Below are 72,089 nucleotides of genomic sequence, written 5' to 3' on the forward strand. Positions count from 1 at the left end.
TCTCACAGTCCACTTTTTAGTTTGGAGATATTTGGACAGTCAACAGGTTCTGGTCACCACACGGCAGCGCGCCTGGCAAAAGTCAGCTGGGCAAGGTGTGGTCACCGGGTAGCGAACAGCTGGGCAATTCAGGTCACTGGATGGCACAGGTACCGCTGGATGCAGTTAGTGGGCAAGCAGTTAGTGGGCAGCAAGACGGTCTGATTTCAGGATGCAAAAGTTACCACAACTACATACTATCGTGGGGCCTATTTCTGTTAATTTTTAACATTCCATCATGTGTCCTTTCCTCATGATTCACATTCTTCTGGCGTTCGTGTCCCATACATGCTATTGACAGCCAAGACCTCTTATTTGAAAGCCACAAAAATCACATTTAAACTACTACATTGTTACATTTATGCCAAGTCCTGTTGCAAAGATAACCATCTTCAAAGTTTCTTAATAAAATAGTCTTTTGAAACAAATGGGCATCCTTTGTCCTTCACTGGCCAAGTCCTGTTGCAAAGATAACCGTCTTCAAAGTTTCTTAATAAAATATTCTTGTGAAACAAATGGGCATCCTTTGTCCCAATTTTTTTTCTTTTCAGCTACCACCAACTGTCACTTCCCACAGAGGGAGGATGGGGTTTTCCCAGCTTGATTGAAGGATTATTGCCCCTTCTCCACTTCGCACATCTGTGTCCTGGAACTTCCATTGCAGAGGGCTCAGCCCAGACCATATTCTGTCCAACCTAGTCATTATCACCGGGGTGTTATCTACTGAGAGGGCCCCTTTTGTTTCTGTTCCTCTCAGCAGAAACCTGTCTTGGGCTGATTCCTCCACCCCTGCAGCCACTGAAGTTTGATTTAATTGTATTTACTTTTGTTCTGAATTGGAAGAAACCTGCTGAATGGAACTATTTTATGCATTGTATTTTCACAGTACAATCCCCTTTCACATTGCTAGGCAAGAAGAAGTTTTTGTTCAATAGAGTACTCTCCAACGGGCATTTTCCTTCTTTAGTTTGCAAAGCCCATTTTTACACATATGGAAGAACTCACTGTCAGGCTTCCTCAGTGTGCCCCCTTGTTTCATCCTGCCAATATGTGCTTGGCAAGATGGTGTAGCCATCTTTTGGCCGCTGCGAAATGCAATTTTGAGGCCATGGTGCTCACAGGAGTCAGCGCAACCATTATGCTGGTGACTGCAGATGCGCAACTTGGTGATGTGGGGAAGTACTGCTGAGTGGGTAAATATATCCCACAAGATGCACCTGTGACCTCATTTTCCTCACCAGAATGCATTTACCGCCTGCTTTCAGGTTGAGGTACCTCTGCCTAGCTTTTGCTGGCAAATATCTCCCGGTATTACCGGCAAATCCAGGCTCATGACATACCAGTGATACCATTGTGCCGGTATAACCGGCACAGGTTTCAGGTCCATCCAGTATTTTCAGTGCTTGTAATTCGGGATGTGTTTGTACTGGTGCCGGTAATTCCGGCAACTGTGTTCTGGCACACCTGTGCTTAGCTGGCTGCTAAAAGTGATGGTAAACATTACCGGCAGTTTTACAGTATTCTGGCCAACTCGGAATGAGTACCAATGTTTTGTCTCCTTTTAAAAACAACTGAAATTACATCAATTAGCTTTGACTTGTTCTTTTGAATGTTAGACTGTGCTTTGAAGTCATGGGGGTTCATTTTGAATGAGCATGTAACGTAAACGAATGGCGTAAAAGCCATTAGTATGAATTGTACACCATTCATTCACGTCACAACTCATTTTCATGTATTTGTAAAATGGAGCGAAGGGGCGGATTGTAACTTATATTTCCGATGCTCCCTTCCTCTCTGCATACAAACAATCACTGCGGAATTTGCACAGGTAAAGGCTGTGAAATACTGAGCAAAAAGCAGACAGACTCCATAGGAATCCATTGTAAACGCTGCCTGCAATGTTCGCAATTTGCACCGTGTAGTGCAAAAGGCTGGCGTACAAGCCTGTAGGAGTTTTTTTTAACATGTCCTTTTGCACTCTGACGTGCAAATGAGGAAAATTTGGTGGCGGGGACCGAGGGACGCACAAGCACCAGAGTAACAATGGACTCAAATATGCGTCCCACGTTATTTTATGCACTGTAAGACATATTACAATAATCAACTATAACCATGATGTATACAACTCTCTTCACAGCACAGCAGCATATTATCTTTTCGATAGTTGACACTAGAGTGCAAGCCCGTGACATTTGGATGAAGCTGGTATCATTGAAGGGAGACACTCGGTATGCGTCCTAAAAATGCAACCAGTTGAAGGTCCTGTGTATAACATCAATGGAGAATTAATCCCAGTGGAATTGCCACCTGAAGTTGACTTAGTAGGTGTTGTAACTTAAACCCGTGCCACAGGGCTGGTGCAGCGTATAACCGTGTGACACACTGAATAAAAGCAATGAGCCGATTCCCACTAGTCAGTTGCCTCCCAACTCTATGAGTGTGCCTATGTCTATCCATGACTGTGCCTATGCTTGCAGCCGTGCTGGCTGAAGCATGCGTCAGGAGCCGGTCATGCCGCTTGGCCTTTCTCAAGCATCCTCAGATCATGAGGCCAGACATGCCAGCCCCATAACAACTGACGACGAGGATGGGATCGGCGGGAGCCGAACCCACAAGTGGACCGGCCTGTTCCTACCATGCTGCCGGCTGGCAAAGCTTGCTTCCCCATGGGTGGGAGTTCACGCATGGCCACATGGGAATGCAGCCTTGCCCCCCAACCTGCAGATGGCATCCCAGTGCAGGCAGCTATGAGCTCAAGAAAACTGTTGGCCTTGCCGACGAACATCAGTGTTCCGACAAGGTCTTGTATGTGCATGGGCTAGTGCTGCCAGAAAGCCTGGAGTGTTTGTGCACATCGTTCATCCCTATTGTGGGAGCCTGATGTTGCACAGCCCATGACCGCTGCCTACAGCGTTTCCCCCTACCTTCCCCACAATGAATGCATGCTGGGCCAGGATATGGTGATCATGAGCACTGGGGAAGCAGACAAGATGTCCCCCTCAGGTGCCTGGAGGAGCCCCTAAAGGACTTTGCCTGAGGACCAAGGCCATACTGTCACTTACTATCAGCACTCCACGCAACCGATGGGGCCCCCGGGATACCTGGGTGCGGCTTTACCGGCAGGCGGGAAAGAGCATTATCCACCCTCTCCCCCCACCACTGCAGTAACTTTCCCCCAGCTCCTCCAGCAGTCTGTAGACCACCCTACCAGCATCCGGCAACCATTGAGTGTTAACCTGGCTGCGACTCTTGCTGTAAGAGTACTTGTGCAGCCAGGCTTGGCGAAAAGTCAAAAGTGCGCATCGAAGTGATACCGAAGAAGGAGCCTTAAATGAACTGTGGTAAATACACCCACGTGATCCCTGGTATACCTGGGTGCGGCTTTGCTGGCTAGTGGCTCATTCTCCACTTATGGACTAATAAAGTAGGCCCCCAAATGTGCAGTTGCCCAATGTTCACAAAGGACTGTGATGTGCATGTGTTCCCGTCTGTCTAGTAGGCTTAAAATGGACTCAGTGAAGGTGCATGTCATGGTTGCTCACCTCAGATCAACTGCCAGAATGTAAACCGTCTTTAATGGTGTGTGCTTGTAAACTGTGACCCTGCATATGCTGTAATGGTCAAAGTGGACTCAGTAGGAATCTATATTTGTTTGTTTGTTGTTTGTTTGTTTGTTTGTTTGTTTGTTTTATTATTTATAATGCGCAGATATACCCAGGGGTATCAGGGCGCAACATTTACAAGCATATGCGAAGCTTAGTTACAAAGTATAAAATGTACATATTGGCAAAGGGAGTATACCCAAGGCATAATAAGGTAAACAGGCAATATATACAGTATATGCAAGAGTACAAAGTGGGCACACGTGGTTACACAGTATGCGGATAGCATGAAGGGATAGCCTTGGCACTTAGCTATCTTGGTGGTCAATTTCAATTTCAATTTCAATATTTGAAGCTCTGATCCTGCATACTGCCTGCATGCTTACAATGGGCCCAGTAAGCTAGCATGTTATCACGGGTGTTAGCAACTGCCTGTATTCCACCAGCAGTCCCCTAATCCCGACCAACACCCCCGAACTAAGTAAAGAGATGTCTAACAGTGGTCTGTGGATGTTTTAATGTTTGTAGTTGACCAAGTCTCAAGGTATGTGGGTATCGCTTTGCCCCACTGTTCCCAAATGGACCAAGTATTACTGTCTGTGACTGTTGATTTATGTATTGCTCATTGATGTTGTCTTTGTTTTGTTTCATAACCTTGGCATGGGACGTTGTAACTTAAGCCCCGTGCCACAGGGCTTGTGCAGTGTCACATGGTGCAGGACCATGTGACACACCGAATAAAAGCAACGAGCAGATTCCCGCTCCCCAGTTGCCTCCCAACTCCCTGATTGTGCTTATCCTTGAAGCCGTGGCGCGTGCCAGGACCAGGTCATACAGCTTGACCTTTCCCATGCACCCTCACACCATGAGGCCGGACATTCCGGCCGCATAACAGTGGGTGGTTGTCTAACAATCACCAAGTAACGTCAGTATGAAATAATAATGTATGTACGCACTGATTGCGTCAAATACCTTCGATGGACTAAACAAGTGAAGTGAATCTCAATGCATTTCAATTTAGCAAATAAAATTGGTGTCCAGAAATCTTCTTTCATTCTGTGAGGTTAGGGCTGAGAGAAGACTGATCCAGTTTCCCCCCAAAAAATAGCCTTCTTGCTATTTGGCACATGCCAAGTAATCTCAAGCAGTCCGTACTTTATACTTGAAAAGGAAACAAGTAGTATGTTATCAGTATAATTATTATTATAATATAATATCTGGCGGTTGGCATGCCAACTCAAGGCTTGTGCATTTTTTTTAAATGTCATTTTCTTGAACCCTGTTTCTTAAATGATCTTCTTTAGATCCTTGTTGGGCTTTACAGTCGGATTCACATTGAACACGAGTCCATATTTCTGAATGCAAAACTGCTCTGTGTTTCATGAACACCAACTTCTCATGAATTGCAACCCATCGCCAGTAGCACATCTTGCCAACTCAATCCTGTGTCTGTTTTTGCAAACAACTGTGATTACAAAATTAAGCTTTGAAGAGTTCTTTTGAACACGAGGCTGAGTTGTGATGCTTTACGATTTTCCCATTCACTCGAACAGAGACTTATACAGGGGTTTCTGGCACATTGCATGTCTGTGTTAGGTCCATATTTATAAAGGGAAGGAATTTACTTGCATTCGAAGTTACTGAGTACAAATATGGTCTGTTATGGTCTGTTATGGCATAGAGAAAACGGAGCAGGTGTATTACACTGAAGAAGTAGGGGGCAACTTTTTGGGATGACTATGGGCCTGATTTACAAAGCGTTTTACAATGGGGTTGCGCCATTGTAAAATGCTTTTGTAAACCAGGCCCTATGTTTTTTTTTGTTAACTGTAACTGTTCAGGGCTGTGACATAGCGACCTTTGGCACAGTGAAGGCTTTATGGACGTGCACCCATTGCAAAGCTGTAGAACTTGCTGGTAGTGCTCTCTCTCTCTCTCTCTCTCTCTCTCCCTCTCTATCTATCTCTCGCCCTCCCTCCCTCTCTCTCTCTCTCTCTCTCTCTCCCTCTCTTTCTATCTCTCACACTATCTCTGTCTCTATCTCTCACTCTCAGATCTACAATATAGAAACCCCCAAAGCGACTCAACACGAACACTTTGCAAGACATTCCTTGCTAGCAACCCTGTCCTCCAGCAGACTCCTTGGACATTGCTCTTTTTGTAGCAGTTTTATGAAATGCTTGTATTTGCGGCCACACCATTTTGGCAAATCACATATATACACCAATTATTTTAATACGTCTGATTGAATCCCAATGTTTGAAAATATTGCTTTTGCTTTCACTTTGCCATTTGTCTACAACTGTGCTGCGGCACATCGTTTAAAGTCATAATTTAATATGGGCTTGGCTTTGGCATTCAAAGATGTCATTCACCATTAATGTGCCGAGTTGCTACTTGGATTGTTTATATCTATCGATGGTGGAATTTGGAACACAATTCATGTAACCTGCGCGCTCCGGGACTCCACTCGGGGCATGTACATTTTCCCATCTTTGGTTGGAGCTCAGATGTCACATTGAAGGCAAACCTGACAGAATGGGCTAACTTGTTTGAACACTGATTGGTATTACACATTTCCCAGAACATACGCTCAGTACTCTAATTTTTAATCTATATCTGAAGAGAGGTACAATAACCTGATATCTTGATTCACCAACGCAGACCATGCAGTACAACGTGTTCAAATGTGTCTTCTTGGCTAGATCATTGACTTTGGAAATTGAAGACGTCTGATCTTGAAGTCCTTTACTTTAACCAAGATGGCGTGGCTCCGGAAAAATACAGTTTGTGCATCAGTCACATTACCTGCCCCAGAAATGAGAGCTCCAAGGATGGACTAACTTCCTGTATTGAGCTTGTCCCCAGAATTACCTTGCTGGTAAATTCCCTCATTCTTAAGTCCGAGGATGCAGGGAAAACCAGGCAAACGGCTATTCTGCTGGTTTTCTCTGCATCCGCATGTTCTGAATGTAGTTGTAATGAGTAAACCTTGTACACAGGGCATCTTCCGTTGCGTTGAGACACATAAGCAGGTAATCCGCATATGCAAATTGTGATCAATAGGAGAGATGGAGGAGCTATAGAAGGGCCCAAATAGGCAAACACACCACAAACATTGGCCATAGAGGGAGAAGCAGCATTGTTCGTTGCCGCACAACCGATCCCACTATTTTTGGCAGTAGTGCTTAGCCTTTGGCGGGGGGAAGTGTCCTCAGTACAGCCTCAGGTGCACAGGCCTAGGCTGTCACCTCATGACTAGCAAGTTTCCTTCAATGGTGACCTGGCGATATCAACGTGGCACACAATTTTGGGGGACACACGGGGTGACCTTGAGCCCGAACGGGGGATGAGTACTGCCATATTCTGGCCTGCCAAAGACCGTGCTGCAGTCCTGCACAACAGGCCCCTCTGCACCAGCCGCAGCATCTCCCTGCCCTGCTCATTAAGATATGACACGGGTGCCCAACAGCATGTTATGCCACACAGAGAAGCAGATCACATTCCTCCCGATCCTGCTGCTCTTAGTGAATTGGCGGCCAAATTCAATATTATTAATGGCTTTTAGAATGTAGTAGGGGGGCCTCAACTGCTCCCATGTTGTTCTAATACCCACCCAAAGACATGCAGTAGTTTTTTAGAACATTGGGAATGTACATAGCATAGGCATGCAGATGATTGGTGACAGAGATGCCATGTTCACCCATGTATGTGCCTGCTTACTGAGTCCAACACATGGTTCCATGATGTTGAGGAGTAGCTGATTGCCGGGTATCAATGAGGGGTCCACAGCAATGCAGGGCCTGGCTTTTAGGTAAGTGTGCATTACATCGCTGTACATGCACAATGTCCAACAGAATACCGACAGCTATGCCTGTGACCAAAGTGTTCATACAGAGGAATGAAAGAGCTCTAGCACCTGTGGTTATTCACACCTGTGGGTGATGGTACCCAAAATGCACCACAACATGTTTACACTTATAATAAACCAAAGATTGACAGACATCATAGCAAACGTGGTTGGTCATTGCGGAACACGATCGGTGCATGCCTGCACATGGGCAAACTGAAACATGCAAAGGGCCCTGTGTGCACACACAACCTCCATATCTCCGCTCCTTCTTCCTGCTCACAGTGCACTCTGGATACCCTCAACAATCCTGGATGACGTCACTACTATGCCTCCCATGCAAGGAAACATCCCTGCAATGCAGCACACGCCAGGGCCAGGAACACCAGCAAGAGTGTGTTGTGTGTGCTCACAAATCAAATATGGTGCCTACACAAGATGGGGGGAAGCCGTGAAATGGGAAAAGGGGAGTCAGACAGTAGTGATGTGCTGCATATTTGCATGGCATCATACTATGGGGCAATGTGCCCAAGCTAGACTGGAGGGGGAGGAGGATGGCCACCATGATGGGGCAGATAGAGATGGGCTATTTTGTTCTGCTAATGCCATCATATTAATGTGTTATGTTTCACGTGGAATGGCAAGGTACAGCTGGTGGAGTACAAGCAGGGTAGAAGCCAGTGGGTTCTGGTAGTGGTAGAAGGGCTGGCACAGTGTCCGGATAGTCTTTGGTAGGTTTTCCGTCAGAGTGCATGGTCCCTTCAAGATCCTTTCCAATGGCTTGGCCATGGCTGGAGATTTGTAAATGTGTCTGCACGTGGCGCCATGTGCAGAGTTTCCTCGTGGGTATTCCACATGCACGAAGAGTTTTCTTGCATTTTGTTGCCACGTGCATGCAGTGTGTGCACGCAGGGATTCCCCACCTATATAGTTTTACCACAACCCATTTTAATAAATACATTTAAAAGTGTGGAACATACATTCTACACGTTACTCTGGTAATGTATTGTCCACATTCTGTAAATGTGTATTTTCCCATTGTCTGTCTTCTATTGTTAACTCTAATTGCGACGAGATAATCCGTGCTGTTGTCCCATTAGGTTCACATCTAGTGACCTGTCAGCAAGCACAATCTGGTTCAGCAGTGGTCCACACGCACACCCCATTCATCACTCGGAGCGGGGTAGCTCACTGCTCTAATCATCGGATATGTGCTTTGAGGACACCCTGCCACTTATCCTCCCGCAAACTGTTTGACTGTGTCTGCAGCTGTACGAGCTATCGAGTTGCTCTGTGTGTGTTTGTTGCTTATACTTGTTCTCCTGCAACCTAGTAACTGGTGTTCCATTTCTGTGCCTGGCCCCGGGCAATGCATTACTCAATGCTAGCTTTTCTGCCACGACAATGGGAAAAAGGGAGACAGGTTAAGTGTCAGTCAGTGCAGTCTTCACCCACTTAAACCAATACCTGTTCAGGTAATTGATCCCGTGCAAGAATATGTTATTGGTCCAATGAAAACTGGAAATGCCAGAACACTTTAAGATGTAGTACACGCATATTAAGGTAAGGCAACACTAAATTGTATTAATTTAAAATTTGGCGACCTTACAGTGGCTCCTTTGTTTCAAGAGTAAAAGGCCAAGATTCCGCATTATAAAGGTGCTTATTTCCATTAAAGAGCATTTGTCTAGAGCTGGGTTCAACATCCATCACTCTGTTATCTGAACCTCATCCTCTTCCTAATATAATTTCAATGGAGAATAGAAGCGACAGCCTCCTTGGCTGAGCTGAATTTGCATGTCTTGGGAATAGCACAGAGATGTCCGCCATTGTTAATGAACGTCCGTGGTCCTCGCCATGCCATTTTGATTGTTTTTCTGTTGCAGAGTAAATCAGGTATTAAAGCCCAGTCAATGCCGGTTTCCCACGCCTGAATTACACACTTCACAAAAACAATCATTAAGGACGCCTGCCATATACATGCCACATACACGTATTGCAGGCAGCATTGACATGTGCTACAGATTCCATCTGGTTTTTGCAGGTACAAAATGCAGACGTAATCCATCCATTTTAGTACCCTTCAAGGGGGAGTGGCTGCCTGCCAGCTAATCAGGAGGCTCATAACGGGGGGCTTTACCAGACCGTAAAAAAATCCCCTGCTGTGTTCCTCTTCGGAGTGCGAGACCGCCACCTTCCCTCATAGGGAATCGAGTAGGTGTGCTCCCCGCACCACCATCCTCTCCTTCCCCCACACCAACTCCAATTTCCACTCGCCACCCCCTCACCAACCCACCACCATCCTGTCCCCACTTACCTTGCGCTACTCTGTCCCTCGCCAGTGCCGGGAACACTCAGTGTTCCCTGCGCAACTCCTTCCCGGAAATGGCCACCATGGAATGGGAGAAGGGACCGATCCATGGTGCCATCTTGTTTTGTTCTTTTTTGATCAAGTTGATAAACAGCAAACACACCATTTCTCAACCTGACACAAAAACAGTAATAATAACCCGGTAACTTATGTCCCGGGGCATTACCTGACCAGTAATTCCCCCTGCTCGGGTTATATAGCTTAGGTAATTCCTGCATCTCCACCTACATAAGCGTGAAAATCACAGCGCAAGCGCGAAAATCGCAGCGCATGCATGCCAATGCCGTGCACATCGATTCATGGAATTCAGTGCGCGTGTAAATCCTGGGATGTGCGCTAAAATCGTGGGTGGCGCACGCGGGCGCACACGTCATTAAACGGCGTGCGCTACGTGCACAGGGAAAGCGTACATACCGCAGCGCACACAAGAAAAGTGGGCAGAACGCGGGGCGTAACATGCAGAATGGGGAACAACGCGTGAAAATGTGGGCGTTACGGGGGAAGTACAGGAGGTGAATGCTCGCAACGCCCACACGCGCGCCAACAACACGTATCCATGGAATCGAATAGGGGAAAGGCGTGCACCAAAAAAGACGTGCTAATCCGGAAACACGTACGCCAGCAGGAAGTAGGCGTAAGCAGCCCCGTGCAGCATAAAAGTGCGCGCAAACAACAAACAAGCTCAGACGCTACGATGAATATACCATTCCTCACAGCAGTGGTCGTGGGACACCGCAGGAGGAGGAGGATAGCCAGGCCCTGCCTTTTTTTACCCAGGACCAGCCTTTTTGGGATGACCGATGACCAGGTGTATGGGAGGTACAGGTTTCCATCACACATAATCCTAGACCTGGTGAGTGAGTCGGAGGATGACCTCACATCACCCACCCTGTGCTCGCAAGCACTGAGCCCCTTGGAAAAGGTGCTCAATGTACTGCACTTCTTGGCTACTGGTTCATTTCAGCAGACAAGTGCCATAGTGGGGGGTGTGTCACAGGCCACGCAGTCATGCTGCCTATACCAGGTGTTGGCCATCATGACTGCACGCCCCTAAGTCCGCAGGCACATATACATGCCCAGAACACCTGCAGAAAGGCAGGCCACGGTCCAGGACTTTTACGGGGTGGCACACTTCCCCAAAGTGCTAGGTGCCATTGATTGCACCGATGTGGCTCTACGTCCTCCCAGGGCCACTGAGCACATATATTGAAACCGCAAGCACTGGCATTCAATCAACGTGCAGGTAGTATGTGATGCCAAGGGAATCATCACTTCAGTATATGCCAACTATCCAGGGTCAAGCCATAATAGTTTCATTTTCAGAATGTCACCCCTAAACCGGGACCTGGAAGCTGGGCGGCATGGCGACACATGGCTGATTGGTGAGTATAAATGCCTCTGCACATGCATGCTTGTCAGATACTGAGTAATGTGAAAACCCCACTAATGATAGCCATCATCACCTCCCCAGCAGACAGTGCCTACCCTCGGAGCACCTACATGATGACGTCAATTCGGAACCCCACCACACCACCCGAGGTAAGATACAACACAGCCCATATTGCAACCCGGGGCATAGTGGAGCGCACATTCAGAGTGCTCAAGTCACGCTTTCGCTCCTTTGACCGCTCTGGTGGGCAGCTGCTATATGCGCCCCCAGTAGTGTGCAGGATCATAGTGGCAGCATGTGTCCTGCACAACGGTGCAACCCGCCAGGGCGTGCCGGTGGACATGGTGGTGCCCCCACATCCCCAACCACATGCACGGCCACTGCGCATGGGAGGTGAAAGAGCACGTGGTGAGGCAGCCCGTACCCAGCTGGTGGCAAATTACTTCACCTAAAATCCCACCTCTGCGGAGTGCACACAGCCCAGGGACATACCAGCTGACAATCAATGATGATGACAAAAGGGACAGTCAACTGTCACAACCATACCAGCCTGAGATTGTTCTCCTGAAAGTGTTACATTGTGTGCATCCCTAGCTACTTAAAGACACCAAATGCTGTGTCACAAAAAGACACACATTCATGCAGCATGAATGACTACCCCCTTGCAAAATACCACATCAAAATAGTGCCATGTCACCCAACCCCTCCCCATCTCAGCTACCCAACACACCATGGCATGGCATGCAATGTGAAAGCAACCAAATGAATGCACAACACATGACACAAGTGTCACAAAGTGCACTGTCCCTAATGTAAACAGGCCACAGACAATATGCTCTCAGTAATCAATAAGAAACTGCACACATGAACACATACTTACCAGCAACACAACATATCAGTACAGGATGAAACAGTGGCAATATATGAAAGCAAAAAATGTACTGCAAGTGTCACAACCTGACTAAGGCAGCACATCGACCCCTTCCAACTGCAGAGTGTTGCTGTCAGGCAAATGTGTCAGTGTACTGCATACAACATGAACTGCATCTGCAAAGGAGATGGGCTTGTTAAGACATGAAAAAGCTACATGTATATAAGGATAAAGACATGGTTGCACAAGCAAATATCAATCCACAATGCAGAGGAGAATCGAACAACAATCCCCACTAGGGATGTACACACAGTTTTGACTACAGACTGGCCACACAACTCATGGGAGCCCAATGCCACTGTGTAAGTTACTGTCACTTGGTCACACCCTTTACAAGCCCATGGAAAGGGGAAGCAGGAGGGGTGTGTGTCTCAGGAACCCAAGCATCTAACCCAAAGACAGGACAAGCCTGCGTGTGCCAACTGGAATACACAGTGGATGCCTACGGGAGCCACACAAAGCAACACACTGTAAAAAAAAAAAAAAAAAATGACCATGCGTGGACCAGGGGGGGGGGGCACCCAGGAGGGATGAGGTACAGGGTGCACCCCAAAACCCACATGTGTGGATGTTGAGAGAAAAAAAAACCTCAGTGGGCTCATGGCCTGCACGGCTAAGCCCTGGTATGGTCCTCCATGGCAGCAAGCATGTGGGTGTGGAAGGTTTGATTCTGGAGGATAATGGTACAGAGATCCCCATGCAGCACCTCACAGGTAGCACGCATTTCTGCCTGCATGGCCTCGCGTGATGCCCGGATCTCCTGACGGGTTGCCTGGAGCTCAGCTGACAGTGTACGTGTCAGCTGCTCCAGTTGCTGTTCTGCCCTTGTACTCCGGGACAACTCAAGTTCACCCAGAGTATCTCTGAGGGAGCTGTGTTCTAACCTGAGAGCTGCCCTGTGGGCCTTTGACTCTACAGATATGGCTGTGCGCAGAGTCTCCAGTCCAGCCTGTCGGTCTCTGTTGGACGCCACATGTCCTCCCTGTGTGAGTGGCAAATGGAGTCTGTTGCCTGCTGCTGGAGCTTCATCTGCCTTTCAGGGGAGAGAATGGAAGTGGCCACCCTATCCATTGCCTGAGCCATCATTTCACACAATGCCCCCTGTTGTACTACTATACTGTACATGGAGTTCTCCCACACATTATTGCCTGGTGGCCCACGGCCACCGCGTTGGCGGGCACCACACCTGTTTGGGGCAAGGCGATGTGCACCTTGCTGTGCTGGCACTGCCTCAGGCTGCAGGACTGCATTCCTCCTTTGATCTACTGGCCCAGGAACAGGAGCAAATATTGTGGAGTGTGACCCTGCATCCGTAACCACCACAGGCGGACTTTCCCACACTGAAATCCCCATAGAGGGGTTTACCCCCGGTGCAGGTGGGTTGGACAGAACAGCATCCCTGCCAGAAACACTCACCTGTGACGGCACATATGTCTCAATGTCCGATTCAGCACCTGATTCATAGAGGTCTCCGGAGGTGTACCCATAGACACCCATGGACAGCATGGTCTGTAGGACAAATGGGTTTTCACCCACCACCACCCCACGTCCTCCAGTGGTCCCCGGTTGTGGCTGTGATTTCTCCTGGGTCTGCACCCTCTGCTCCTCCTCAACAGCATCAAGTGCCTCATCACCTGCAAAAACATGAAAGATAACAAATGGAAACAAGCATGAGCACCATAGCACACACACATAGGCCTGACGAGGCAGAGATCCAGTACATAAATTACACATGTCCCACATGACAATAACCCTGGCATGCATGCACTGTCAATGAGTTGGAAGGGGAGGCAAAAAGCAGGCACTGAGGAGTCCAAGATGGAAAAGCAACACATGTGCTGCATGCTGGATAGCACTGGCATCACACATTAGCCTGTGAGTGGCATGTCCAATACACATACATGACACATGCCAGCACACAGATGGCACGTAGCATAGCCATGGTACATTTGACAAGTACAGCCATATGGTAGGAAATAAGTCCTGTCACCCATCCATGTGAGATGGACATCATGAGATAAAACATGCAAAATAGTGTGACAAAACACGCATGTGCCACACGCTGCAACAAATCCAGTGTTCACTGATGCAGTGATGGCAGGCAGATGGATACATCAATGGTTGGTCACTTCAACATGACAGAAGACAACAGTCATGTTCAACATTCAAACAGGGTCCAAAATGATTCTGTGCAGGCAATTACTCAATCAGCCTGAATGGTTAAATCATTCCCATAACAAGGTAATAAATGTGGGCCATTGTGGGGTGTAATCTATGACAGAAGTATGTTATATTTGTGGCAGTACGGCAAAAAAATGCGTGGAAAAAATGGCAAGAATTAAAACAATCAGGCTGAATGAACAGGAAAACATTTTGAACAATGTTGTTGTAAGATGACAGTTGAAGGGCAACTGCAGTAATCTGGTGCAAATAGGCAACTGTGGTCAGAAGGGATACTGTCATACCCAAACCCAAGGCCGGGGAATGGTTTGGAGGACCACATGGGTGACCCATACCAGTCATGACTACACAGCCTCACCTGGCACTCAGTCAGAACACATCACCCACGCAACATACACATGGATTGCACACACATGCATGGGCACTCACCGGACAATGCTTCAAGATCTGGTAGGTCTCCCACGCTTCGGATCTGATCCTCTGTGATGAAGCCTCCAGCCACAGACTCATGTTCAGTGAGTTGGTCGTCCTCTGGTGCAGACCCACCGCCAGTCACCAGAGTAGAGGCATGATTGGAAGCCAACTTGTTCTTTGCTCTGCGTTTCAGGTCATTCCACCGCTTAGAGCCATCAACAGCTGTGCGCTTCACGAATCCAAGGGAATCCAATATGGAAACGGGTCCTGCCCATACCAGATTCCTATCCCATGTGTATCATGATTTTACATGCATGTGAGTTTGAAGCCAACATTTCTGTCAATAGAGGCCCTTGTACATGGATTAGTAGATTACATTATATCCACTACTGATAGATTGTGGGATCTGTTGTTCCACACCAATAGGCAGACATTGAGATATGCCATTCTGAACTTCTTGTATAACTTGAAATTGTCAGATAGGAGATCGATTCAGAGCAAATTATGATCATATGCACATCTCCTTTGTATCTAATTTGTTGTTGTTCCTTTTTTTAAAAAAAAAAAGCTATTCTTCTGATCTAAATTGGATTGTTGGACATAATGAAATTCTGTACTGATTTTGGAAATGTTTTAAACTTTCATGATTAATTTCTTAGTAAAATTTTTGTAATTGTATTTGTTGAAAAATCAAGTTTACTTGATTAAAACAACCTTCAATAAAAAAAATTAAAAAAAGAATCCAAGGGAACTAATGCGGTCCGCGATTGTCTGCCAGTGGGACCTACGTTGAGCAGCCGTAGTCTTGCACCCTGCACCCTGCCGTCACCACCATTTCGCGGCTATGTGCCAACACATAGGCCACAAGTGCATCTAGTTCAGCGTCATTGAAACTAGGCTTCCTGGACGTGCTGGAGTGTGTAGCCGTGTCTGGGGTCCCAGCCTGTACTGCAAGAGCACCCTTCGTCTTCATGGAAGGTGGTGCGGACCCTGAGTGGCTTACGCCACTCTGGTTGGTAGGGGCAGAAGCGCAGGTGGACTGGGCACTGGAATTTTCCAAAGGCACAATGACCAAAGATCTCACTGCAGGCATTGGCTGCAGGGTGATGTTGGCAGGACCAACCTCGGTGTGATGGAGTGGGACTGACACTGTCCCGGCTGGGAGACTCGGAGATGGGGTGGATTGAGCTGCAGCTGCCCCTGCAGCCTCCTCACCCTGGCTACTTGAGGCAGCAGATGACATTGCTGCCCCAGATCCACGTGGCCTGGTGACAGCAACTTTCACCACCACACGTGGCTTAGACTTGGTGACACGGAAGTCAGCCTGGGAGTCATCCTGTGCCGGTTCAGTTGACAATATGGGCCGGTTTAACAAGGGCTGAGTGGGATGGTGTCAGCTACATTTCCCCCAACCATTGGGGGGGCGCATAGGTGTCCCCGATTGGTCCTCCACACACTGGCCTCTTGGGCCACCCTGCACATCCTGGCCACGTCCCCTACCGCCGACACCTCTTTGAGCTCGGCCACCTTTGCCTCCCTTACTGCTTGGTCGCCTCCCAACCATGGCACTGATGTTCTAGTGCCAATGGGAGTTTCAGTTAACAATTGTCCTGGGTAATTCGGGTGAAAGGGGTAGGGTACTAGATGGAATTCGTATCCTAGTGCTCTAGCAAGGCTGTCTGTGACCCCTGGGGGAAGATGACGGGTCACACAACGCACAGGCACCCCGAAAACAATATTAAACGTGCACGCAACCCCTGGTAGAACACATACATGGAAAAATGAACCCGCACCACGCTGCGGCACCCAGAAACACAAAAATAAGTGTACGTGTGATACACGCAGCCTACAATGACCTCTAAAGGGGCACGCGACACACGGGGGCAACCACAGTTGGAAAATACGTGTGCGACTCACTGTCTGCCTGGAAAAAGAACGTGAAAAAGACTTGCATGTGCGCGTTGGCAACACCCCCGCCAAAAGAAGAATTGAAGGCTGTCTGAGTAAACAGGGAGTACGAACTGGAACTGTTGTGAAGTAATCGCGTGTGAACCGACAAGAAGTACAAGAATCACCTGCTTGCTCTCCACAAAAAGCACGTACGAGAAAATGGCATCATACGCGTGCCTTTTGAGCCAGCCAACACGTGAAACGTTACTTAGGCGTGTACGCGCTAAGGCCCTTTCCTCCAATTGCACACAGTGACACACGAACGTGCTGTTATTGCGCGTGTACAATGAACATGCACCTGTGGTGAGGGCAACGCCCTTGTGCGTCACATCACATATGCGCTTACGCGCTAAGGGCCTTTCCTCAAATCACACGCTGACGTGCAGTTTATTCACGTGCCAAATCACTCCGTATCAAGCTGGCTACGCGATAACACATGGAAGACCACACTCCTGCCTAAAAGGCTATTTTCGTGCCCCCCACAGCCCTGAGCACGCTCCCACCTGCCATCTGCTGCTGCCTGCCGCCCACGTGCCCTGCTATTTCGTGCCTGCACGTCAGCCATCTGCAGGGGTCCAGTAGCTGTGTCCACCCCTGCTGGAACAGAAGATTCCCGACTGGGATACCATCTCTCCACAGCCCAGCCCCAGGACCCAGTTGCCCACCCACACCTGCCTCGGGGGTCACCATGTTGGGGCAAACACCATCTGAGACCACTGACGACCCCCATCCAGTGAGGCAGAGGGCTACCAGCTTCACCGTTAAGGAAGTTGATACCCTGGTGGAGCAAGTTCTACGGCATTATGATGCCCTCTTCACACCATCGTGCGCCAACAAGGAAGGACAGGAGAGGATCTGGGAGGACGTAGTGGTTGCCATCAACGCAGAGGGGGTGGCAACCCACAACATCAAACACGTCCGGAAGTGCTGGGAGGACTTCAGGTCCAGGACCCTCAACAAGGCCCGGCGCTTCTTGAAGGCAGAGGATGCAGAGGGGTGCCGGGTCAGCCTGACCAACATCCAGATGAGGGTCCTGGAACGCATAAGCCCAGCGCTCCACGTCCAGATCCTTCAGAGGCAGACCCGTCTGGAGTTGAGCGGTAAGTGGCCATGCATTGCTGTGTAAAACAGGGCATGTTGCAGTGTGCTGGTAGTCAGCTAATAGCCTGTATGTGTGACAAAGGCCTAGTATGGATGTGTGTGTGCAGGGACATCATGGTAATGCATGTGAGACCAGTCATGCGTGAACCGCATGGATGGTGCATGCGTTCCAATGCAACATGGGGAGCAGCATGTGGAATGCACACATGAATGCATGCCTGTCTCTGTTCTTGGACATGGATGGGGTGTGAGAGATGGGTGGTGCTCTCATGTACATGTATGGTGTACATGTCTGTGTGTCTGAGCCGCGTGTGTGTGACTTTGAAACGCCATGGATGCATGACACATTTCCGTGATGATGTGTTGATTCACTTATGCTGTCTAGTCATCCTTGTATCCACTGTGTCTGTGGTGTAGAAGCCCTTATGCATGACCCTCTGGTGATGTGTGTGCATGGGATCAGTATGAGCCATGATGCATGTGAGTTTGAAGCCAACATTTCTGTCAATAGAGGCCCTTGTACATGGATGCTCATGTTGATTGCATGCACCGTGCCTGTTTCTGCATGTGTGTTGCCTGCATTGACCCATGTGTTGTGGAGGGACAGGATGGAAGTGACGTTTGACAGTGTCACTAATGTGCTATTGCTTCCTGTCTAGGGGACTATTGTACAGTACCCTGATGCTTGTGTTTTATGTCTCCCTCTATGCAGCGTCGAGTGAAGAAGAGGGTGGAGACGGCGCTGTGGGGCAGAGCGGCGGGGATGCCTCCACCGGGCGGCAAAGCAAGGCCCAGCCACCCTCCCAGGAATTGCCATCATCTGGGAGCGAGGGGACTGGTGCCGCGTCTGCCACTACGGCTGCAGCGGAAGGGCCGGGTGAGCCCCCACAGGGGCTTGCAATGGCGGAAGATGGTGCGGAGCCATCCAGGTTGGTGGACTACACAGAGGAGGAGGAGGCCGCTACTGAGCCGCACATGGGGCCTGGTGGGGGTAGTACCACTGGTGCAAGTGGTGCAGTCCAGGGCCAGGGACAGGAGGCAGCACAGGTCACTGCGGAGGGGCCCGTGCATGTCACTGTCCCTGACCCTGTGACTGCACCACCATGCACCAGCAGGGATGCCCCATCCCAGGCCCATCCGCAGGTAGGGGGTAGGCCCAAACTCATCTGGCACTCCACTACCTGCGGACGAGGAGACCGCTGACCATATGGCTTCCGTCCTGATTGGTGTCACGTTGCGCACGCATGTCATTTGTGATGATGTGCGTGCTTCCTGGGGGGACCACGCATGCCATCATGAAGAGCTGCGTGGCAACGTGGCACAGTTGGGGGGGTCCCTGGTCTGAGGGTTCCTGCATGTGTCGAGCACTCTGGCGGCCCTCTCCTCCTCTGTGGAGACTATGCACCAGTCGTTCTCCCTGCCGTCTTCCGGCCCAGATTCCACCAGGGCCCCCTGTTGACCTGGCCCGACCAACGCAGCCAGCTTGGTGGAGCTCCCATCCCTGCCACAGTCGGGAGTCGGAGGTCCAGCAGGGGTGGACACCCCACCAACTGGAGACCAGCAGATGGAGGATGTGCCGGCATCATCGGGCAGGGCACATGGACAGAAACAGCAGGCACAAGGTGGGAGCGATGATGGCTCGGGGCATCAACATCAGAGGGGCAGGCACAGGCCGGAGGGCAGGAGAACCCTGGAATGGGAGTGGCTTCCGTGTGGCAGCAGTTGGGCCAGCGGATAGATGCGGAGCGGCGGCGGGCGGAAGAGGCGCGGCTCACCATGGTCTGGGGGGAGTTCTCCATGCGCTGGGCGTTGAGGCGGGCTGAGTGCCTCGAGGCAACTCACAGGGAGTTGCAACAGACCATGACTGCATCCCTGCGAGACCGCAGGGCCAGGGTAGAGGCCGCCTCCGGGACATCGACATGGACTTCGATGATGCCCTGGCCCGGGACATCACAGAATGAGCCATAGGACTTGCCCGCCGCCATTGTATATAGTTAGTTAGTGTAAGGTTTCCTTTCTGTTATTATTTATTTTGGGACGCTTGGACAATGCCCCACGTTTTTGTATATAGTTCTTGATTAGGTCGTTTTTTTTTATAGGTTTTATTTGAAAGATTGGGCACATGGACACTGGATTTGTACTTTGTAAATAGTTCGACAATGGATTTGGCTTCATACTTTCGATTTGGGATGTGTCATGTCATGGGGATTTCATTGTGGGCTGGATGTAATACTTGGTTGTGTGTTTGGACTGGGGTGTCATTTGCGTGGCCATAAGGGCCATGATTGTGGATCGTCATGACATGGGGGGATATGAGTCGGGCCTGCTGGCAGGTGCCTGTCACTGCTGGGTGGGTGAGTGGGTGGGGGATCATGAGTCGGGGCCTGCTGGCAGGTGCCTGTCACTGCTGGGTGGGTGGGGGTGTAGGGGCACATGTGTCGATGCTCATTTGTGCATGGTGACATATGGGCTGGCTGGGGGGCATGGCCAGGGTGGATGGGCTGCTTGCGGGGCATGTCCAGGGGTGCAGGGTAGTCCCTTGTGTTGTGGGCTGCCTGCAGGGCCTGGGGAGGGGGGAGAGGGCACACCTGGGAGGACACACACTGCCAATTCACATTGGGGCACACCAGTAATACACGTAGCCCTCCCGTGGCAGCGAAAACGCTTGTTAAACTCCCTGCGCAGCCCACGAAATACACATAACCCGCTCGCACAAGGCCTATCGCGTGTGATTCTCCACGCGCACCCCCGAAATACATGTACCCCGCTCACACAAGCCCTATCGCATGTGATTCTCCATGCACACCCCCAAAATACACGTACCCCGTTCACACAAGGCCTATCGCGTGTGATACTCCCCGTACACCCCTCGGAATACACGTACCCCGCTCCCCAAGGCTTATCGCGTCTGATTCTCCACACGCACTCCCGAAATACACGTACCCCACTCGCACAAGGCCTATTGCGTGTGATTCTCCACGCACACCCCGAAATACACGTACCCCACTCACACAAGCCTTATCGCGTGTGATTCTCCATGCGCACCACCCAAATACACGTACCCCGCTATTACAAGGCCTATCGCGTGTGATACTCCCGCACACCCCTCGGAATACACGTAGCCCGCTCCCCAAGGCCTATCGCGTGTGATTCTCCATGCGCACCCCCGAAATATGTGTACCCCGCTCGCACAAGGCCTATCGCGTGTGATTCTCCATGCGCACCCCCAAAATACACGTACCCCGCTCGCACAAGCCCTATCGCGTGTGATTCTCCATGCACACCCCCGAAATACACATACCCCGCTCGCACAAGGCCGATCGCGTGTGATTCTCCATGCGCACCCCCGAAATACACGTACCCCGCTCGCACAAGGCCTATCACGTGTGATACTCCCCGCGCACCCCTCGGAATACACGTACCCCACTCCCCAAGGCTTATCGCGTGTGATTCTCCACACGCACCACCGAAATACACATACCCCGCTCGCACAAGGCCTATCGCATGTGATTCTCCACACGCACCCCCAAAATACACGTACCCCGCTCCCCAAGGCCTATCGTGTGTGATTCTCCATGCGCACCCCCGAAATACACGCACCCCACTCTCACAAGGCCGATCGCGTGTGAATCTCCCCACGCACCCCCCAAATGCACTGTCCCAGCCCTGTGAACTGGTGCAGGGTTAGCGCGGCCCTTTGCGCTGCATTGGGGATTTCAATGCCTTATCCTTACGCAAGGGGCGTTCTTGGGGGCGTAACTGGCGCTGCGGGATGTTCTCTGCTCCAGTGCTCAAAATGGCTTGGATATTCCATGAATATGCGGTGCGCCAGAATGCTGTTTAGCGCACAAGGCTTGCGCACGGTGGCGCACGCTAGCTCTCTGCGCTGCTCGCATGCGCTGCCTCTGCGCTGAAATCTAATCTATGAATTACCCTGTAAATGTCAGTGGGGGCAGAGCTGCGTGCACATTTGCAGTACAGAGCTGCTGGGTTGGAGAACGTGGATATAATCCTGAAAATCCCCCCCCCCCACACTACTCCCCCAAAGCTCTATATACAAATCCATGAAAATGACACAGATCGTAATTTACCGGCAGGGACTATATATACAATCACTCAATTTGCATCCAAATTAGCACAACAAAAAGGTAAGAGACGTGGTTACTACAATTGGTGACTCTGGATGGCTTTTGGTAATTTGCACAACTTGTATCTATAGGAAAAGGGGTAGGGCTCCGTGTGGTCTCTAGGGCTGTGTCTGTTAGGATCTTCAATGGCCTAATTCAAGGGATCCTAGCTCGCATATTACCGCGAACATGAACTAAATTATTGTTGCTACTTTCAACTCATTTTTAATACTCTTGTATGAAGATTATGAGTAGGTGTGTGGGTTTGTTTGGAAGTGACTATATTATTTTGGCCAGAGATTTAAACTAAATGTTTGATCGACCCCAATAGAGTGCTAAATGGGTTGGTACAATCACTGCACCAACGCAAATTGGATAACAGGGGTTCTCAATGGAATGCATTCTGTGAGAATTGGTCTTTGCACCGACTGAATGGCAATATCAAGGGGGATATTCTAGGGGAGACGACTTGGCATAGGGGAACTAATTCCTCATTTATGAATTACATCTGTATCTCTGAGCCCATTTTTAATAGGTGCCAAACATATGAGGTAATTCTCTTGAATGACAGCGATCATAACAAGCTATTAGTGACTCTGGATAATGATTTTGTTCATGAGTTGATGGAGACTTGGTCACCGAAAATCAAAATAATGGGGAAACCAAGTGCAATATGTTGGCTCCAGAAAAATATACCTAGTTATAAGAGGCTAATTAAAAAAGACAATGGAGGATACTTCTGTGTAGCACAAAAGCCAGGCCGTTTCCCCAGACGATTTCTCTAGATTTATCAGAATGACCATGGAGGAAAGTGTTTCTTTTCGAGGGCCCTGGTCTAACAGACCACATGTGTTTAATTATGCGATCCAGGAGAATAAAAAAACAGGCCATTAGTAAAAAAGGTCTGGTTTTCCCGGATTGCACAGGAAGTAAAAGGAGAACTCCTTCGAAAGATGGACCAGAGGTTTAAAAACAGTGTGAAGGCATTACAAGCACAAATGCCCAATCCGATGGTGAACTCATGCTTAATACAATTCTCATGAAGTCAGACATCAACGTCTGGAAATTGGCAATGATCACAAACCCGGTGAAAGCAACTACCATAGAAAATTCAATTCTAGAGTCCACCTGGAGGGCATTCTATTCGCTACCGAGTGTTGAACCAGTAGAGGAATGGGAACACTCAAGGTGGGAGTTAGATGTTGACATAGATGATATTTATACTTGTATTGCTAAATGAAATAATTTACAGGGCCCTGGGGCCAAACGGTCTATGTAACAGCATTTTTAGAGCAAACCCGATCATATGGGCTAAAGTTTTAAATCAATTGTTTGGTCAAATAATCACTACTAAACAACACATTATTCCTGGAGGACATCTATAATTGTGCCGATTTATAAAAAGTATAGACCGATTGCAGACCCTACAATATTCTCGCCTATAATTCTGAATGATCTGAATCAATGGGCCAAGAATCACAACATTCTGAATAGATTCCAAACCGTGTTCAGGAGCGGAGTGGGCACAAACCTAAATGGTTACTTAATTGTGAGGCTCTCCTGGCTGAAGGGGTTGTGCCTGGCATATACAGCTAGCATAGATGTATCGCTGGCATTCAATACTGTCAACAGGAACACTCTCGGGAAAAAACAAAAAAACTGGGAATGACCAACCCACCTCTAAATATATTAATTTATCTTCACTCTAATACAAACTTGCAGTTGAGGATGGACATGGAAGCTAACATCTCAGAGCGCATACCTATGAGTTGAGGTGTGAGACCAGGGTTTATCCTTGCGCTGTGTCTTTGCAATCTATATATGGTGGATATGGGCAAGGAGCTAGGTGAATGAGGTCAAGCTCTATTGTATCTCATTTGTGGATGATGTCCTTTTGTTAGACAACACTTGCATTAGGCTATGAAGGCTTTTGACAGCATTTCCACCAATACACTTTGAATAACGACTTTGTGATAAACAGTGGAACGTCTAATTAGGTCACTGCAAGTCCACTCGGAAAATATTGCGCTTTGAAAAGAAGGTCATTCAACTGAGACCACAAATGCAGTATCTACTGACCCATTATGGGAAATTTTCCTTGATTCCCATGATTACATTTTATGAAGAGAAAGATATCTCAGTGCTGATGTACGGCCTAGAGACTTATCACCTTTTTGACGACTATGACCTGTCATGATTTGAAGTTTTGATATGGAGAACAGTCGTAAGTCTTCCTCCTTGTGTACCAGCAGCTGTGATTCGTTATGTGTTGGGGTTGAGGTGGTAACATTTTTATCGTCTAGGGAAACAGTTGACTCTCTGTAAGAACTTGATTCTTCCACCTCAGAACACACTTCATGGGCTGTTTAGCTTCAGTTGTCATAGTCCCACTTTCTCTTATGTAGCTAAACATAAACACGTCATTAGGGGGAAGGTATATCTTTCTAGACACGTTTGGAAAATGTAGTGCAAGCACAAAAATCTGGCCTCCTGTAATGATGTGACTAGCTACAAACACTATTTGAATATTCATAATGAACACAAGAAAAAAGGAGAAAGGAGTGTTTGTCTGGGCCAATAGCCCTCACTATATTTGAGGAAGATGATGATGAGGCTTCAGTTTAATCTATTACACACCAGAGCACTGTTACCTACTAGATTTAAATCAGATCCGGAGGCAGCCTTATGTAGGTTTTTGCAGACTTGATCAAGAAATCCTGAAACATTTAGGCGGTAATTCATAGAATTCAGCGCACAAGTGGCGCACGTGGCTGGCGCACTGTGTGCGTGTGCGACAGTCTGCGCCAGCCGCGTGCGCCAAAATCCATTTCCACGCACAGCGTATTCATGGATTTTAACATCCATTACCAGCTGTGGCGCAGAGTGGCGCAGCAACCCTGCAGCAGCGCCAGTTACGCCCCCAACCCCTCCCCGTGCACCATGTACAGCGCACAAATTCCGTACATGGCGCACAGGCCCCCAACCACGAAAACGCCTATAAAACTCCCCGCCACCCCTCCGAATACACGTACCCCGCTGCGCTGGAAGTTTCACATGCGATTGGCCTGTGCGAGCAGGGTACGTGAATTTCGGGGGTGCGCAGGAAGTTTCACAGGCGATTGGCCCTGTGCAAGCTGGGTATGTGTATTACTGGGGTGTGCGGGAAGTTTCACACACGATTGGGCCTGTGTGAGCAGGGTATGTGCATTTCGGGGGTGCGTGGGAAGTTTCACACGTGATTGGCCATGTGCGAGCGGGGTACGTGTATTACTGGGGTGCATGGGAAGTTTCACACGCGATTGGCCCTGTGCGAGCAGGGTACGTGTATTTCAGGGGTGCGCGGGAAGTTTCACACGCGATTGGCCCAGTGCGAGAGGAGTACGTGTATTACTGGGGTGCGCGGGAAGTTTCACACATGATTGGTTGTAACAAGGGGGTTGTCCTCCCCTCTATAAATCTAGGAGGTGTACAGGGAGAATTCAGTGTACACTGGTTATTTAGACCCTAATGGGAACACATATCATTCTGGGCAACCATTAAGAAAAGCAACATGCTTGCTGATGCTAAACACATGACTCAAAAATATATGTAAAATTAATTTTAATTTATCATTTAACTTTCTATTATGAGCTTTTTTTAATAAACTTTATATTGCAAAAAATTCCAGTTGTTTCTTTTCATAACAATCCATGATGTCAATTCATGAAAAAACACATATAGTTGAAAATTCACTATATAAAGGAAACTGTACTCAGTGACATAAGATGTAGGTTCATCATTTTTGCATATGACCAACAACTTGAAAATCAAAATGTCCTATGTCATTGAGAATGGAGAACACACTGTGAGAATGTAAGATGGGGAGACGGTTGAATCTATGTCTCCTGTGCCCGGCTAAAGTCTGACCTTATATTCGGTCTACGTCTGGATATGATGTTAGGGATTTAAGGGGCAGCACAACAAAAAAGGCCCATAGAAAGTCTGGGTGGGTGTGCTGCTGACGTTTCGGCAGGATAGGTTGATAGCCTTCTTCTTGGGCCAAAAAAAGTCAGGAGACTCTATGTGAGAAAAGAGAAAGCAAGGAAAAAATCATGAGGGAAAGAGATCAATGTTAAAAGCAGCAGCAGAGTGCTGGAATGGGCCGATACATAGTATCTAATACTAAAACACAGGTCCTGGGACAGATTCCAAAAGAGGGGGTCCACTCACCACTGATCGTGCTTCCAGTAAGCGCAGATGGACGCAGTATCTTTCCAAAATGGGGCAGGTGAGGATGCAGGTTGGAGCTGCGTGGGTATAAGGGCTGGCCTGGTTGGTGGGAGGCGACCCTTGTGTGTGGCTGGTACGGAATCCCTGATGCGATGGACAGGGTCTGAGGAGGGTCCACGGGAAGTGGCACCTCAGTGAAACTACGAAAAAATTAAAACAATCAGTTAGTGGCACTGCTGTAAAGTTGGTAGTGTGGCTCTATCACAAGAGTGAATGAAGTGGGGGGGTACTCATACAGGAGAAGAAATTTACCTGTCTCAGGTTGGAGGAGCACGTGGTGCGTGAGCATGGGGAGCCCAAACGGGGGATAAACAAGAGAAAAATCTTCGAGGCTGGAGAGCTCATGGGTAAGATTCATCTCGTGAGCCCTGTGAGCAAACAATGAAAATAAAAATAAAAACGGCATGAGGGGGCAATCAGTCTGAATTAGAGCGCACAGGCTAGAGGTAGTGCAAGGTGGCAGGAAGCCTGTTGCCAAGATCTACCTTGCTGGGCAGGGGGAGCAAGGGACACGTACCTGGTGCGGTTGCCGGCAGGCAGCAACGAGGTGCAGGCATCTCAAAATGGTGCCTGTGCTGACTCTGGGATAGAGAGCTCAGTATATGCACTGTGAGGCGAAGCGCCACAACGCATGCGCTGGAGACTAGTGTCTCATAGCGTTGGAAATGACGTGGCGTAGGGGCACGCAGAGATAGGCTGGCTGATCGAGGGGCTCGGCCCTGCTGAAAGGGAGTGATCTCTGAGAAAGTGAATCAAAATGGGAAGACCGCTGGGGAGGCCACTGTGTTGGGGCTGGGATGCACGTGGGCATAAGTCTCTGTGACCGGAAAAGACAGAATCATGTGAGTTTGACACACGGAGAGCGTGGCGATAGTTGCAGTGTGGAGGGGGGCGCCTGGAGGACGGAATTGTGACTCTGAAATGGGTGAGTCTGCTGGTCGGGTGCTGGGGACATGGACTGCTGCACAAAGTGTATGCGTGATGCAGCCCAGTCTTGTGTGACTACCCAAGACAGTACATTGGGCACGGAACGTCATGGTGGAAAATGAAGGAAATGCACATATTTATACAGGTTACAGACTACAGCCCTGCATAGTTAGAGTGGGCATTTGTGTTAGTCTGCCAGTGGTAAAAAGTGTAAAACAACATCTGTCTAGTGCTCTGATTTAAACAAGTCCTGTACAATAATAAGTGCAGTAACACATGATGATGGATGACAAGTACATCTGATTCTAACATTTGCTACCCAAGACAGTACATTAGGCACGGATTGGGCCTTTGCGAGCAGGGTACGTGTATTTCGGGGGTGCGCGGGAATTTTCACACGCGATTGTCCCTGTGCGAGCAGGGTACGTGTATTACTGGGGTGCGCAGGAAGTTTCACACGCGATTGGCCCTGTTCGAGCAGGGTACGTGTATTTCCAGGGTACGCAGGAAGTATCACATGCGATTTCGCTGTCCCACACGTGAATTGGCAGTGTGGGACTTCCCCGGTGTGCCCTCTACCCCCTCCATGGCCCATGCAGGCAAACAACACCACAGGGGACTACCCTGCACTCCTGGTTATGTCCCGCACGCAGCCCATCCACCATGGGCATGCCCCCCTGCCAGCCCACATGTCACCTTCCACTAGTGATCACCAACCCATGTCCCCCAGCAATCCCCAACTCCCAGCAGTGATGGGCACCTGCCAGCAGGCCCCGACTCATGTCCCCCAGCACCTCCACCCACCCAGCAGTGATGGGCACCTGCCAGCAGGCCCCGACTCATGTCCCCCAGCACCCCCACCCCCCAGCAGTGAGCCTCAGGCCCCGACTCATGTCCCCCAGCACCCCCACCCACCCAGCAGTGAGGGGCACCTGCCAGCAGGCCCCGAATCATGTCCCCCAGCACCCCCACCCACCCAGCAGTGATGGGCACCTGCCAGCAGGCCCCGACTCATGTCCCCCAGCACCCCCACCCACCCAGCAGTGAGGGGCACCTGCCAGCAGGCCCCGACTCATGTCCCCCAGCACCCCCACCCACCCAGCAGTGAGGGGCACCTGCCAGCAGGCCCCGACTCATGTCCCCCAGCACCCCCATCCCCCAGCAGTGAGGGGCACCTGCCAGCAGGCCCCAACTCATGTCCCCCAGCACCCCCACCCCCCAGCAGTGATGGGCACCTGCCAGCAGGCCCCGACTCATGTCCCCCAGCACCCCCACCCCCCAGCAGTGAGCCTTAGGCCCAGACTCATGTCCCCCAGCACCCCCACCCACCCAGCAGTGAGCCTCAGGCCCAGACTCATGTCCCCCAGCACCCCCAGCCCCCAGCAGTGATGGGCACCTGCCAGCAGGCCCCGACTCATGTCCCCAGCACCCTCACCCACCCAGCAGTGATGGGCACCTGCCAGCAGGCCCCGACTCATGTCCCCCAGCACCCCCACCCACCCAGCAGGGAGGGGCACCTGCCAGCAGGCCCCGACTCATGTCCCCCCAGCACCCTCATCCCCCAGCTGTGAGCCTCAGGCCCGACTCATGTCCCAACAACCAACATGTCCTAACAAAACAGACCCATGTCCCTAAAGCCAACCCTAATTCCCGTTGCCCCCCAATCCAAGCATGCAACCATCCACAGAACCCACTCCCAAATTACCCATGCCATGATAGTTGAAATGAACCACCATGCCCATGCAGGAATGCACAACGTAGCCACACAGTGGCAACACGTGACTGAGGAAATGTTCAATGAGACATGCACAAAACCAATTACAGAACACAACACCAATTCTGAAGTAATAAAAAATGTATTAAAAACATAAAGAACTGACTTGGAGGAATAGTAAAATGAGAATCAATGTACAATGACCGATGTAGGAAAAAAATATTGTAAATCCAATGTAGTTAAAAAAAAAAATCACGTAGAATAAAAAAGTGGTCCATTTCCAATGTCCATAATAAAAACATAATCCAAAAAAACAAAAAAACATTGATCCATGGGAATACAGAAAAAGAAAGTATGTACAAGTCTGCAACTATATACAATGTAAGTCCAAATGGTCCATGATCCACAAACAAAAGGAAACCTACAAAAAAGTCCTATGAAGAAAAAACTATATACACACGAAGTGGAGCAATGTCCATTAACTCCAAATTAAAAGAAAAACAAAGGAAACCTAACACTATCTAACTATATACAATGGCGGCGGGCAAGTCCTGCGGCTCACTCTGTGATGTCCCGGGCCAGGGCATCATTGAACTCCATGTCGATGTCCCGTAGGCGGGCCTCTGCCCTGGCCCCGAGGTCTCGCAGGGATGCACTCATGGCCTGTTCCAACTCCCTGCGAGTTGCCTCGAGGCACTCTGCCTGCCTCAACGCCCGACGCATGGAGAACTCCGCCCTGACCATGGTGAGCCGCGCCGCTTCCGCCCGCCACCTCTCCGCAACTATGCGCTGGCCCAACTGCAGCCAAGCGGAAGACACTCCTATTCCAGAGTTCTCCTGCCCTCTGACCGATGCCTGCCACTCTGATGTCGATGGCCCCGAGCCATCATTGCTCCCACCTAGAGCCTGCTGCTGTTGCTGCTGTCCATGTGCCCTGTCCGATGCCTGCACATCCTCCATCTGCTGGACTCCAGTTGTTGGGGTGTCCACCCCTGCTGACCGCGACTCCCGACTGTGGCAGGGATGGGATCTCCACCAAGCTGGCTGTGTCGGTCAGGCCAGGCCCACAGGGGGCCCTGGTGGAATCTGGGCCGGAAGACGGCAGGGAGAACGACTGGTGCATAGTCTCCACAGAGGAGGAGAGGTCCACCAGAGTGCGCAAAACATGTAGAAACCCACCGACCAGGGCCCCTCCCAACAGTGCCACATCGTGATGCTTCTGTTCGTGATGGCGTGTGTGCTCCACCCAGGAAGCACGCACGTCATCACGAATGTCACACGTGTGCAACGCGACACCAACCAGGACAGAGCCCATATGGTCATGGGATCCCTCGTCTGCAGGTAGTGGAGAGGCAGATGACGTGGCACTCCCCCCTACCTGCGGACGGGCCTGGGACGGGGCATCCCTGCTGGTGCATGGTGGTGCAGTCACAGAGTCAAGGACAGCAACATGCACAGGCCCCTCCGCGGTGACCTGTGCTGCCTCCTGACCCTGGCCCTGGTCTGCACCACTTGCACCAGTGCTACTACCCCCACTAGGCCCCATGTGCGGCTCAGTAGCGGGCTCCTCCTCCTCTGTGGAGACCACCAACCTGGATGTCTCCACACCGTCTTCCGCCATTGTAAGCCCCTGTGGGGGCTCACCCGGCCCTTCCGCTGCAGCCGTAGTGGCAGACGCGGCACCAGCCCCTCGCTCCCGGATGTTTGTTATTCCTGGGAGGGAGGCTGGGCCTTGCGTCGCCACCCTATGGAGGCATCCCCACCGCTTGGCTCCACAGCGCCGTCTCCGCCCTCTTCTTCACTTGACGCTGCATAGAGGGAGACATAGAACACAAGCATCAGGGTACAGTACAATATTCCCCTAGACAGGAAGCAAATACACATGAGTGGCACTGTCAAATGTCACTTCCATCCTGTCCCTCCACAACAAATGGGTGAATGCACGCAACACACATGCAGATACAGTCCTGGCGCCTACAATCAACACCAGCATCCATGTACAAGAGCCTCTGTTAACCAAAATGTTGCCTTCAAACTCACATGTATCATGGCTCACACTGATCCCATGCACACACATCACTGGAGGGTCATGCATCATGGCTTCCACACCACAGACACAGTGGATAGAGACAGTGGATACAACTGCGACAACACTGCATGAGTGAATCTACACATCATCACAGACAAGTGTCATGCATCCATGGCGTTTCAAAGTCACACACACACACTTCTCAGACACACACACATGTGCACCATACATGTACATGACAGCAGCACCCATCCCTCACACCCCCTCCATGTTCAAGAACAGAGACTGGCCTGCTTTCATGTGTGCATTCCGCATACAGCTCCCCATGTTGCATTGGAACACATGCACCATCCATGTGGTTCACACATTACTGGTCTGACATGCATGACCATGATGTCCCTGCACACACGCATCCATACATGGCCTATGTCACACATACAGGCAAGTATCAGACTACCAGCACACTGCAACATGCCCTGTCTCACACAGCAATGCTTGGCCACTTACCGCTCAACTCCAGACGGGTCTGCCTCTGAAGAATCTGGGCGTGGAGTGCTGGGGCTACGTGTTCCAGGACCCTCATTTGGATGTTACTCATGCTGCCCCGGCCCCCGTCCGCGAGGCACCGGGCCTTGTAGAGGGTCCTGGACCTCAAGTCCTCCCAGCGCTCGTTGACGTGCTTGATGTCGCGGGTTGCCACCTCCTCTGTGTTGATGGCAACCACTGCGTCCTCCCAGATCCTCGACCGTCCTTCCTTGTTGGCGTGTGATGTTCCGAAGAGGGCATCATAATGCCCCAGGACATGCTCCACCAGGACACCAACTTCCTTCTCACTGAAGCTGGTGGCCCTCTGCCTCTCTGACTGGGAGTCACCAGTGGTCTCAGATGGTGTTTGCCCCGACATGGCGAACCCCGAGGCAGGCGTGGGTGGGCAACTGGGTCCTGGGGCTGGGCTGTGGAGCGATGGTATCCCAATCGGGAGTCTTCTGTTCCAGCAGGGGTGGACACAGCAACTGGACCTCTGCAGATGGCTGACGTGCAGGCACCAAATAGCAGGGAACGTGGGCAGCAGGCAGGCAGCAGCAGATGGCTGGTAGGACGTGCTCGGGTCTCTTGGGGGCAGGAAAATGGCCTTTTGGGCAGGAGCGTGGTCTTCCGTGTGTATTCGCGAGGCCAGCTTGATACGGAGTGATTTGGCACGTGAAAAAATTGCACGTCAGCGTGTAATTCGAGGAAAGGCCCTTAGCGCGTAAGTGCGTCGGAGAAGCGACGCGCGCGGGCATTTCCCTCATAACGTGGGCATAGTGGTTCAGCGCGCGCATGAAAAAACTGCACGTCCGCGTGTGAATGCGTGTAATCCGAGGAGAGGGCCAACTCGCGTAAGTGACGCGACTCGCGCGGGCGTTTCCCTCAGCACGGGTTAAAGGTGAGCGGGGCCAGCAGTTCGCTGTATGTGCCTTTCGTGGAGACCGATGTGTGTTGCTACTTCGTGTTGTTTCGCACCCCATCACAGCTTCACAGCGGATCAAGGACGTATCTCTTCTTTTGGCGGGGTATTGGCTACGCGTGTTTTTCATTATCACGCTAGTCAGACGGTGAGTCGTGCACGCTATTTTTCCCACTGCGGGTGCCTGTGTATCACACCCTTTTCAAGGTCATAGTAGCCTGTGTGTCCCACGCGTACGCGTTTTTTGTGTTACTGGGTGCCACCGCGTACTGCGGGAGGTTGATTCCACGCACGTAGGTTGCAGGGTTGCGTGCACGGTTTTACTGCAGTGTTGGGGTGTCTGAGCGTTGCGTGACCCGTCACTACATCACCGGGGTCACATACAGCCTTGCAGGTGCAGGGGGGCTGTTAACATCTTGCATCCCACCCCCTTCACCACAATTGCCCAGGACAATTGTGGTGTACACCTCCCATTGGCACGCCTCTATCTGTGCCGGCACTACTCCATCTGTGCCATGGTTGGGAGGCCACCAAAGGTGAGGGGTGCCTCAGCTGGGTGTCCTCCTCATGGCAGGCGTGGTCAGGGACGTGGCCGGGGTGACCAGGGAGTAGAGGGACTCCAGGGTGTCCAGGGTGGCCGCAGAGGGGGAAGAGGCAGGGGAGCGCCACTTGAGCACGATGTTGTGCCATGTGTCGGTGCAGTCATGCCACCACCCCCTGTGGTTCCGGGAGATGCAGCTTCTGCATCTGGCATTGGCGCCCGTGTGACCCGGCAGTCTGTTTCATCGACTGCCACGGGCTCAAGGGTAGTGGTAGCTGCAGGTGCAGCTGTGGACACCACCACCCAGGCTCAGGGTCTGCCAGCGCAGGCTGCGTTGGCACTTGAAGAGCCCTTGGAAGATTTCCAACAGGCCAGGAGGGAAACCGCAGGTGCACGCAGGGCTGCCCTGACCAAGACACGTGTCCCTGGGGCAGTAATGTCATCTGCTGCCCCGAACAGCCGGATGTTGGCAAGTGCAGGGGCAGATGCAGCCAACAACACCCCGGTTGTGAGTCTGCCAACCAGGACAGTCACGGTCAATGACCCTGTGTTAGGCGGAAACCTGTGCAGTTCCCTCTGGGACTACTGCAAAAGATTTAGGACTACAGGCGTTGGCGGTGAACCCACTTGGTAGCAGTCTGCACCACACAGATTCACGTGGTAGCTGTGGCTGAGCAGTCAGACTTCTCTCAAGAAAAGTTGAGCAGTATGTGGAGTATACAAAATAGGGCAATTCTTCACAGCAAGACAAGCAAACACGCAACGAGGCTTAGTGTAAAGATATTAAGGCATTTATTTATTACAGAACATCTATGAAAAACACTATGGCACTATCACGGCAAACGAATCAAACACAATTACTCTACGCATAAGAAAACGATTAATCCCCCTAGCAATATCTCGACAACTCTAGGTTCTACCGGTATCACTTATTTTCAGACAGAGGTGAATACCTCAACCTAGATGACACTCGAATATTAGTTAGGACGGGAGAGAAAAAGATAGGCAGGTTACGAAATCAACGCAGTTCAATACTTTGCGGGTAAAATGCACGGCAAGAAGGCAAGCATCACAATAGAGCATGAAGTTCAGAGGCCAGGCCCACTCGGAGAGAGGCGAGGCGCGATGTCCCAAAAAGTCTCTAGCGGAGATGCATTCAAGTCTTATAGCAAATTGTTATCGGCAGATTGAACCAGTTCAGAACGATGAATGAGAAAAGCTTGGAGGCGACCCAACGGAAAGAAGAGGATTAAGACACCTCACTCAAACCGATCGAAAGGGAAGCCAGGCGGACACGGTATCTTGTTGTGGAGGGCAGCTCCGGCGGGGGCAGTTGTTCCTGGTGGTGGATGCACGTCGGGTCTTTGCCAAGAGTAGAGAGGTTCTCGTCGTCGAAGAAAAGTGAAGTCCGGTGCACCACCAGGGAAGAGACCAGCTGCGGAGTGCTCCGTCACAAGGCACCACCTTTTGGTCGCGGTACAGGGGTAGTGGCTATTCGGTTGCCGGGGTGCTCTGCACGGGCAATTCGACCACTGCGTCCTGAGGCGAATAAAAAGCAAAGGGGACTGGTTGTTCCCACCAGTCAGGGGAAGAGACTCTCCGGCAGGGAGATCTCCTCTGTCGTCGGGAAGTGGTGAGTCGGCTCAGCAGGGCTCCACCGGAGGTGTCGTCGTCGCAGGTCGGCTCAGCGTTACCCTCGTCGGATTCTTAGGTCCTGTGGCGACTTCTGAAGATCCAGTCCCAAAAGCCCTGCTTTTATGCAGAAAACCCCCATTCATTCAGCCTAGCTGTCAATCAACACATGCTAAGTGGTGAGCGGGAACGCTCACCACTTGGGTCAATCACTCCAGAGTGCGACCTGAGTTGGCAAGGCAACTCGGTCCAGGGTGCCTAAACCCCCTCCCACACCCCTGTGGTAACCCAGACAGAATGGCACCACTTTGGAGGGTCTCTGTACAGAGGCCTGCCAAAAGTGGAACAAAGAGCTCAACCTTTGGTTTAGGAGTCAGAGAGACGAACACAGACGCCATTTTAAAAACCGAGTTCTGGCAGAAAATACCATCCGATAAACTTATTTAGGATAAGTAGACCGGTGGTACGTTAGAGATTAACGAGAAAAAGTATCAATCTCCAACAATGGGACGAATCCCATAGGGTTATGTTTGAGGTCGAACATAACAAGTAGTTTCCACTGCCACCAGCCAAAACTCGACGAGGGGGGACGGGACAGTGCCCCCTCGAGTAACAGGTCCAGGAGTAATCGAAGTACCCCTACTAGTACGTCCACAATAAGGTGGTTTGTACTAGTCCTGTTAGTAAATTTAGGTCTAGTAAAGCCAATGGTGACTTTACATGCCCGGGGAGACAGTAGTCAGTCCCCGGGTATGGAGTCTATGGTGGAGGTCCGCTAGGACGCCCCAGTGTTACGGCACGTAGGGTGCGGTGTAACACACATAGAAAAACATATGAGACCCTATAGAGTAAAAGACCCCATAGCCCATAGAACACATTGACAGTCAAAGGAATTACACACATACATGTCCAAGAGTGGGGGAAAAGAGTCTCACTCTTGGCAGGATGGAAAAAAACAAACTCCCGAAATCCAGCAAAGCTGCTGGGGGACTCACTAGGTTAGGAAATTCAGCCTAAACAGAGAATTCTCCCTAACACTCGCCCCCCCCCACACTAAGGGACAGGAGGATTTAATCCACTCCTGGATGAATCTCATACCTCTAGTCGATGACATACATCCTAGAGAGACCATCAGCATTTTGGTGGTGACATCCTGACCTGTGCTCAATGGTGAAATCAAACCCTTGCAGGCAGATCGACCATCTCAATAGTTTTGGGTTTTCCCCTTTCATTTGCATTAACCATCTCAAGGGTTGGTGGTCAGTCTGAATGACGAAAGTAGAACCATACAAGTACGGCCTAAACTTCTTCAGCGCCCACACGATAGCAAAGCACTCTCTTTCGATTGTTGCCCACCTTGTTTCAGGATCTTTCAGCTTGTGGCTGATGAAGCAAACGGGGTGCTCCCTACCTTTCCCATCCAGTTGACTGAGTACGGCACCTATTCCTACATTTGAAGCATCTGTCTGCACAATGAAGTGTTGGCGGTAATCAGGAGCTCTGAGTACTGGGGCTTGGCAAAGAGCCTTTTTCAGGTTTTCAAAAGCCTGATTGCACTCCTCGTTCCATTTAACCTTTTTAGGAAATTTGGGCGAGGAGATGACATTCAGCGGAGAAGCTATGGTCCCATAGTTCTCTATGAAATTCCTGTAATACCCAGTGAGGCCTAGGAAGGCTCTCACCTGGGTTTGAGTAGTCGGTGTTGTCCAATTTTGCACAGCTTCAATTTTACTGAGCAAAGGCCTTATTTCTCCACCGCCTACCTCATGCCCAAGATAGACTACCTTACTCTGTCCAATTTGGCATTTACTCGCCTTTATGGTCAGATTGGCTCGTCCAAGAGCCTGCAAAACATCTCTCAGGTGGGTTACATGTTCTTCCCACGAATTGCTGAACACTGCAATGTCATCCAAGTATGCCATGCAGAAGTCCTCCATCCCATTCAGAACCTGGTTTACCATCCGTTGAAACGTAGCAGGTGCATTTTTCAATCCGAAAGGCATTACCTTAAACTGGTATAAGCCAACGGGGGTAGAAAATGCAGTTTTCTCCTTGGCATGGTCTGTCAGGGCTATTTACCAATAGCCTGACGTCAAGTCAAATGTGCTGAGGAACTTGGCGGCGCCAAGTTTATTCACCAACTCATCTGTTCTTGGCAAAGGGTGGGCATCAGTCTTGGTGACTGCATTAAGAGCTCTATAATCCACGCAGAATCTAAGTTCTTTAGATCCGGCCTTTGGTACTAACACAACTGGGCTAGACCATGGACTAGTGGAGGGCTCTATTACCCCGAGATCAAGCATCTTGCTGACCTCACCTTTGATGTGGGTTCGTATGTTTTCTGACATGCGGTATCCTCTGCTTTTGACTGGCAGACAGTCACCAGTGAGTATGTCGTGCTGGCCCCAAGGGGTCAAGCCTGGTGAAAGCGAGAACAGAGAGGCAAACTGATTCAACATAGATTTGCACTCTTCTTGTTGCTCGGGTGTCAGATTGGAGGAGAGATTCACTCCTTCAATTTTTTCATCTAAAGGTAAGCCTCTGAGGAGATCCGGAAGAGCTTCACTCTCTTCTTCTTCCTCGGATGATGCTAGAAGCAACGCTCCTACATCAGGTCGTGAGACATACGCTTTAAGTCGGTTGGTGTGAAAGACTGTCGGAGCCTCCTTGGGATTGCCCAAGTCCACCAGATAGTTAACCTCTCCGAGTTTACCCACTACTCGGAAGGGTCCCATCCACTTATCTTGCAAGGCCCTCTGCCTTGTTGGGATCATAACGAGAACGAGCTGGTCTTTAGCGAACTCACCCATGTTAGCCTATTGATCGTGCCAGGGCTTGACCAATGCTTGTCCAGCTTTCAAGTTATCGCTTGCTACCGTCATCATGTGCGACATTCTCCTCCGGAGACTTATCACGTAGTCAGTCACTCTGACTGGCTTGGGGGAAGGAGCACTCTCCAACCCCTCCTTAATCAGGGCCAATGGACCTCTGACGGGATGACCATAGAGGAGTTCGAAGGGCAAGTAACCTACGCCCACCTGAGGAACTTCTCTATAAGCAAATAGAAGGCATGGCAGTAGAAGGTCCCACTTACGCTTAAGGGGTTCCTCTAAAGCACCTATCATGCTCTTCATGGTTCGGTTGAACCGTTCTACCAACCCATTGGTTTGTGGGTGGTAAGCCGTTGAGAACTTGTAAGTTACTCCGCAGGTTTTCCACATGGCTTTCATGTAGTGGGACATAAAGTTTGACCCCCTATCAGAGATTACTTCCTTCGGAAACCCGACCCTAGTAAAAATACCAAGGAGTGCCTTAGCCACAGCCGGAGCTGTAACAGTCCTCATAGGAATTGCCTCAGGATACCTAGTAGCATGGTCTACTACAACAAGTATAAACCTGTTGCCTGAGGAGGTTGGAGGATCAAGGGGACCAACGATGTCAATCCCTACTCTCTCAAATGGGACTCCCACGACTGGGAGAGGCACTAAAGGTGCCACATTCTTGGAACCAACCTTACCAGAGATCTGGCAGGTGTGGCAGCTCCTGCAGTGTTTTTCTACTTCGGCCCCCATCTTCGGCCAATAGAAGTAGAGAGAGAGCCTTTCCTTAGTCTTCTTGAAACTCAAGTGACCAGCCAAATGAATCTTGTGGGCTAACTGCAAGAACTGTGGTCTGTTCTCTTGGGGTACTACAAGTGGTTTGTAGTCTCCAGATGCAGACTCGTTCGGTTCACTGTAGAAGAGGCCATCTTCCCAGTGCAACCTGTATTTCCCAGGCTCTTGCCCTTCAGCCTGAGCTTCTGCCTGGTGGCGAAGACCTTCCAGAGTTGGACATTCTCTCTGTCCCTTACTGAAGTCTGCCCTGCTGGGTCCACCTTCTGCCAGTAAAGACTGCAGCTCAGGATGGTCAACAGGATCCAGATCTCCAATGAGTTCCTGGCCTTCCATTAGCTCTTCCTCAGAGTCTAATTCTACCACACAGGGTCGTACCTTCCTCTCAGCCTCGGCTGGAGGTGGAGTTACGGGTGTAACTGTGGACAACCGCGGGGAAGTCCGTGTTGGCTGCACTGGAATGCGGGCTGCTGGTTTCGGGGTAGAAGCCTTAGGTTTCCCTTTCGCTTCTGATTTCTTGGAGACAGCGGCCGACAATTCCAGTGGAGCAGGAGTGATATCTTTCTTCATCATCTCCTGGAGAGTACTGCGCATGGTCCTCTCTCTTGCAGGTCTGGTTAGCTCCTGTAACCGTTTACTAGGAGGTCTGGGAGTATGCAATACCACTCCGAGAGTTTTTAAATCGTTACCCAACAGTACGCGTCCTGGTACCTCACTCTGTATGCTGACAGGTATCTTCACAGTCATGTCGTTACACTGGATGAGAACTGGTAATTGGGGAAGCATCTGCACAGGCCCTCCAGCTAACATGGTGAGGCATTTGGGTGCCTTAGCAACATCCTCAGCCTGAAAAAACGATTTATCCACCACAGTTATGCTGGGCCCAGTGTCCCTAATGGCAGGAATCTCCTGACCATTCACCTGGACACTGTCCTTATAATACTCTTTAGTATTATCGGGGATAGAATTATAGACATCTAAATTCTGTTGTTCCCACAACCCCAGAGATACTAAAGAAACGCTGGCTGAGACTCCAATGGGTTCGTCAGCTAGCAGTAGAAAGTTTCCACTTGCTATTTGGACTTCCTCCTCTGGAGCGAAGGCTAAGGAGACAAGCTGGACCCCTGAAGGTTTACCCTTACATCTGGGATCTCCTTTCACGTGGTCAGTCGAGCCACAAACAAAGCATTTACCAAATGCTTTCTAGAATGGTGGCTTGTTCTGACCTCCTTCCGGTTTGGCACCAGAAGGCACACTATTCTGCTGTGGTTTTCCCGGTGGCTTACCCTTCTGGTTTTGTTTGGGGCCCTCTTTGGAATGTGAGTTATTAGAATTCTCTTTTGAGTCTTTTTTAGGCTGTTTTCCCTCTTCCTTTTTCTGAGTTGCCCCAGAATCCTTATGAGTAGCCCTGTTGGCAACCCACAAGTTAGCAGCCTTAGCTAGCTCCCTGGAATCCAATTCCTTCGAATCAGCCAAGTGCTGTCTGAGCTCAGGAGAACAGGCATCATAAATAGACTCCAACATAAAAAGATTCCTCATACCCTCATAAGTGTTCACTTTGTAACCCTTAATCCATCCCTCTCAGTTTTTCAACCCTTCACTCACCCAGGTAGCCCAAGGGGTACCATCATGCTTTTTGAGGGTTCTAAACCTCTTAAGATACTGGGAAGGGGTCTTCCCGAATCTAGCTATTAAAGCTAGTTTCACACTTTCGTAATCCGTCTTATCCGCCTCCCCCAACTCCATTACCACATCAGTCGCAACATGAGGGAGCCTAGAGAACAACCAGGGGAGCAAAGCATTCCCGGTGATGTCCTGGAGCCCATGATTGTATTCAAACAGTTTCAACCAATCCAACACATCCAATCTCGGTTCATACATACCCACTAATTCCTTCGGCATCCGGGGTCTTTTGGGATTGGAGCTCCTAGAGGAACCAGAGGAGAGAGAAGCATTTTCCATAGACAACTTTTTCATCTCTAACTCGTGATTAAGTTCTATTTCTCTGAGTCTTAACTCAGCTTGCTTCTGCTCAGCCTGGGCATTCATCCGTCTGAACTCGAGCTCTTGGTTTCGTTCAGATTGAGCCAAGAACCATTTATATTCTAGTTCGAGCTTCATTTTTTCAAGTTCAAAATAAGCAGGGTTACTTGTGGGACCTGGTATGGGCCCCGTAGGCACAGCTGGTAAGGCAGGTAGAGGAGCAAGGGAGACAGTTTCGTTAGCCTCTCCGTCCTCGTCAGCCTCTTCATCGCTATCATCAGAATTACAATTCAGATCAACACCATTACTGTTATCTACAGTCGCTGGAGAGATTGATTCCTCTGAACCAGTACCCAGACTTTGGTTCGCCAGCAATCTCTCGATTAGTTCTAACTTCTTGCCTCTTACAGTAAGATTCTCTTGCCTACAGAGAGCTTGCAGACTCTCAGTATTTTCACCTGACAAAGACTCTTGACTGTAAGTTTCCATCGTAGACATGTTTTTTGAAAGTTGCTTTTTGTGCAAAGTTTTGTGGTTAGTTATCCTACAGTGTCGAAAAGCACTCTAAACTGTATACTCGATACAAATCTCACCGCTGTACACCAGTGTTAGGCGGAAACCTGTGCAGTTCCCTCTGGGACCACTGCAAAAGATTTAGGACTACAGGCGTTGGCGGTGAACCCACTTGGTAGCAGTCTGCACCACACAGATTCACGTGGTAGCTGTGGCTGAGCAGTCAGACTTCTCTCAAGAAAAGTTGAGCAGTATGTGGAGTATACAAAATAGGGCAATTCTTCACAGCAAGACAAGCAAACACGCAACAAGGCTTAGTGTAAAGATATTAAGGCATTTATTTATTACAGAACATCTATGAAAAACACTATGGCACTATCACGGCAAACTAATCAAACACAATTACTCTACGCATAAGAAAACGATTAATCCCCCTAGCAATATCTCGACAACTCTAGGTTCTACCGGTACCACTTATTTTCAGACAGTGGTGAATACCTCAACCTAGATGACACTCGAATATTAGTTAGGACGGGAGAGAAAAAGATAGGCAGGTTACGAAATCAACGCAGTTCAATACTTCGCGGGTAAAATGCACGGCAAGAAGGCAAGCATCACAATAGAGCATGAAGTTCAGAGGCCAGGCCCAATCGGAGAAAGAACGAAGCAAGATGTCCCAAAAAGTCTCTAGCGGAGATGCATTCAAGTCTTATAGCAAATTGTTATCGGCAGATTGAACTAGTTCAGAACGATGAATGAGAAAAGCTTGGAGGCGACCCAACGGAAAGGAGAGGATTAAGACACCTCACTTAAACCGATCGAAAGGGAAGCCAGGCGGACACTGTACCTTGTTGTGGAGGGCAGCTCCGGCGGGGGCAGTTGTTCCTGGTGGTGGATGCACGTCGGGTCTTTGCCAAGAGTAGAGAGGTTCTCGTCGTCGAAGAAAAGTGAAGTCCGGTGCACCACCAGGGAAGAGACCAGCCGCGGAGTGCTCCGTCACAAGGCACCACCTTTTGGTCGCGGTACAGGGGTAGTGGCTATCCGGTTGCCGGGGTGCTCTGCACGGGCAATTCGACCACTGCGTCCTGAGGCGAATAAAAAGCAAAGGGGACTGGTTGTTCCCACCAGTCAGGGGAAGAGACTCTCCGGCAGGGAGATCTCCTCTGTCGTCGGGAAGTGGTGAGTAGGCTCAGCAGGGCTCCACCGGAGGTGTCGTCATTGCAGGTCAGCTCAGCGTTACCCTCGTCGGATTCTTAGGTCCTGTGGCGACTTCTGAAGATCCAGTCCCAAAAGCCCTGTTTTTATGCAGAAAACCCCCATTCATTCAGCCTAGCTGTCAATCAACACATGCTAAGTGGTGAGCGGGAACGCTCACCACTTGGGCCAATCACTCCAGAGTGCGACCTGAGTTGGCAAGGCAACTCGGTCCAGGGTGCCTAAACCCCTCCCACACCCCTGTGGTAACCCAGACAGAATGGCACCACTTTGGAGGGTCTCTGTACAGAGGCCCGCCAAAAGTGGAACAAAGGGCTCAACCCTTGGTTTAGGAGTCACAGAGACGAACACAGACGCCATTTTAAAAACCGAGTTCTGGCAGAAAATACCATCCGATAAACTTATTTAGGATAAGTAGACCGGTGGTACGTTAGAGATTAACAAAAAAAAGTATCAATCTCCAACAATGGGACGAATCCCATAGGGTTATGTTCGAGGTCGAACATAACAAGTAGTTTCCACTGCCACCAGCCAAAACTCGACGAGGGGGGACGGGACAGTGCCCCCTCGAGTAACAGGTCCAGGAGTAATCGAAGTACCCCTACTAGTACGTCCACAATAAGGTGGTTTGTACTAGTCCTGTTAGTAAATTTAGGTCTAGTAAAGCCAATGGTGACTTTACATGCCCGGGGAGACAGTAGTCAGTCCCCGGGTATGGAGTCTATGGTGGAGGTCCGCTAGGACGCCCCAGTGTTACGGCACGTAGGGTGCGGTGTAACACACATAGAAAAACATATGAGACCCTATGGAGTAAAAGACCCCATAGCCCATAGAACACATTGACAGTCAAAGGAATTACACACATACATGTCCAAGAGTGGGGGAAAAGAGTCTCACTCTTGGCAGGATGGAAAAAAACAAACTCCCGAAAATCAGCAAAGCTGCTGGGGGACTCACTAGGTTAGGAAATTCAGCCTAAACAGAGAATTCTCCCTAACACCCTGCCACAGCAGATGTTGCTGCGCAGGGTCCATTAGAGGGCACCCAGCTGCCACTGACCCAAGTCAGGCCTTTGGTCGTCCCTCCACCTGCTACTCCCTTGGCTCAATCCCCCGGGGCTACTGGCCATAGTGATCAGGGCAGCATTTGCCAGTCAGGGTCTGCGCCACAATCCAAGAGGAGGAAGGTTGCACCTGCAGCACAGGCTGGGACCCCACACACAGCCACGACCTCCAGCACGTCGAGGAAGAAGCCTTTCTGCAACCAGGAACTGGACTACCTCGTGGACTACGTGCTGGGCCACAGCCGTGACATGCTAGTGGGTCCTAATTGTCAGATTACGGCTGCCGACCGTGATACCCACTGGAAGCAAGTTGCGGAACATGTGAGTGCATTCGGCCATGAGGCTAAGCATGCCTCAAATTACAACTTGACTCTGGTGACTGGCAGTGGGCCTGCACCTGAGGAGGAAGACCTCACTCCTCATGAGTCACTCGTTGTGGAGTTCATACCATCTGAATCGGTCGAAGGAGTGGGAGAGATGCCGGACTTTGATGCCCAGTCCAGTGAGTGTTGCTGCGTGTTTGTTGTGGACATGTGTGTTTTACTTGTGTGATGTGTTGTGCGTGACTGCCACTACATGTCACATGTACATGGTTCTGATGTGCAAGTAATGCAATGCTTCCCTGATGCATGTCTGCTCTGCTGGATGGTGGACATGTGGAGCGGACGGGGACTGTCCGCATCACCACTATTGCACCCTACTCACATGCTGGTCACCAGGATGCCCCTCAAGTCCATGTTCCAGCTCACTGGCCCTTCTGCATGTAGCGTGGGGTGACCTTCCTCTCAGCCCAGGGACTATGTCATTGCATGACTGACGTGCATGTGTCCTCTGCCTGCATGCGGGTACTCCATGTAGACATGCTCCCTTGCCCCTCCACCCCCCCCCTCTGCACCCCAATTCCACCTTAGCACTGGTATGCTTCAATTTTGCAGTTGAGTATTTCCCTGTTCATGCGTCCTGTGTACATGCTAACTTCCAGCAGCCAATCTGCCAGACATATGCTGTGTGGAACATCCTTTGTACTTGATGAAGTGTGTCTCACTTGGACTGTGCAGAGGTCAGATGCCCCGCAGGGACATGAGTGCCCATTCATGCTCCATGTGTATTCCACTCATGCCCCTATGTGTCCTTGACACATAGTCAAGGACACATAGGGGATGATCATTGTAGTAGGAGTCCAGGGAGACCTACATTGCATGGCATTTCATCAGCCTTCCCATGTCCACTGTGGCTCAGTCCTGCGTCGCACACATGTTTAGGGTGTGACAGTCTGTGTGGGTCACAGGCCTCAGCCTGTTTAATGGCCAATGACTCTGTCGAACTGGCGTAGTGTCTTCTTCACACGTGGGTGTACTACGGAGGTTTCATCATGTGTCCTGCTTACTGTTTAATCATCATTTGCTGTGTTGTCACTTGACTCACATGATGCAGTTGATGCTAGTCTACACTGTCTGTCAATACACAGGTCTATGGTCAGCCTTTTGACACCATGCTAGGCATCCCTGCATTTGCACCTGGGGGGAGGGGTGGTTTGCTTGTAGCCATGCTAGCCATTGAATGCACATTGTACGCGATGGCTGAAGTTGACCTTGCACTGACTTCACATTTTCAGATACACATCATGAAGTACTTGTACATGTAGACAGTGAGTAACGTACAAAATTGCTGCACTGCATCAACCCACTTCTGTGCAAAATGACACCATTCTACATGCCTAATCACATAAGCAGTGTCAAGTTGACCCAGCATGCATGGCAGGTTCTCTTTTGTGTGTGACATGTCTGCTTGATGTGTTTGGTGTCTGTGTGATGTCTGTGTGTGTGTGTGTTGTGTGCTTCTAACATGTGTAGTGACCTTTTTTCTCTCTACTTTTCAGATGATGACGCAATGGAGCCAGAGGATGGTGTTGTCATGCCAGGCACAGGGTTGTTATCACTACAGCAACTCGGCACAAGTGGGGGTCGTGGGGTGGTAGGCCATGAAAACCCACATGTGCTACAGTCCATCTTGTCTTTGGCTGGCAATGAGTCCAGCCGTGATGACCACTCTGACGTCCATGTCGAGTTGGATGAGCATCAGGTCCATATGTCAGGGGTGAGTGATTCTGATGTGGGCACTCCTCTGTCCGCGACACCTGCACTGAGGGGTCAGACAGTCTTGAAACCTCCGCCTGTGGTGGATCGGGACGCAGGGTCACCCTCCACACCAGTCACTGATGTGCCTGGGCCATCACGTCGACGGGGGCATGTAGTCGTGCAGCCGCGGGCGGTGCCAACACAACGAGGACACCCAGTCCTTGGGTCCCGCAGGGGTCAAGCCCAGCAACGCGGTTGCCACGCAACCGCTGTATACTGAGTGGAAGCAAGACATGACTGCCAATTCTGAATGGCAGGGGGCAGCAATGGAGAACATCGCTGAGAGCATGGAGCGTGTGGCCCAATCCGTGCTCCCCCCTGCTAGGCAGGTGCTTCTCCAGCAGCACTCAGCACGTTCCACGGCCCGCTCGCTCAGGCTGGGCAGGGCGGCATCAGACAGGGCACGCCAGGCTGAGATGGTGTTTGTTTGTTTGTTTGTTTGTTTATTCACTTTTATTGCGCACCAGACCCGTAAGTAACAGGGCGCATTAAGAAAATGCAAAGCTTACATAGTTAAAAGAGATACAATATATACAATAAAGGCTTACATAGTATCTGTAGTTATAAGATATACACAATATACAATAAAGACTTGTGTGGTTACAAAAATACAATGTACAAATATACAGGTTACAGAGAGGCACAAAGTTTAAATGAGAATATAAAGGCGAGTGAGACTCAATTGATCAAGGTACGAAATAGACCTACAGGTAGAGACTAGGGGTCGGTGGAGATGAGGTATTTGATGACATTTTTTCAGAAAAGTGGGAAAGGTTGGTCTACTCTTAGATCTGGTGGTAGTAGGTTCCAAGATTTAGCAGCCTTCACTGGGAAGCTATTACCACAAATAGTGGTGAGTCTGTATCTAGGTATGGCCAAGCAATTGGCATTGCCAGCTCTAGTAGGTCTGAGAGAGGTTCTTCTATGAAGTTTATCTGTGAGGTAGCTAGGGGCAGCGTTATTTAGAGCTTTGTGAGTCAGTGATAGGGTCTTAAGCTGTATTTTGTTACCAGTAGACAGCCATTTATGCTGGCGTCTAATGGAGGAGATATGGGTTCTTATGTTTATGCCAAGTGCTGCTCTCAAGGCATTATTTTGTAATGTTTGAAGCCGCTTGATGGTATTTTTACTAGCCCCATTGTATAGGGCATTACAGTAGTCAGTTCTAGATAGTATTAAGGCTCTGGCCAGGATAAAGCAACTGTCATTAGAGAGGAATGGCTTGCCAGCTCTGATCAGCTTGCAGGTGTAGGCTGTGGTGGAGGCCAGGGATTTTACCTGTTTATCAAAGGACAGGGTGGAGTCCAGGTAGAAGCCAAGGGTTTTTACTTCCTTGGAGACTTTGATGGTATTTCCATCGATGTTGAATGAGGAAAATTCCTGACCTAGTTTTTTGATGTTGGCATGTGTTCCCATGATTATCAACTCGGTCTTATCATCGTTCAGGCATAGGCCATGAGTGGCCATCCATGCCTGGATGATAAGATATACCCTGTTCACCAACTCCGTGTCCTTGATATAATCCCCAGAAAGCGGGAGGAGAATCTGTGTATCATCTGCGTAATTGGTGTAGATGATACCCAGATGGTCCAAATCATCGAACAGGGGCTTGGTGAAGATGTTGTATAGAGTTGGAGAGACGTAAGAACCCTGAGGAACACCGCACAGGATAGGGGTAGGGTCTGCAGCTGCCGAAGGAGAGAAAACTCTCATGGTTCTCTCGCTCAGGAATGATTCAATCCATCTGATAGCCTCAGGGGAGAAGTGAGCAGCAGAATCTAGGTGTCTACAGAGGATCTTATGGTCCACAAGATCAAATGCAGCTGAGAGATCAAGTAGGAGCAAAAGTACTGACTTCCCTTTGTCTCTCAGCTCATCAATTTGTGATTTTAAATCGATAAGGGCAGTTTCTGTTCCGTATAGAGGGCGGAAACCAGATTGTCTGTCTCCTAGGAGTTTGTGCCGTTCTAAGTGTTTTTGAATTTGGTTATAGGCAGCTTTGTCCAATATTTTGAGTAAAAATGGTACAGTGGTAATGGGGCGGTAGTTGGTGGGGATGAGGGGATCTAATGTCTGTTTTTTTTAGGAGAGGGAGCACCCAAGACTGTTTTAGGTTGGCAGGGATGGAGCCTGAAGTAAAGGAGGCATTAATCAGTTTAGCAATGAACGGAGATAGTTCCCTGGCAGCATCTTTTATTAGTTGCGCAGGGCAGATGTCGCCTTTACAATTAGAAGGCTTCAATGAGAGGATGATTTTTTCTACTTGCAGAGTAAACATTTTGGTGAAATGGAAGATATTATCGCGTGTCTTCGGTGGGTCGCTAGGCAGAGGGTTTTTAGGTGAATGCTGTAGATTCAGGGTTTCTTTTTTGTGCTGGATTTTGTTTTGGAGCATGTTAATTTTGTTTGATAATGCCTGTTGGATGTCTGTACACCAGGATTTATCCTTAGTACAGATATCGGGTGTGGCTATAGGTGACTCTAATTCTTTTAGTATACAGAAGAGTTCCTTCATGCTAGAGTTGGATTTGGCGATGCGCTCGTCATAAGAATTATGTTTAGCCAGGCAGACTTCATTCTTATAGTGTGAGGAGAGCAAGGTTAATTTGGCTTTATTATCAGTGGAGGGGTAGAGTATACAGTTGGTTTCGCTTTTTCTTTTCAAAAGGCGTAGGTCTCTAAGTTGTGGCGTGAACCATTTATTTAAGTGGGCTTTGGGTTTGCTAGATCTGAGTTTAAGAGGGGCAATTTTGTCCAATGTAGTGAGCATGATATTGTTGAATTCATGGACTAGGATGCTAGGATCTAGATTTTCTGGTAAAGCATTTAGAGTGGGAAGGATCGCAGGGATTACTTTATCAACTGTAATACTCTTTTTATTTCTTGTAAGACATGGTGGCGCTAGTAGTGTCTTTGCGTCGAGCAATTGCTGCTCACGCAGAGGCACACATGGAGGCCCTGGGGGAGGAGTATGCTTCCCTCAGATCCTCTCTGGGTGTCCTTATGATGTCCCAGAGGCAGCGGGCAGAGGAGAGGTTTGCGCAGCTTGAGCGTACCATTTCGGCTGAGCTACATGCTTGCCGGGAGGTGCAACAGCTGTCCAGCCAGGCCTTGCAGGAGAAATTCCATGTTACACGTGTTACCTTGCAAGAGGAAGCACGCGTATCACGTGAGGTCCTGCATGCAGTCCTACGTGTGATCGCCGCACAGAACCAGGCTCAACCGTCCGGCAGACTTGCTGCCAATGAGGGGCAAGCTGCGACTAGGAGTGGTCAGGCTCCTGTGTCACGTCCTCCTTTCCAGGAAGAGCCAGACTTGGATGACAATCTATCTCCCACATAGGTCGGGCTGTGCAGGCGTTGAGCCCATGGAGTTTTTTTTTTCCTCAACATCATTGCATGTGGGTATTGAGCAGCACCCTGTACCTCCCCCCTCCTGGGTGCCTCCTCATATGTGGCCATTTTTGATTTTTCTTTTAGTTTAGTTAGTTAAGTTTCTATTTGATAGTTAGTTTAATTAGGTAATGCAGGTTTTTCATAGTTAGTGTAATTAGTTAATATAGTTTAAAATTGCTTGTCTATTGTGCTTTCATGTGACGGTGTGGTGCTTTGTGGCTTTTGAAAGCATCCACTGTCTGTTCCAGCTGGGCCCTTCAAGCTTGTCTTGTGTATGTGTTTGCAGCTTGGGGTCCTTGACTCACATATGCCACTCCTGCTTCCCTTATCCATGGGCTCGCGAGGATGGTTCGGTGTAACAGCCTATTGCACAAGGGCTTTGGACTGTCATATCTGTGGCATGTCTGCTGCTGTCGAACTTGTGTTAACACCCCTAGTGGGGATGATAGGGGTGTTATTGACCACTGTTCTTCTTTCGCTAGATGGGGGGTTTCATGATTCATGTGTACATTAATTGCTATGCATTGGGTAGTATGTTTCTTATCTTTACTGTACATGTGCTTGTTCCAATTCATGCCGCAGATAGTGTGTTCCACACTTTGTCTGTGAAAGACGGACTGATGGTGTGATTTCTGATGTACCTCTCTGACATGGTCCAGTCATGAAATGCCTGAAGAGACACACACAGATGAATTTAAAGCATTAATCATGTGTTTCATGCCCTTTCTGCAGGGGGATGAGCCTCCAGACCACCTTTGCCAGCAGACATGGGCCATTGGACGTCTGCAAACTGGACATGTTTGGTGGTGCCGACATGCGCATGTGTGCGCAAGCAGAGGCACAGGGATTGCGCTCATACATCCGAAAACAGCTGACGTGTTTCAAGGGACTCCAGGCAAGGTGAGCAGCACAGGGGGCCACAACACAGCAAAGCTTCCACCAGGCCAGTTGCACATGTATGCTTATTAGCAGCACTAACGGTGAGCTTGGACAAATATTGGTGTTGAAGCGCACAATACAGCTGAGATGTGTGGGTGGACTAATGGCTAGTTGATGGGAAAGTTGTCTGGGGCACCTGCAGAGACAGTGGCACATACCCTACAGTCCACCATGGTCCATTGAGGCACTTGTATTAGCCATGTAGCGTTGTGAGACGTGGAAAGAAGCAGCTCAAAGGGACAGGCAGCACGGGCCAGACTCATTTGCAGTGCATTTCATTTCCATGTAGAATTTGACACATGCACTACCTACTTTTTTTCGGTCATGGTGGAACACGACTTGTTCTGAAGTCATACCTTGCTATATGCGTCTGGCTGCTTAGCCAGGGAACATTGCATGTTGTGTAAATCGTGACACATTGGTCTTCCATTTGCCACACACCCACTGGCGCCTGACTTACTGCATTGACTGTGTATGAACCATCGCAAGGGTAATGCTACGTATGGGTACGAAGCATCCACACCAGAATGTTTGTTTGCAGAGTTGTTTGTTAGTTTGGGGCATATATGGTGGTGTGTTTGTGTGTTATGGGCATGCACAGATTAGTAACTGTGGCTCTCTTTGCAGCATTGAACTGCATTGAACTGCTGCTGTTACCGGACCTGAGAGTGCGCAGGCAGGAGGCCAGAACTCACCCCAGAGATAAGTTTCTCTTTGTCTTCTATTTGAGTAATTTGTTACTATGTGCATGATGATCAAGTTTGGTGTACTTGTGTATGTGTTAATGTGAGTAGTACAGTTTTGTGCATTTCCTACTTTCCCCTGTCAATCCTACTCCCCTCTCCTGCCCCGCATTCCGGTTTTCCAGTATAGCAATGCCTGTCCCGACTGCCTTCCCCACCAGGGTCTCAGAGGCCTGTGTGAGTTTGACCTTGCAGGCACACAGACCACGGTGGGGGTGGTTGGTTCGTGCCACTCCTGCGCCTGTACACGGGAGCTGTGACAGTACACATCAGTTCATAGTGCATCATTCTGTGTTATGTACCACACATGGTACACATCCTGTTGTGACATTGTTTTACTGTGCTACCTTGGTTGTTACGTCATTGTGGTAGTACTTGGGCTTTGTGACGTACTGCTACTTCAAGTCATCTACTGGAGGCTCTTCTGGTTTGTTTTGCTGCTTGCAGGCTTTTTGCTTGGCTTCTGTGTTGGCCTGCTTTGAGTTCTCTTTGATGTGGTGTTTTCGCAAGTCAAGGTGGCCTATGAGGGTGCTGGACGCTTTTTGCACACAAGGTGGGAGATGGTGACATAGGGGAAGGGTGATCCTGTGGCCAGGTGAAAATCAAGGATGAAGGCTACATAACCCAGGTGCAGTTGTTCAGTGGTCATGGTGATTTGTGAGGGAGGGGGGGTGTTTTGTTGTTTACAGTTGCCTTGCCCTACAGTGTGATGCGCACCATGTAATTGCAGTATCCTATGTACATGATGTATTCTGCTGATCAATGCCTGTTCATGTGTTGTGTTTACCTTTCAGGTGTGAGGGAATGGTTGTGGCTTGACATGCTGGGGTGTACACATGGTGAATGTTCACATGTGATGTGTAGAGGAAACTGATGGTCACTTGATTGCACATGCATATATTGAGTGCATGTCCCTACTGACCCACACACTCGCACTATGATCCACTACATATACAACCACCCTTCCATGTCCACATGTACACTCTGTTTGCCTTCTGGTGCCCACTGTGTCCCTGCAGCACATGATCTATGACCAATTGTGGATCCTGTACATGTGTAATTTGCTTTTTGATGTAGTTTGTCACTTAGATGTGATGCTCAGGGTGTGCGTCACACACAATGGCTGTTCACTATGCTGTGCGCTGAGCAGTGTGTTGCAGGAGGTGGGCACGGCACACAGAAGCTGCAGTGTTGATTTTGCAATGCACAATGTGCATGTAGACAGGCATTCATTGTTATGTTACAACTACAACTGTTGGAATGCATTTGGGTATGACTTATTTTGGGTGGGAGGTTGTTGGTCAGTCATTTCATCTGATTCCTTGTCAGGCATCATTGTCTGATGCCACTTTACATTTTTCACATGTCATTGTGTACGTTATTGGTACTGTGTTGGGGTATAGCTATTGCTTGCCATGTCATGTTGTGGTTTGGGAGGGTTTGGGTGACATACCAGTGATAGTCATGGCTTGTTTTGCAGGTCTGTGTGATTCACACCTTGCATGTGTGCCTTTTGGTCACACAGGATTGCTTATGTTTAAGTAGCTAGGGATGCACTCAATGTGGCACTTCCACGGCAACATTCTCAGGGTGGTAAGGTTGTGACAGTTGACTGTCTCTTTGTCATCATCGATTGTCACCTGGTATGTGCCAGGCCTGTGTGCACTCCCCAGGGGTGCGAGTTTAGGTGAAAAATGTAGCCATAAACTGGGTCTGGGCTTCCTCGCCACGTGCTCTGTCCCCTCCCATGGGCAGCGCCTGTGCCTGTGGTTGGGGATGTGGGGGCACCACCATGTCCACCGGTACGCCCTGCCGTGTTGCAACATTGTGCAGGACACACGCTGCCACAATGATCCTGCACACTTCTGGGGGTGCATAGAGTAGCTGCCCGCCAGAGCAGTCAAGGAAGCGGAAGCGTGACTTGAGCACTCCGAATGTGCGCTCCACTATGGCCCTGGTTGCAATATGGGCAGCATGGTGGTGTGGTGGGGTTACGGATTGGCGTCATCATGTGGTTGCTCAGAGGGTAGGCACTGTCCCCTGGAGAGGTGATGATGGTTGTGATTATTAGGGTTTGTGTATTTGTGTGTGTGGGTGAAATGCATGCATGTGCACAGGCATTTGTACTCACTTAGGAGCCATGTGTCGCCATGCTGCCCAGCTTCCAGGGCCCGGCTCAGGGCGGACATTCTGTATATGAAACTGTCATGGGTGGAGCCAGGGTAGTTTGCATAGACAGAGGTGATGATTCCCTTTGCATCGCATACCACCTGCACGTTGATGGAATGCCAGTGCTTGCAGTTTCGGTAGATGTGCTCAGTAGCCCTAGGTGGACGTAGGGCCACATGTGTGCAATCTATGGCACCAAGCACTTTGGGGAAGTGTGCCATCCTGTAAAATCCCTGGACAACAGCCTGCCGTTCTGCGGGTGTTCTGGGCATGTATATGTGCCTGCAGACTGAGGAGCGCGCTGTCATGATTGCCAAGACCTGGTGTAGGCAGCATGACTGCGTGGCCTGTGAGAACCCCCCCACTATGGCAGTAGTTCGCTGAAATGACCCAGTGGCCAAAAAATGCAGGACATTGAGCACCTTCTCCAAGGGCCTCAATGCTTGGGAGCAGAGGGTGGGGGATGTAAGGTCATCTTCCCACTCCCTGACCAGGTCTAGGATGATACGAGGTGGAAACCTATACTGGCCGTAGACCTGGTCATCAGGCATCCCAAAAAGGCTTGTCCGGGGTGGAAAGATGCTTGCCCTGGCTATTCTCCTCCTCCTGCGGTGTCCCACGATCAGTGCTGTGACAAATGGGGCATTCATCATAGCTGTATATGCGTGTTTGTTGTTTGCGCGCACTTTTATAATGTGCGCGGGGACGCTTCCGCCTGCCTTCCTGTGGCGGACGCATTGACGCCTATGCGTGTCTTTTGCCGTGCGCAGGTTTCCCGTATTCGAATCCCTGAATACGGGTTGTTCCTGTGCATGTGGGCGTTCTGTGTAGTTCCCTGCAGTACTTCCCCAGTTACGCCTTCTTTTTCACGCGTTATTCCCCATTCCGCATGTTCCGCCCACTGTTCCGCCCACTTTTGTTGTGTGCGCCGCACTATGTGCGCTTTCGCTGTGCACGTAGCGCACACCGTTTGATGATGTGTGCGCCCGCGTGCGCCACGCACGGATTTGGCGCACAACCAGTGGTATACACGCGCAGCGCCTTCCTTGAATCGCACGCGTGCGCCTGCACTTGCTTTCTCACGCTTGCGCCACCTTGCGCCTGCTTGCACTGGGATTTTCGATGCACGTTTGTTCCATGAATCGTCCCCTTAGTTATTGAATATGAAGTCTTATTGAATTTGCATTTATTATGTTTTAGTCATTCCTTTAATGAGCCTTCATTTGTTTCAAAGGATTTCTTGTGGGCCCGTATTTTGCAGGGAAACTCTCTAACTTTGATGCACTCCCTTTTCCGATTCATGATGAGCATAAACTTGTTTGTTGGAGCGATATCTGATGATAGCTTTGTCAAACCAACACATTGGGGCTCATTCATAGTCCGGCGGAACCGGTGTCTGCTGGAAACAAGCTAGTATTATGCCTGGTATATGCAGAACCGGTGCCACCGCCATCACGGTAACACTGGCAGAGACCGTTGTACAACCACCAAGGTTGGCAGCGCATCCGCCTCTGCCCCGTGTATGCCGGGCGTAGTGGCATCGCATAAACGGAGCAGGAAAACACCGTAACCAGAAATAACTTGATCGCCGGAACCGGAAATGGCCCGGCAGCCATTATAAAAATCACAATCCACTGTAATCTCCTTGTGCTGGAAGCCATCCACCTCTTCTGAGTGCCTGAGCTAATCAAGGGACATGTCAGCCAGGATCCGACAAAGCCGCCAGCGCAAGCCATGCTTTGGTGAGGCTCAGCTCAATATTCTTGTTGATCTCACTGTGGAGCATGCTGGGGAGTTTTTCCTGTGGACCAGCGCCGCAGCACGCAGCGCCGCAGGAAGGGAATCTGTGAGGAAGTTTCCCAGAAGGTGACTGCTGTGGGGGTGACACCATGCAGTGTCACAGACTGTCAAAAGTGCTGGGACGACCTGCACCTGGCACTGCACAACCTCCTTGATGCACACCGCAGGCACTGCATGGCTACAGGTGGCCGACCATCCTCCCCCCATCAAGCTGCTGCCCTGGGAGGAGAAGTGCAGCAGTGTGCTGCATATGGAGGGGATTGAGGGAGTCGGTGCAGAGGAGGTGGGAGCCAGGACACCTGTTGTGGCTGGTGAGTACAGAAAGTACAAAAGTGCCCAAATGTAAAGTGCACAACTGCACACCCTGCCCCCGTACCACCACAGCACTGAAATGGCCTTAGCACTGCCCACATCACCCAGACATGACCCAGCACAAGCATGCCCCCACACCTAGTCAATGTGGCTCAAAGCAAGTGTCCTGCCTCCATTGCAAATCCCATACCTAACCACATGACAAGGCACCATACAGTGGCCCACATCCTGACTGTGGGAGTCCAGAAACAAAGGTGCCTGTAAATTCACCGGCACACATGTCACCGGGCCTGCACACACACACAATGATGCCCTATTACACTGGCTGCCAGGGCTGCAGTGCTCAACAGGCCTGTCCCTGCTGCGTGCTGCGGCCTTGGCAGGCTGAGTTTCCATGGAAGCCCCGGCACCAGTGCCAGAGCTTCCATGTCCCACTCCCATAGAGTATTTATGGGATTCTATGTGAATGGGGCTGAACAATATTTGCGGCGCCTGACTTCCCAGCCCCTGGACTTGTAATAGGCCGGTGGCACCGGGAAGTCAGATGCTGGTAATTGTTTATGGGTCTGGTGCCGGACCCGTAATGAGGCCCAGTGTCACCTGCACACTGCATCACACCCACCCCCGACAGGGACACCCATAAACACCTGCACGGACACCATGGTAACGGCCTTGACCCAGCCCCACCCCAATAACCAGCACCTGAGAACACTAACAAACAACTCATAGGCAGCCTCTACCGCCAAGTGAAAAAACAGAAAGCATGCTGCATACACTGTGCATGCTGTCCGCAAGTACTGCACGTGCACATGCCGTGCTGCCATTGCCACCACAGCACAACACTGGTAACCCTCACCTGCACGCACACATGGGCACCCTCCCGATCGGGAGTGCATGTCCCTTACATGACCCTGGCAGCCCTACCAGGAAACCCCACACACATACTGGGCATGCAACCAGGTCACATATCGACTCCAGGTATGCACCCCCGAACATCCCCCTCAAGCCCCACCTCCTCTCAGACGCATGGAGGAGCATCAGGACACCCTCACTGCGCTGGTGCAGCAGCACCTGGAGGAGTCCCGCCTCATGAGGGAAAGCAACCAGGCCATTGGGCGACGAGCTGCCCGTGCACTTGGCCAGTCAACTACAGCCAATGTACATTTGGCCAGAAGGGTCTGTGAGGGTAGTGGCATCCAGTCTACCATAGCAGAGACAATGGCACTGGCCCTCCAGGCATGCATGGGCCAAATCGCCAGCAAACACACACCGGTGGACTCCACCAGCTTCACGCCTGCAAGCTCTCAGCCAGGCAGCCCTAGGAGGAGATCCATGCGCCTGTCTGGCATGGCACACAAGTCCACACATGCCACCAAGCGTGGGTGCAAGTAGGTCATGACCATGGACATGGCAAGGATGACACATTGGCATAGAAAACTTGCACTAAGTGTGACTAGTTAGGGGGTGGTAAGTTGGGGAGGGGGATTGATAGTTGGGAGTGATAGTTGTGGATGGGGAGGGAAATTTGTGGAGGGGGAGGGTGGAGGGAAAGTTGGGGAGGTGGAGGGTGGAGGGAAAGTTGGGGAGCTGGAGTGGGATGGTAAGTAAGGGTATTAATGGTCCACCTGCTGTTCAAATACTTAATTTACTAATTTACTATACACTTGGTTCTGCATATAAATCACGACTGGACATTCCGTTTCTGCGTGAGTATAAAGTGTTTTAATGAATGTGCTCAGAAATACGTGCCACCAGTCGTGCACCATGTGGTTGTGAGTAGTGTCAAAAGAAGTTGTGTATCAGTGCATCATGTACATGTTGTCCATACATGGCCTCCCGGCGGGGTCGCAATGCCGTCATCATCGTCATCCCCATCCTCCTCAGCAGGGTCCACGTCCGGCGGCAGTGCAATGTTGCGTGTAATACGCATATTGTGCAACATTACACAGGCCAGGACGATCTTGCCCATCTTTATGGGGCTATACATGATGGCACCACCGGATCTGCTGAGGCAGTGGAACCTTGCCTTGAGTAGTCCAACTGTCCACTCTATAGTGCCCAGTGTACGGATATGTGCACGGTTGTAGGCCTCTTCATGCCTGTCCCGTGGCCGTTTAACGGGTGTCATCAGCCATGGAGTCAGGGGGTATCCGGCATCACCTGCATGGGAGTGACAGAAGGGGGATGGAATCATTGTGGTGGCAATTTCAGGTCAGTGAAGTGTGCATGTACCCATTTCCCACATTTACATAGCACAAGACGTAGCACCTGGCAGAGATGACCCTAGCGATTGCTGCAATGTCACATGTAATGCCATAACCACATTCAAATGGTTGGTAATTCATTTGATGTGAGACTGTTCGGCATGCTCACTGTCTGCAGTCATACATTGAAATGGCCTTGAATGCTTCTATGTGTACTTTTGCTGGTATGGAAACAAGGGTGCGTGGCTGGCTACTAGGAGCCCTGTATCTGGTACGGTGCTAACAATCTGCTTACCCCTCCTCAGGGAGGCAGATTGTGCACTGTTGGCCCAGTAGGCATTGTGCTCACAGGAGCACCAGCAACTTTTTCAATGGTACCCTATCCTCCCATGTCCATATCCACATTGCGTACTATGGCACTCTATGGTGAGGGGGATTTGCAATTTACCGGCACCTGGCTTCCTGGCCTACAGCAACCTGTAATGGCCCTTTGGCACTGGTAAGCCAGGTGCATGTAAGGTGTCTGGTGTCTGGCACAACCCTAGCAGGGGCACGGTTGGCCTTCTTGCAGGCCTCTGTTGTGGCCCATGTGCGTGTTCGCTTTTATGTCTCTCACATATTCATGCCCAATCCCACTGCATTGTTTCCTCATGCTGTGTGTTATGTTTGCTTCACCATGCCATTTTACATCTTCTGAGTTCTCATATGCCAAGTAGCATGTCTGCGCTCATAGTTACAATTTATATCATGATGGCACACAGATGTGCATCAATTTGGGATACATGTTCATGTGTCCACTGATACGTTTGCCGTTCATCACATATGATGCAGTATGGCTGTGGTTGTCATCCATTGTAAGAATTGGGTACTGATTGCAGTGGGTATATGCACTTGGTGCTTGCTGAACAGTGGTGTTGGGGATGGCGGGTTGCCGATAGGAATGGCGACAATTGCCTTGCTCCCTATGCAGGGTACTGTGTGTTTTGTAGTAAGTTTTGCATCACTGATTTTCACACACCTTGACATGTTGGCCTATGCCTCTATGGCGTCCTTCTATGCACATTGCGTCAGCCCATACTGTGTCCCTTGATATGTAGTAATGTGCTCATCAATGCCATTCATTCATGTGTGCCGCATTCAGGTCCACATACATGTCACGTGCATATGGGTATGTTCTCCTGTGACAGGCATGTGTACTGGCTACATGCTGTGGGGTTCACTGCTGATGGGGTGTAGGATTGCATTCATTTGACTTGTCTGTGATGCAGGCGGTGGGGGATGTGTAGTCTTTTAGCAGGAAGTTTTATCGGTTGCGTGATGCATTCTGGTACATGTGGTACTTTTGTGTTGCTTCAATGACTCCTAATTGATAGGTATTGGGTGTGATCTGTATGCCCATTGTGTACATGCGTTCAATGCCTTTGAAATCAGGGATGCAATTTATGTGTGTTAGGTTGCATTTGCCACATGCTCTGCTGACTGTGCATCTACCCCCCCACTACACAGAGGTCATGTATTGGACAGGCTACTCACGCAATAGCCAGGTGCACTCTGGTGAGTGCCTATTCACCCTCCCACCGCACTACACAGGGGTCATGCATTGGACAGTATACTCACCTAACAGCCAGGTGCACTCTGGTGAGTGCCCATTTACCCCTCTCACCCACACACTACACAGAGATCATGCATTGGACAGTCTACACACCCAAAAGCCAGGGACACTGGTGAGTGCCTATTTACCCCCCCACTACACAGAGGTCATACATTGGACATTGGACCCCTTAACCAATAAGCCAGGTGCGCTCTCTGCTGTGCCTTGCCTTGTACCCTGGCAATGTGGAGTTCCTCAAGGCCATCGAGTCATGGGTTGATCCCAGAAACCGTGCACAATGGGTGATGAGGTGTTCTGCATCACAGACCATCTGCACATTGAGGGTGTGGCATTGTTTGCGGTTTTGATAGACTGCCTCAATGGCATGTCTTGCCACCAGCTCCACATGGGTGCAATCTAATGCGCCATTGCAATTGGGCATTCCTGCCAGAGCATGGAAGGCCACTTTGGTGGCATTAACCTGGGCAGGGGTTGGGTGTTGGGCGATGTGGTCTGCCTCATGGTGCAGCAGTGCATCCAGGACCTGGAACATGACCCTTGAAAAACAGGATTGTGACAGCCCTTGCAGCTCACCCACGGTGTGTTGGTTTGTGCTGGTTGCCAGGAAGTGCCGTACCGACACTACCTTCAGCAAGGGGGGGGGGGTTCAGTCCGTATATATTTATCATGCTGCTGATGCCAGCATGATTGAGGGTGAGAATTGATGTTATGGTCTCCCTGTCAAGCCGGTACATGGTGTGGATTTTGCTTGCGGTCAGGTTCCAGGGCGTGGCCCTGATGTGGGGTATTGGTGGCTGCCTGTGGGGTGCTACCTGCTGGCCATTGATGTTATGCATGGGCAACTGGTTCCTCATTCGCCTCTAGCGCCTCTGCCACCTCCTCTGCCTCTCTGCTGCTTCATCCTCAATGCCTCCTTGCAGGTTACCCAGCCCAATTGCTGCTACAGCGACTGCCAGCATGGTTGTGTTGGGGGGTGGGTTGGGTGTTGGTGTGGTCCTTTTGTACATTCCCAATGGTCAATGGTGTGCAGCTAGGCTAATTTTGGACACCTGTGGCCTGTTTGCCAGCATGGTTGTGTTGAGAGGGAAGTTTGGTGTGGGTGTGGTCCTTTTTTTGTACATTCCCAGTGGTCAATGGTGTGCAGCTGGGCTGATTTGGGACACATAGGGCCTGTTGCTGCTCACCTGGCACTATTTAACACCTGGTCCATGGTGCCGGTATTACAGGCACTCTATTTACGGTGCCACCGGCATTTTTATGGCAGCGTTTCCCTGTATGCGGTATTCTATCTGAATGTGCCCATGCTAACGCTGTGCCGGTAATTCAGGCACGTCCAGCGACTCATTCCTCAGTTTAACGGTCATGGTGCTGCCAGTGCTGCCAGTAGCAGTGGCGCCATGGGTGTCACTTTGCAGTAACAGTGTTCCGCATTTGCAACTCTGAATGTGCCGGTCCTGAAAATGGTGCCGGTATGGTGCTACCAGCACTGATCTTTCCGGACCGGCATACTTGTGATGAGGCCTATTGACTTCATTCTTATTGGTTCTGTAGGGATAATGTAATGCAAGTGGGTGTTGTGAGATTTTTTAATAGTATTATACATTTATGAATTTTGGGTATTATATTTGTAAGTATTTTAATGATTTTAAGATCTGTAAGGTGTATATAAACCATAAACACAATACAAAAAAATGGAAAGGCAGATGATAGTAATCCTGGTCGATATTCGTTTGTTAGAGTGATGGAGAATACAGACCAATTTGATAGCTCATGAGCAAAGTTCTGGTCTCTGATACGAGGGCAGTCTGCACTTTGCAAGTGTGAATCCCATGGCAGGGCAGATGTACAGCCTTCCATACCCCTGAGTTTGAAACGTCGAGCATCATAAAATGGGGCACTTATATTACACGGGGCTTTCTAAAGCACAACATACTTCATTGTGATCACTCCAATACATTCAATGCGCCAACCCTGTGCAGAGCAATCCACGATGATGCATGGTCCCTTCACACCTATTTTGTCATAGTGTGTGTCTCAGCTTATGTCTGACTGTGGTAAAGAGGCTGTGGTCACATCACATATGAAAAGCCGACCAGTGAAGGTGAAAGATATCCTTGGTGGTCTTACGTTCTGCCAATCAGTAACATCTTGAAAGTGATTGTTCCTTAATTTTGTTTAAAAAAATGCAAAACCCTTTGTAGGAAAGGGCAATCCTTCTTAACCGTTTACATATTATTGATCAAACCACTCTTATATGAAATATATAGGGGCAAGGGTTGCAATCCTAGCTATCATGGGCCCTAAACCCACGGATCCACCAGTAATGCTTAAAAACAATTAATCATTTCTGAACTAAAATGGCTTTGGCTAGGAACTGCAAGAATGCCTTGGTACTCTTTCCATGCTGTGATCCCTGTACTCATGACCCATGAGCTTTGGTTGATTCTCTTTTTTATATATTTTCATCCAGCTATCAAGGAGAGCCTTGACAGCCAGCTCTGCATATGAGCCCCTATAGATGGATACGCTTTCACATGTCAGTGAGCCTTGTGTATGAACGAATGTTGCACAAGAGTAGCAGTGACAGAAAAAATAATGGGGTGTAATATGTGATCACTGGAACCATGAGAGTGGAAGGCACAGACACAATAGATAAGACTTACAAGGAACACTATTCATGCATAGAGTAGCTGAATACAATTGAAGATTGACAGCTTCTGCAGTATATTTATTATATATTTGCATGAAGAGGTCTGGGAGTCCCTCTACTGGCATGAACACGGCCCATTGACCTGTTCTTGGGTGGATGGCCCCTGGGAGAGTTTCAACTATACTTTAGCTCACTATGCCTTTCACAGAGATGAAATGTCCATAGGCATATATGTCTTTGTCCCACTCAAAGGTAGTCCAGCACCGAAATGCTAGGCAAATCTCATCTGAACAAGAGTACCAACAGCAACCACAGACACGTGTTTTGGCCTAGTCGGGCCTCATCAGTGAGGTGGAGCTGTGCCTCTCTGAGCATAGTGAGCAAGAGGTCCATGTCTGGATTACCCTGATGACTTAGGGTGAGATCCCAAAGTACCCAAGAATGTGCATAAAGAGGTCTAGGAGTCCCTCTACCAGCACAAACACAGCCCATTGACCTGTTCTTGGGTGGATGGCCCCTGGGAGAGTCTCAATCATGCTTTAGCTCACTGTGCTTTTCACAGAGGAGATATCTCCATAGGCATATCAGTCTTTGTCCCACCTGAAGGTAGTCCAGCACCAAAATGCTAGACGAATCTCCTCGGAACAAGAGTACCAACAGCAAACCCAGACATGTGTTTCTGCCTAGTCGGGCCTCACAAGTGAGGTGGAGCTGTGCCTCTCTGAGCACAGTGAGCAAGGGGGCCACGTCTGGATGAGAGGCACAGCTCCACCTCACTGATAAGGCCCAACTAGGCCGAAACACATGTCTGGGGTTGCTGTTCAGAGGAGAATTGCCTACCATTTCGCTGCCCTCCCGAGGGCCATCCACTCAAGAACAGGTCAATGGGCCGTGTTGGTACGGGCAGAGGGTTTCCCAGACCTCTTAATGCAAATATTTATTTATATAAGTTTTATTGATAACCTCTGAACCCTTCCCTGCTTCCCTGAAAAAAATCCAAACAAATTGTAATATAGTATTTCTAAGCAGTGTCCCCAGCTTTAACAATTTCAGAATTTGTCATGAACGACTTCATTTTTTTGATTGTGTTTTGAACAGTTCATAACAAAGCTCTTTCTCATGACCAATTTGATTTTCCAGATATTTGGCATGCCCTAGATATTATCAGGAATGTTGAGTTATTCACATTTTTTTATCTTTACATGACACATGCGCACAATGCATGCATTTTTTTATACAAATTGTACACGTACATACTGAAGATGTACATTTCGTACATGTATGCTACTATATGTATGAAAAGTCACCTCAGAATTTGCACTGACTTTGCGCCTTTTTTGTAAATTAGGCCCATTTTGTTGTTAGCTATTATTGCTTGACACAACCATACAACGTGTTGAACGCAATTTTAAGAAAATGTCCAGGTGCTAATGCACATATCATAATTCCTATCGTAATTCTTATCACCAAACATTCATAATTATTCAGGGCACTTCTTCCAATCAATTGCCATGCCAATTATACATTCTCTACACATGCCCAGGACACCGATTAGCCATTTAATATCTCGTGGCGTGTGGGAGCTGAGGGGGCAGTATGTGTGTGAGGCCATGCTCAGACACGCAGGCTGTACATACCTTCCGCCGCTGAGTGACCCCAGAGCAAGAAGCCTAGAGATAAAGCTTCCAGTAGTGACTTAGAAGTTTCTGAAAAAGTTTATCTTTAGAGGAGACGCGGCAGTAAATTCATGAAACGACTTCCAAAATAGGTGTCACTGACACTGTTACTAATACAATTGAAAAAGACATGTGACAGGCAGAAGTAAGCAATCATAGAGTTGGGATAAAGACAGAGCTGGAAACTTGGCACCCATGCTGAAAAAGGTCGAGCATTATGAAGACCAAAACGCCCTCTTAGTGATCAACCTCTGTCAATGCATATGCCCCTTTGTGGGAGACAGATTTTCTTAAGGTATTTGATAACGAAGGGCAGAGTTTTGTTTGAATTTCCCCTTAAATAGAAGAAGACATTAACTTGTACTGGCTTCTGATTGGCTGATAGCGCATTGTTTCTAGTAGCATTTTCAATTTACTAGCTATTTAGGGACAATTGCATGAAGCACCCATGTATTTCTTCGGTATCAGATTACATTTTAACGAGAGAAGCAGACACTGTGGGTTGAAACCGAATGAGACACGTCTTTTGCCTCAGACGTAATGTCCTCGTTAGTGAATGAATGGCATGCAAAGTACCTTCCCAGGTGATTCAGAAAGCACAGCCGAGACCTTTTGCCAGAGTTGAACATATTGAATTATGACCTGCAGGGGAAGTCATTCGATATGCAGCAACTTTCATTCAAACTGTTAATCTTTATTTTCTTTGAATTTTGTTGAAGGGCCCTGCCTCTGACACCTATCACAATGCATGAGACTTGATGATTAATGCAAAAAATGCTCATCCTTGTATTATTACACCAGGGCCACTTCATGCCTAAAGAAGGTTTGTATTATGCATTGGGTATCAGTCATAATGAAACAGCTTGTCTATTGTGCATCTATGTCTGGAACCAAATACTGATAGTAGTATGGCAAGGCAGGAATATATCTGGACGAGTTATAAAAACCTCAGCGAAATCAAACCTAATTGGGTACATGCTTAGTCATTTGAAAACATTCAGGTATATTATAGACGGCAGTTAATTGAAAATTCTATGTGGCCTCTATTACACGCCAGAAATATGCTTCTCAGCCAAAGTGAAAGCTTACATTCAGACTGTGGGCATTTTATTTGCCAGTTTCTGGGAAAGCTCTTGCGATCTGCCCAAAAAACGGCAACACCTGTAGCGCGTGCGGTAAGTGTGTGGTAACTTTTCTTGTCTGTGTGAAAACAGGTCTTGCATACCAGAAAGTTACTCCCCATTTTGGCTAGTTTAATTACTTTATCAAGTAAGGCAGAGAAGAAGAGTTTCAAGTGTCAATTCAAGACTACCGCATGTTTTACCACTACCACCAAACTCATGATCACGCCCGTAGAAAATTATGTATCATGGATTTCCATGTAAACATCTCTATCTCCTTATGGGATAATGCATACCTTAGAAATGACAGCCATCTCTTTGGGGATGTTCTTTCTATCCACGCTGTGCACCCCTTAGGTCTAGGTGAATGGCAAGCACTTTTTCTGTGCACAGGAACCGGGGTGTAGGTTGTGCCCTATGAGAAACCATTTCGATCCCTGTAAACCCGAATCTCCCTCCCAGTGCGGATCTTAATTATAGTGCAGTGCATGTCATATGGGTGCTAGTGTGCCTACCCATACAATATTTCATACTGATATTCTTATAAAAATCTAACTAGAATCATATGAGATCTTACATAAATCCTACTTCAAACTTTAAGTTTTCAATAAGTATTTAGGTGTTGTATACGTTCTTAGAAGGTTCTTGTTGCTGTTTCTAAAATTCTCACAAGTTCTTATACACCTCTTATAAAAATGTTCTAAGCTATTTTTGCAAGGGTCCATCTGTCTTGTTGGGCTGGAGGGACCCTCTAGGAAATATGCCACAAGACATTGGGGGTCATTACGAGGTAGGAGGTAACCATGCCAAATAGCGGCATGGCTACCCCCTTACCGGTTCCCGGGTCTGGGTTCCTTGAATGAGGAATTACCGGGCCATTCCGACCTTGGAGGGCCCGGTAATTCCTCATTCAAGGAACCCATTCCCATTCCCATTTGAGCCCCCATAGGGCTCAATGGGAATGGGGAGGGTGCTAACAACAGGCCGGTTAATAACGGGCCCGTTGTTAGCACCCTGGTCTGCTTGCGGGATCCGCTAAGGACGCCTGGGTCTCGCAAGCAGAACTCGTAATGAGGCGGTAAGGGGTTGACGGCTCCGGCACCTTTACCGGCGCCGTTAACCTCTTACCGCTTACCTCATAATGACCCCCATTATCTCTGGCTTGTCAGTTCCTCTGATAAACATACTAATATATAAGTGCACATCTATCAAAACAACGGTTAATAAACATTTACTTCACTGCAAATTAGCACATAATTCCATTATAAAGTGTTTTGTTCTTAGAGGATGTGCATTTACTTGATCAGCTTCATTGATTAGATTCATAGTACCTATGATTCCAAGGGAGATATGTATTTTAAGGACACACACGCATGAGGGACTCAGTTATTCGAGCATGAAAAGAATGGGCCTCATTCCGAGATTGGAGGTAGTCATGGCGCTATTTGCGCCATGACTACCTCCAATAACGGTACCAGCACCGGTCTCGTTCAATGGGGACTTACCGGTGTAGACGACCTTTGCAGGACCGGTAAGGCCCCATTGAAAAAACTATTCCCCATTCCCATTTGAGCCCCCATAGGGCTCAATGGGAAGGCGCCAATAACGGTACCGTTATTGGCTCTGAATTCCCTTAACCGGTCCCATGGTGAAACCAGGCGTTAAAGGAGGGACCCACTAAGGGAACTCGTAGTAGGGCGGTAAGGGATTACCGGCACCGGTCTCCTTACCGTTACCTGGTACCCCTTACCGCCCCACTCGGAATGAGGCCCAATATATCTGACAAAGTTATGTAGCAGCTTGGAGGAAAGCGTAGCCGATTAACTTGGGGGCATAGGTAGGTGATAAACGAGGAGCTCAGTCATTTCTGCAGTCATTTATCACTTAACTCTCCTGTGTGCTGAAGTCATTACAGATGCTTAGTCAAAGATGACCCTGACAGTCTCTCTCTTTCTCCAACTCCCTCTCCCCTCCTCTTTCTCTCACACACTTTTTATCCCTCACTCGTAGATCTCCAGATGGGTCAGGGCCATGCCATCCATTGTCTGGCTGAATAATACGACAAGGTCCCCACCATGCACTGAAAGAAAGCAGGTCTGAATGCTTCATAATGGTTAATATATATCTTCCACATTAGCCCCATAGTCTAGAACATCTAGACACGTTGCCTTCCCAAAGTACTGGATGATGAACACTCCTTATGTCATGGTAGGGTTTTCACTGGTAAACGCAAACCCTACTCCCTTCTTCCGACATTCACCAGTGAGCCAAACTGTTTTACAAAGACTCTGCCCTTTGAGGACTCATTTGCAAATAAAGCCCATGTCTCTTTAAGGGAGACAGTTCCAGGCCTGTGAAGTCAGAAGCACAAGAAACCTGTAGTACCGTATCCTCCATGTTTCCAAAAATGTCTACTACTTTTAGTGTACAGCGGCCAAACATCTAAACACTTTAAGAAAAGGGACCTCTATGATTGCTGAAAACCAGTAACCTCAAGGGAGGGGTCACATTCTATTTAAGTCCAAATCTTCCGCCCAACAGTGTGAGTGTTTGGAGTGCAAGCTGGCGGAGAGAGATTGAAGGGGATGGGAAGGGCTGAGAGAGTTTGGGGTAGGAGGGAGAGAGACAAGAGACTTTGGAGGACATTGGAGAAAGAGAAGAGTTTGATTTTCATGTGAAGTTTCCCACAGCCAGCAAAAGGGTTGTCTTGGGCTGACATGTTTTCATGATCACAAGGTGGCTTTTCAAATGTCACTGGTATTTGGTATGTGAAACATAATATACATTGCTTTTTTTCGACCCACACATCATGTTTTATTTTTTTCCTAACATTGTTCTGTGAGCAGTGATACATTTCACATCTAAACTGGTTTTATTTGCACACACCTGTGCAAGCTGTTTTTTTGTTTCAGTGTTTAAAAATCCTGTTTTCCATGTGAAAGGAATATTTGATTCCTCCTTCTTTTGTAAATTAAAATGCTGCTTTTCCTTTAGTAATGACAGGTAGGCCCCTTTGCACATGGCTCTTTACTTTTTACTTGAAAAACAAAAGCAAAGGCCAAACCATTTTTGTTTCAGGGTTTAGAATCCTGCTGTACATGTGAAAGGGACTTTGGTTTGGGGCCTTTGAAAGCGCACCCAACATGCCCACCCCCCTGTTCTTCCATGACTCTTTGTTGGGGAAGAGCAGGGCAGAGTGGGGTTTCATTAGGTGTAATTTCCTTCATTAGGGAGTGGGCACTCCCGTCTCCACTTCCATTCCTGGGTTGGGGGTATGGCATGGCACCCCCTTTCCTTCCTTCTTTTGGGCGTGAGCACTCCAGCCTCCCTTCCCATCTATGGGTTGAAGGGTATGGCACGACACCCCCTTTCTTCTTTCTTTTCCAGATCACTGGGGTTCTCACCTGACTTGTCTCTCACCTCCAGGCTGGAAGTTAAGGAGGTTGTTCTCTCACTCCTTTACTGGCAGACCTCAAAACAACATGCAAGTTAATTTACTGGAACCACGGGATAGGCACGCCGGGTTCAACTATTGACCAGAGAAGAAGAAAATAGCTCCAAGTAGGATTATCCTGCATTGAGCAGTGATTCTTAGGTCTGGATACCGTCAGACCACATCCATTCAGGAAGGCTATCAGCACTCCCTCTTGAGGCCGGGTAACTACCAATGACAGAAAATACACATTTGTTTATTAGAAATTGACCACATCCTGATGAAGGCCACATATCTGGGAACCCACAGTTTTGGTTCATGAGACAGCCGAAACACACAGTGGCAGCTATAACTGTAGCAACAATTGATACTACAAACAAAGGGCATGTTTAGCAAAAACAAGAATTCAAAGATATTGTGGACTCAATAAGGTTTTTATTTTTACAAATCACACTGTGTAACGCTCACCTGATTCCCGTAGAGGCGCCGGTCTTGACTGGGCGTATACCGTATCTTCAAAGGTGATGTGTAACACACGGCTGGCTCTTTGGGCTGGACCTCTGTGCACTGTATGTCTGACTCGAAGGGTAAGATGTCTGCAGATAGAAAATATGGGATTAAGGAACTGGGTTATTGAATGTCTCTCTCTTCTTCCCTTTCTCTTCTCCTGTAGAACCCCAAAGGTTAACGCTCTCACCTTAGGTAAGTGAACGCTGTGCTCTCCATCTGCCTCGGGGCAGGGTGCTGTAACCAGTTTCTTCACTGGATAAGGGGAGCAGGCCTCTTGACTTCAGAGAACTGCTGTCCGTCGTTTACTGCACGAACGGTAAGTTTCGAGTAATTCTAATGTCTTTAAAGTCTTTAGTAATGATGTCTCTTGTTTTGCAGGGTTCCGGCGATGGCGGATGACGGGCTGAAGTGAGTTGAAGATGGAGCCCGTGTGATGAATAGAAGCGCCTGGAAGCACGTGAGTAAGCGCTTGTTGCCTGCTTCACGATGCGCTCTAACTGTCTTTTTATTTTGCAGGTACAAGTTCGGAGCGGCAGCAGGGTGCCGGAATACCCACTGGGTTAGATGTGGAAAGGAGTAATGGCACGTGAGTATTAAAGTTCCCCAATGTCTTTAAACGCACCTTGTTTTGTCTTTCAGATGCGGGATGCAGCGCCGAAGGCCTCCGGAGCGTGCGAAGAGTTGGTAAGCTTTTGTCTTTCAGATGCCGGAATGCAGTGTGAAGACCTCCGGAGCGCACGAAGAGTAGGTAAGCCTTTGTCTTTCAGATGCCGGAATGCAGCGCGAGGCGTTGGTGACAGCCGATAGACCAGGTAAGTGAAGAGCTGTCACTGAAGACCGTAATGCTAACCTGTTCTTTCTTGTCTTTATAGGTGTTGCTGAAGACTGGATTCAGGATGGTAAACCTTTTTCCTTAGGCCCAGGATCAGATGCAGAAGACACGATGAGCGTTCTGCTGCAGAGGATGCAGAATAACGCAAAGCAAGATTCATCCATCGGGTGTGGTTTAAATAGCCTCCTGTAGTGCTTAGGTGTCTCCTTCCACAGCCACGCCTAGGTAAGAAAAGAGTTCCTGCTTTCCAGAAGAGTTCCAGTGTTCTGAATCTAGGGAGTGGCTCCTGCCCCACCCAACAGGAAAAGTAGTTCCAAACAGAAGAGGATCAGAGGCTCAACTGGCAGGCAAGTAAGCAGCATGGTCTGCTGCAGGTAAGTCCACCCAAGCATTATGAGCCCGGCGCTTCCAGCGCTGGGACTGGGCATATTTATGAGCCTGGTGCCACTGGCACCAGGACTGGGTCCAAAAGGTCCCAATTGGGACTGGTTGGCACTCGGAACCTGGGTTATGGATCTGCTTCCAAGGGAGTTGGGAAAACCCTGACCTTTTGGAAGCAGAGATCATGACAGTACCCCCCCTCAAGGCCCCTCCCAAACCGGGCTTCTCCGGGGGTTTTGGCTTGTCAGGAAATGTTCGGTGAAATCTTTTGATTAGGCGAGGAGCGTGGACATATTCAGCAGGTTCCCAGGATCTCTCTTGGGGGCCGTAGCCTTTCCAGTCAATTAGGTAAAATAGTTTAGATTTGGAGATCTTGGAGTCCAGAATGCTTTTGACTTCAAACTCGAGTTCTCCATCAACTAGGATAGGTTTTGGAGATTTAGTTAGTCGGGTTTGAGGTTGCACGGGTTTTAATAGAGAGACGTGGAAGACCGGATGTATCTTCATGTGCGGGGGCAAGTCCAACTTGACCGCTACTGGGTTTACTATGGTAGTGATGGAATAGGGACCAAGGTATCTTGGGTTGAATGTGCGTGGCCCTTTTAGAGGTAGATATTTGGTGGATAACCAGACTTGATCCCCTACTTTATATTGAGGGGCTTCCTTCCGATGTTGATCTGCTCCTTTCTTGTATTGTTCTTTAGCCCTTTGAAGGTGAGAAACAGCTTCTTTAAAGGCTTGGGTGATTGTAGAATGCAGGTAGTCTACTGCTGGTGTTTCAAGATCTTGGAGGGGATCCAACTCAGAGGTTCGAGGGTGACTGCCGTACAAAAGAAAAAACGGGGTTTTCCCAGTTCCCGAATGGACAGAGTTATTGTAGGCATATTCGGCTATCCAAAGGATGTCTTTCCAAGTTTTTTCAGTTTGTTGCAGCATGCAGCGTAAATACTGTTCCAGAGTTTGATTGGTCCTCTCGGTTTGTCCGTCGGTCTGAGGGTGGTGACTGGTCGATAGTCTCACATCAATTTGAGCCGACCGACAGCAACTTCGCCAAAAATGAGAAATAAATTGACTACCTCGATCCGAAATTAGAACCGAAGGAAAACCGTGCAGTCGGACGATGTTTTCGAGAAATTCTCGGGCCAGAGTTGCTGCTGTTGGCAAGCCTTTGAGCGGAATGAAATGCGCCATCTTGGAGAATAAGTCCACGATTACTAGAATCGTATTGTATCCGGAGCATGGAGGTAGATCGGTGATGAAGTCCATAGAAAGCGTATGCCAAGGGCGAGGTGGGATGTCAATAGGGCGTAAGAGGCCTGCTGGTCTTTCCTTTTGACTCTTGTTTTGGGCGCATACTCCACAGGACATTATAAAGTCTCTGATATCTTTTTTCCAAGACGGCCACCAGAAGTAGCGCTTGATCTTTTCTGAGGTCTTGGCCATACCGGGATGTCCTTCCATTAAAGAATCGTGATAACAAGAGATTACTTTTTTCTGTAAATCTGTGCTGGGTAGGTATAATCGTTCTTGGAAATACAATAAGTTGTCCTTTACTGCAAAGTCCTTTCCCTGCAGATGCCAATTCTGTATGTCTGCTGGAGTTACAAGTTGCCTGGCTTTATCCTTAACTTCCTCTATGGATTCTGTGGCGATTACACCCAGAATTCTTTGTTCGGGAATGATTGGTACAGGTTTAGGGTTGATCAAGTGTTCTTCCACTCCCATCCGAGAAAGGGCATCAGCTTTACCGTTCTTTGTACCAGGTCGATAGGTAATTATGAAGTCAAACTCGGCAAAGAATAATGCCCAACGGAGTTGTCTAGAGGTGTAACGCTCACCTGATTCTCGCAGAGGCGCCGGTCTTGACTGGGCGACTACCGTATCTTCAAAGGTGATGTGTAGCACCCGGTTGGCTCTTTGGGCTGGACCTCTGTGCACTGTATGCCTGACGTGTAGAGTAAGATGTCTGCAGATAGAAAATATGGGGTTAATGAACTGGGGTTATTGGGGTGTCCCTATCTCTTTCCTCTTCTCCTCTCCTGTAGACCCCCAAAGGTTAACGCTCTCACCTTAGGTAAGTGAATGCCGAGCTCTCCATCTGCCTCGGGGCAGGGTGCTGTAACCAGTTTCTTCACTGGATAGGTAGCGCAGGCCTCTTGACTTCAGAGGACTGCTGTCCGTCGTTTACTGCACGAACGGTAAGTTTCGAGTCATTCAAATGTCTTTAAAGTCTTTAGTAATGATGTCTCTTGTTTTGCAGGGTTCCGGCGATGGCGGATGACGGGCTGAAGTGAGTTGAAGATGGAGCCCGTGTGATGAATAGAAGCGCCTGGAAGCACGTAAGTAAGCGCTTGTTGCCTGCTTCACTATGCGCTCTAACTGTCTTTTTATTTTGTAGGTAAGAGTTCGGAGCGGCTGCAGGGTGCCGGAATACCCACTGGATTAGATGTGGAAAGGAGTAATGGCACGTGAGTATTAAAGTTCCCCAATGTCTTTAAACGCACCTTGTTTTGTCTTTCAGATGCGGGATGCAGCGCCGAAGGCCTCCGGAGCGTGCAAAGAGTTGGTAAACTTTTGTCTTTCAGATGCCGGAATGCTAACCTGTTCTTTCTTGTCTTTATAGGTGTTGCTGAAGACTGGATTCAGGATGGTAAGCCTTTGCCTTTCAGATGCCGGAATGCTAACCTGTTCTTTCTTGTCTTTATAGGTGTTGCTGAAGACTGGATTCAGGATGGTAAGCCTTTTTCCTTAGGCCCAGGACCGGATGCAGAAGACACGATGAGCGTTCTGCTGCAGAGGTTGCAGAATAACGCAAAGCAAGATTCATCCACCGGGTGTGGTTTAAATAGCCTCCTGTAGTGCTTAGGTGTCTCCTTCCACAGCCACGCCTAAGTAAGAAAAGAGTTCCTGGTAAGAAAAGAGTTCCTGCCTTCCAGAAGAGTTCCAGTGTTCTGAATCTAGGGAGTGGCTCCAGCCCCACCCAACAGGAAAAGTAGTTCCAAACAGAAGAGGATCAGAGGCTCAACTGGCAGGCAAGTAAGCAGCATGGTCTGCTGAAGGTAAGTCCACCCAAGCATTATGAGCCCGGCGCTTCCAGCGCTGGGACTGGGCATATTTATGAGCCTGGTGCCACTGGCGCCAGGACTGGGTCCAAAAGGTCCCAATTGGGACTGGTTGGCACTCGGAACCTGGGTTATGGATCTGCTTCCAAGGGAGTTGGGAAAACCCTGACCTTTTGGAAGCAGAGATCATGACAGTACCCCCCCTCAAGGCC

Source organism: Ambystoma mexicanum, chromosome 6q (genome assembly GCF_040938575.1).
Source record: "Ambystoma mexicanum isolate Mex_15411 chromosome 6q, UKY_AmexF1_1, whole genome shotgun sequence".
In the NCBI taxonomy this organism is placed as follows: Eukaryota; Metazoa; Chordata; class Amphibia; order Caudata; family Ambystomatidae; genus Ambystoma; species Ambystoma mexicanum.